The 72,089-nt window shown below is 45.4% G+C and overlaps 1 protein-coding gene across 1 annotated transcript; it reads left to right on the forward strand.

Moving 5' to 3' along the window:
• The first annotated feature begins 17,942 nt into the window (after positions 1 to 17,942).
• Positions 17,943 to 30,179, forward strand: LOC118472940 (ankyrin-1). Its single transcript, XM_035960960.1, has 11 exons — positions 17,943 to 18,146; positions 18,289 to 18,477; positions 19,248 to 19,382; positions 19,771 to 19,910; positions 27,374 to 27,439; positions 27,601 to 27,723; positions 28,122 to 28,247; positions 28,400 to 28,630; positions 28,947 to 29,084; positions 29,155 to 29,233; positions 29,613 to 30,179. The coding sequence occupies exons 1-10, from the start codon at positions 18,002 to 18,004 to the stop codon at positions 29,206 to 29,208; spliced, it is 1,347 nt and encodes a 448-aa protein (XP_035816853.1). The 5' UTR covers positions 17,943 to 18,001; the 3' UTR covers positions 29,209 to 29,233; positions 29,613 to 30,179.
• The last annotated feature ends 41,910 nt before the right edge of the window (positions 30,180 to 72,089 follow it).

Consider the following 72,089-nt stretch of genomic DNA (forward strand, 5'->3'; position numbering starts at 1 on the left):
GGGAGATAAGCAAGAGCTTCGGATTCCCAACACTGGAAGACGGGCTCTCAGTGCTATCGAAAAATGATTTGGCCGACAGCCTGCCATATAATAGCTTGAAGGTGCAACAAATGGAATCTTTGCATTTTTTGTTGAGACCAAAATTTTTCGTTTGTTTAAACCTATTAATACACACATATTTCTTTTTGCAGGGCCTGATACTTAGCAATGCCCTCAGGGCACAGAAAGATGCTGAAGACGAAGGGTGTACTATAGCCCTGAGCAACCTTCGTTCCGAAGTAATTGAACTGAGGAACGAAGGTCTCGAGAAAGATAAAATATTACACTCATTGATAAATAAAATAAAGGAAGACGAAGCTGCTTTTAAAGGTCAAGCTGAAGCTCATAAACGCGAACTTGAAGATCTTCGGAAGCAACTGGCCAGAGCCAAGGAAGAACGTATACTTGAAGAAACAAAGCGAGAACTCAGCGACCAATGGGCAGATCACTTAGAAGGAACTGTTGAAGAGCTTCGGTCGTCCAAGAAGAGATGCTATAACAAATCTATAGAATGTGTTAAGAAGTTAAAGGATAGCTTCGCCAAAGTCGGCGCATTCTCAAGCGAGGAAAAATTTACGAGAGGCAATCCCGAAGGTCCCATCGAATGGATCGACCACGAAGCTGAAGCCTTCGAAGAAATTTTAAATAGTCGTGGAGATATATGTGCCTTCTCGGGTGCCAGAGGAATTGCCACCATTTTAGAGAGAAAAGGCTGTGAACATGTAAAGATTCTAGCGCAATCCGAAGGTGCTTTTTCCTTCGAAGATGCAAAGGATCCATCGGCCGAAGCTAGCATGGTTGGTGGAAAATTTTTCACCGATATCTGGGATAATGGTGGCCGAGAAATGGCCCGGGAGATTATTCAAAGAAGCGAAAAGGGCATTCACGATGCTAGAGAAGTAGCTGAGGCTGCTGAGAAGAGCGCAGAGCCCGAAGGTCAATTAGGTATTATCTAATAGTTTTTATTGTACTGTAATTTTAGGTTTTAAGATTCGTTTGCAATTTGTCATAGCAACTTAGCCGTATCCTGTTCTACTTCAGATTCTGCTAAAGCCCCTTCGGACCCTCAGCCGAAAGGAGACGACGAAATAAAAAAGATGGCTGAAGCTATTATGGACGAAGTCGTCAATCGGCTCCTAAACGAGGCTGCAGAAGTCGTTTTGAGAGAGGATTAAGTATTATTGTAAAAACTTCTGAAATGTAATATATTGTAACATTTTGTAACCCTGAATGTAATATACCTGTTTTTCTTGCTTAATTCTTTACGATGCATGAAACTTTACACGTACCGCTTTTGAGTCTTTGACGAAAAAACACCTTCCCTTCTTTTCATGCTTCGTGAAGAAGAATTTTTCAACAATATCCAGTGTCTTGATGAATAATATCCAGGCTTCGTGAAAATATTTTCTGAAGCTACACCTCCGAAGATCAATAATGTATCTCCTTGTGACATTATGATTTTTTTCCTTTTTTCAAAACGTTCTTCTGCAGATTGATATTGTGTCCACCTCTTGTGCCATATGCAGCATGATGTATGATGCTTATGCTACGCGAAATGATGCGATGATGTTATGTTATGTGAGGCGATGCGTATTCCGAAGATGCACACGCATCCCTGCAATAAAACACAATTTTTTTACAAGCCTCCCTTAGGAGCTTCTTCGCCTTTTACTTCAGCGGAATCAGCGTTTATTTTTCGCTGTAAGCCTCCCTTAGGAGCTTCTTCGCCTTTTACTTTCAGCGGTATTCGCGTTGACTTTTCGCGCTTCGCCTTTTACTTAGGCGGTATCAGCGTTGACTTTTCACTGTATGCTCTGCATTCCCTTTGGAACGACTTTGGAGCAGAAAACTTACACTGCGCTCCCTCTGGAGCGGCTTTTTGTGACTTCGGCAAACTTACTCTGCGTTCCTTAGAACGACTTTTTGTTACTTCGAAGAATTTTCGATAGTTCGAAGATCCTTTTTGTTGTCACAAGTCTTTCAACAATTTAAGCCTGTGAAGAAAATATATTTTCCTTGTGGGAAACAACGAAACTATTTACATGAAACCTGAACAATGTCCTTTATTACAGAAAATAAAACTGAGTGAAAAAGATTGCTATTAAGGTAGGATATTTGTCAATAGATGTGCTTTGACTCTGGCACAGTGCTGTTGACTGTGCGAGCTTCGGATTGCTCTCTGAAGTCCCTTTGGTGTGGAGCATATTGGCTCCCTTCTGGCTGCTGGCCTTGTTGCAGCGATGGTGGAGGTGGAGGTTGTTGCCAGGAAGCCTGAGGTTGACTCGCCGAGGCAACAGAAACTGCAGGGTGATTGCCTACATACTCTGGGATGTAAGGCGAGTGATACGAAGCAGTATGCATGACCTGCTTCGGCTGAGCCTGTTGTGCTGCCGCTTCGGCTATTTCTTTTTGCTTCTGGATGGTAACATGGCACATCCTGGTGGTATGACCTTTGTTCTCACCACAGAATAAGCAAAAGATTCTTCTCGGTTGATCACCAAATCTTCCTCCGAAGCCCCTGGCGCCTCTGCCTCTTGGAGCTGGTGGTCGGAAGGAGCCTTGTTGTTGCCCCGAAGCCTGTGAGGAACATTGTGGCCTTTGCTGTTGGCTCCCTCTATCATCATTTTGTGTGGAGTTATGAATTGATCTAACGTGCCTCGGGTAGAACCTCCCTCCGAAGCCCCTGGTCATTTCAGAAAACCTGAAGGCCTCCTCCCTTCTTTGGCGAAAATCATTATCGGCCCGAATGTACTCGTCCATCTTCTGGAGCAGCTTCTCCAAAGTTTGAGGGGGCTTCCTAGCGAAGTACTGAGCTGACGGTCCTGGCCGAAGCCCCTTGATCATGGCCTCAATGACAATTTCATTGGGCACCGTTGGTGCCTGTGCCCTCAAACGCAAGAACCTTCGGACATACGCCTGAAGGTATTCTTCGTGATCCTGGGTGCACTGGAACAGAGCTTGAGCAGTGACCGGCTTCGTCTGAAACCCTTGGAAGCTAGTTAACAACAAGTCCTTCAGCTTCTGCCATGAAGTGATCGTTCCTGGTCGAAGGGAGGAATACCAGGTTTGAGCAACACTCCTGACAGCCATAACGAAAGATTTGGCCATGACTGAAGCATTGCCACCATACTAAGATACTGTTGCTTCGTAGCTCATCAAAAACTGCTTTGGGTCTGAGTGGCCATCGAATACGGGAAGCTGAGGCGGCTTGTAGGACGGAGGCCAAGGTGTAGCCTGCAGCTCAGCGGACAGAGGAGAAGCATCATCAAAAACAAAATTCCCATGATGGAAATTGTCATACCAGTCATCTTCGTTGGGAAAACCCTCCTGATGAAGGTCTTGGTGCTGAGGCCTTCGGTGCTGCTCATCCTGGGCAAGATGACGAACTTCTTCAGAGGCTTCGTCGATCTGCCTCTGCAGTTCAGCTAGCCTGGCCATCTTTTCTTTCTTCCTCTGTACTTGTTGATGAAGCATCTCCATATCTCTGATTTCTTGATCTATCTCATCCTCTGGTGGTGTCGGGCTGACAGCCTTCCTTTTCTGGCTTCGGGCCTCCTGAAGGGAGACTGTCTCCTGATTGTGGTCCAGTGGTTGCAGAGCTGCAGCCCCAGTCGCTGAAGCTTTCTTCGGTGCCATAACGAAGGTTTATAATCGCCGAAGGTGTTCAAAAAACTTCAAAGAGTGGAAGTGAGTTCACCGGAGGTGGGCGCCAATGTTGGTGACTTGTTCTCAAATGCTATGAGTTAAGAACAAGGCAACATAGAAAATGTTAATTGTTAAAGTCCTTCGTCCTTCGAAACATTATTTCCCTTGGGGTATAATGGTTTTCGGACGAAGGTTATGAAGGGCATACCTTCATAAATTCATTATACAATGACGAAGGATGAAATGTAAGGAATATAAAAGACAACATGAACAATTATATATTATTATTAAGCATAAACAGAAATATCGTTGAATTACAAGTGTACCTTCAACTGGAAGGAGATGATAGTACGAGCGTGACGCAGAAAGCGAATGCCAAGTCAGCATGAACAGTACGGGGATACTATTCACCTATTTATAGGCACGGGACACAACCCATACAAAATTACATTCATGCCCTTTACACTTGATAATAATTCTATAGTAATCTGTCGAGGTCTAAACAGCCTTTTCATCTTTAAGTCGGTTTCACTTTTTGCTGTCACGCCGAAACTTTCTTGCTCACACCTTCGGCGCTGCACCAACCTTCGTATTATTCTGGTTTACTGTGATGCCGACTTGAGTCCGAAGATACCTGTTCACACATTATACTCCAGAAATACTGTTAAATCCTGTTTTTGAGGACCTTCGGATGCCGAAGGTCCCCAACAAGATGGGGGAACAAATCTATCACGCATAGCATCCTTTAGGTCATCCCAAGTAGTTGGTTCTCTACCATCACCCACTAAACCAGTCCACCAAATGATAGCAAAATCTTTGAACTCACTAGTGGCTTGTCTAATCTGATGGTGTTCAGGCACAAGATGGGAGGCAACTTTTTGCTCGACTGTTATCTCCCAATCAAGATATGCCTCAGCATCATAATGACCCGAAAAAGAAGGTATGCTGAACTTAATCTTAGCAAAAGGGTCATCGGGAATATGATTGTTATTACCTTGCTGGTTGTCACCCATACCTACCCTGTTCCGACGAAGACGGCGTCATAGGCGGGCTTCTCTGGTAGCTGCCTCATCAAAATTGCCACGTGCATCGAAAATGGCACCATCTTGAGCCTGTGGTGGAGGTTGCTGATGCTGTGGTGGATGCTGCTGGGGTTGTGGTGGTGGAGGAGGCTGCTGATGTAGTGGACGTGTCTCCAACGTGGCAACCCGATCGACAAGCTCTGTTATCCGTCTCTCCACCCTATCTAGCACTTTGCCAAGATCCATTGCAATAATCGCGTCATGGATAGACTTGTGGACCGTTTCCTCCATACGCTTGCAAATAACATCGAAGTCTTCGTGGCTGACACAATCAAAAAATTGTGTGGGAATGACTACCTCAATCTCGTCATCGGATCCTGTCATTGGAAACACCAAAATAGGAACAAACAGTGAAGGTTATCCCTAATAAGCAACTACGCGCTCTCTGGGTGAATAGGAACACACACTACCGTGTCTTACCAAGTTCTTAGTAGTATCTAATTAAAACACAATGCAAAGGACGGTACAATCGGAGGGTGAAACCGTGATTGCAAGGTCAAATCTGTATTGATCAGAAGATATAGTATGTGGAGCTGTAGGACAGGCACAATATGTATGTGAATGTGGAACAAAATCGAGTGCAGATGAGCGAAGTTCAATAAATATCCAAAGCACAAGTCACAATTGCTGGCTAAAAGATGTACCCGAGGTGTAGCACAACAAGTTGGAACAAAGATAATAGAAGAACCTCACTGAACTAGCAGAATGGCAGTATCGCAAATATTGTACTAGCGAGGCCAAAAAGGCACTAGTAGGAATCATAGGTGATTTTGTTTTCTTTTTTTGTATGATTTTTTTGATATTTTTCTCAGCACAAGAAGCAACAAAATAGGAGCCACACCAAGTTTCACCTAAAAACAGAGATCAGATGTGGTCTACAGAAAATCAGCACGTTCTCTCAAAAGCGTGCAAGATCTTTGACAAATTTTTTCCTTTATTTTCCTAAATTTTTTGACAATTTTATCGAAACAGAACAGGCCGTAGGCCAGTTTGGTTGGCCTCAGAATGGCGTCACCAAGCTCCTGTAAAAATTTCATATTTTTTGGACAACCGAGCGAAAAGTTATGCCGGTTTTAAGGAAGGTACCTCAAGTTATGTTTTTGGGAGGCACGACTAGAAAGCGGCGGTTAGGGCAGAACACAAATCTTTTCGTGGAAAAAAATAGGTTGTGCCAAATGAATAAGAAAGGGTTGCAGTGCGGGCAGAAGACTCAAGGCGGCTCGCAACCTATCTAGGGCTAGCGCGGCGAGAAGTCACACAAGACGGCTAGCGAGGGCAAGTTGATTAATGGGGTGGATCGACTTGTGATCTGGGTAATGGTGGATGGGATAGCGGCGAAGGTGCAGTTGCACTACGACGAAGATATAACCAAAACCAGCAACACGACTCGACCACGGACACGAACTAAACAAAGCCAAACTAAAAACGAAATTGCAAAGGCTAAACAAGGGTTCTAGGACAGCGGAATTTTTTTGTATGGCAATTTTCTGGAGTTATAGGATGAAAAACATAAACTAAACTAGGGTAAGCCTGACAGTAATACCTGAGTCTTTGAATACCACTTGATAGGAATGGGGGTGCCCGATCTTCCGTCAGGTGAAGGTAACTATCAATTTGGTGGAGATGTCATACAGACGATCCGGCTTCCAATCAACAAGACTAGAACCCTGCAATCGCAGCACCACTTCTCCTCTGGTTATCAACCGTGCGCTGCTTGATTGATATCACCACGAAGGCTAATCCTTGCCTGCGAATCGAAGACACAAGCAAGAACGAGAAAGAACACAATCTGAAAAAAATTGTGGATGGATGATTAAGCTCTCGAGTTGGGGTCTCACAAACCGATCTAATGGTGAACCGTTCTTAAGCAAAACCCACCCTAACAAGCATGTGGCAGCTACTAATAAAGACTCTAGGGTTATGCAATACCCCCTGGACGCGCCCCTAATGGGCTCAACAAAGATACACGACCCAAAGACCAAAAGACGGCGTCGCAGCGCCGGAACAGATTCTGGACGTCAAATTGTTTAGACAATTTCCGTCGATTCTGGATGAATTTGGACCTGAAACTGGTGCCATTGGAAGCTCCTCAAAATTATCTTTCCATCCATATAAAGAACGTCCAAATCCGACTCCATATGCGACTTGAGCGTCCATTTTATTACAGACTGTTTCTGGAATCCGAAACTGAAATTAACTCGAATTGGTTTGGGCCTCCATCTTGATCCAGACGTCCTAGCTGATCCTCCCCGCCTCCAAGGACTTTCATACACCTATGCTGGTCCTCTTCTTCATTCCTAAGTACAATTAAATCATTAGGTAGCATACTACTCTCAAATGCACAAGAATAATTACTTAGGAACGAGATCACCTGTAAATTCAATTGTCGAGCGCGTGCGCGAGTAATTGGGGAGTCAACTTGAGGAGTGTTGTTTGTATCCATGGGAGTGATGTCCTCATCATAGGATATCACCATCACAGGGGTCATGATATCACAATCCACCACCTTAGAAGACCGACATCCACATCGATCAACCCCAATCTAGGAACATGCCCTCTTAGCCACGTCTGTGTGTCTAGTGTCGTCATATGCCATGCCATGTGACCACTCCGAGCCCACATACGCCATGCGCCATATACCGAACCCCTAACCCACACATGCCCATGAAACCTCGAGGGTCGGCTCTGATACCACTTGTAACACCTCGTCCAATCCCTGGACCGGTGGTACTTACTCCTGACAGCTTGCTAGGATCATATATTGTCCCCACAGACCAACACGGGTCTTTTGTGCATACTTTGTCCTCACTCATGCGCACCCAAGAAAACTTCCCAATCCGTCACCTATTCCAAATTGCTCCAAGGCAAGTACACTTAACTTGGAGGTTCTTTCGAGATAGGCTTCCGAAAAAGAAGATGCACCTTGTTGGTATGGATACTCTATTAATTCTATTAAGCCTTGGCTAGGATATCACCATCCCAGGGGTCAGGATATCACAATTGACTACCCTAGAGTGCTACGCATTGGCAATCACTCATCATCAACCCGAACCACAAGGGATAGGTCAACCTTGTGTTCGCAAAAAGTATTAGGGAAAACACAAAACATTTTTGGTCCCAAAGGGGAAAGTGATCACCACGAGAAGGAAATCGTGGTCCGCTGGGGAAGTAAGAGCAAAGCCTCTGCCATGGGGTCCTTGGTCATATGGCACATGACCAGCACCCCGTCGGGCATGACCACCTTGTGGTCTCACTGCCTGAGGTCTAGCAGCATGACACAAAGCACCTCTAGGCCTAGCAGGATGTCTCTAAGTAGGAAAATAATGAACACCATGGGAGGGGTAGCTCATGTTCCCACTGCTCAACTCAGAACCCTGCCGCTCATCTCTCTTCCTCCTAAAGCAAAAATCAGCCAAATGACCCTCCCTCTCACAATAATCACAATGAAATCTCACCTCTCTCTTAGGTGGAGTTTGTTTGTGGGATTTGGGATTTTTGGGTGGCTAAGGACCTTTTGAAGGGGGAACACTAGTGGTATATGGCAGGGTGTCAAGTGGGTTCCTGAGATGGTTAGGTTTTGGACACCACTCTTGTTTTTGAAGTGGAACACTCACAGGCTCCAAAGGCACTCCATCTCTCATAAAAGGGTTCATAGATTTTGGTATAGTAAGCTTGACAAGTTTGGGGTGGTTGAAGGTTTTAGGCCACTACACTCACCAACTTTACCAAAGCAAACGACACTCCCCTTAGCAGCAAAGCCTAACCCCATTCCACTAGTTCCCCTCTTGAACTGGTTGACCATGATGACCAATTGGGGCTCACTACACGACACCCAGCTCAAGATAGATTGAAGGTATGTGTTTTCTTCCTTGATCCTTGTCTTGTCGTGCCTGTAGAACTCAAGAGCTAACTGCAAACCCTCACAAAGAGCACACTAAGTAGGTGCATGTGTACTCACTGAGCTAGCCTTCTAAACTGAGGCTATCCTAGCGTTGTTTTCCACTAGCTTAGTTTGCAAACCAGGACATGTCTGACACGCACCCAACAAGCTAGACCACGACTGAAGCTCATCGCGCTCATCTAGCAGGGGGCATACTTGGTATGTAAAGTGGCAATGTTCGACATGTGAAGGGCACACTCATCACATTCAGCCTCGTCGGACACCACAACTGAAGCTCTAGCAGACTCAAGTTCCCTAAGCATGCTCTCATACTTGAATTTAAACTCTTTCCTCTCACGAGTAGCAAGCCTAAGCAACTTGTTTAGATTCACCAAGAAGCGTTTAGCTCTTCTACCTCAACGGTGAAATCATCGGCGGAATGTGATACCTCAGAAGCAGAGTTGTTGTTGATGTCCTAGTCATCGCCGCCCACCACATCATCACCAAGGGCCATGGTGCAAAGGCCTCATGCAGTGCCGGAGATGAAGCACAACCCATTTAGCATGTCTCGACCTGCCTTTCAGTCTCCTCATCGCTCGAGAAAGATGCCACATTGTCAGAGTCATGGTCGAGGTCGCTAAGGGAGGCAAGGAAGGCACGCTCCTTGATCTTTGCCTTCTAGAGGTACTTCTTCTTGAGCGCCTCCTTGTTGAATCCTCCCTTGGAATTGTACTTGTCAAAGGTGTACTCTTGCTTGCCCTTGCGCCGACCAGATTGGTGGTCGCGCGAGCCAGTCTCCTGCTTGCCCTTTTTAGGACAACAGGCGATAAAGTGGTCAGGATTGCCGCAGTTGAAGCATCCGTCCTTCGACCCACCACACCACTAGTTCTGGTGGTTGTTATGGAACCGTGTGAACCGGCTGGCCACAAGCGCCAGCTCCTCATCCCCAAGACTCTCCACCTGCTCCTCCGTGATTGACAACAAAGTGTCATGGTTTCAATCTTGGCCCGGGTCTGGTGGTCAATCTCGGTGGATTTGAGCTTGCTGAATAGCTTAGGCATGATGAGAGTCTCATAATTGGGTGACTCGATAATCGCCGAGATTTTCACCTCCCAAACCCTCTGATCTAGAGCATGTAACAATTTTAGCACTCTCTCATGATCATCATAGGGAACCTATGTGTCGTGGTTTTAGAAACTAGGGGACAATAGCTTTGTGTTTGGTGGGGATGCAAGCGTGGACTAACTTCGAATGGTGGATCACGGGGACCTAAGAAAAGAGCTGAGACACTAGGATTATACTGGTTCAGGCTTTCGCCCTAGTCCATTGTAGTGTCGATTGTAGTATTGCTTTGAGGCGTGTTACAACAGGTGTGCCTATGTCTATACGAGGGGAGAGGGACTCCCTTTTATACTTCAAGGGACGATCCTTACATGACAGAGTTCTTCAGATATTTCCATATGCTGTAGTGCGTGGTGGGCCCCTCTTGGGTCAGTCTTAGGGCGTGCCTGCGTGTGGCATGGCTCCTTCTGACAGGTCGTGTGTTGTCATACCCTTGGCATGACATTTTGTCTCATCCATCCGACGTGCGAGTCCCTGTAGCTTGCTCTATGCCCGTGCTGCCTGATGGGCCCCACAGAACATGCTCTCGGTAAGGTTGAGATTCGTGTTCAGTATGATTTCATCTTCTGTCAATGTCCTTACGTCACCCTCTAGCATGTGTGAGCACGCATTAGGTGCATCGTTCTGTCCTTTCTGGTATGTGGGTGGAGATTTTGTTGCCGTGACCCCCCTTGGTACTGTACACATGGTGTGGACATGGTTTGGTGGTGAGGTGTCCTGTTACGGCTGTCGTGGACCAACAACATTGGCCTGGTCTCCCTCCTTGCGGGTCCACTTGGTCACTCGCCCTGCCTCGCAGACTTGCTCGATGGGGACTTGGTCGCTTGCTCTGCCTAACAGACTTGGTCGACGGGGACTTAGTCGCTCGCCCCACCTCATAGACTTGCTCGGGGATTTGGTCGCTCTCCCTGTATCGCAGACTTGCTCGACGGGGACTTGGTCATTTGCCCTGCCTCGCAGACTTGCTTGGGGACTTGGTCTCTTGCCTTGCCTTGCAGACTTGCTCAACGGGGGACTTGGTCGTTCACCTTGCCTCGTAGACTTTCTCGGCGAGGACTTGGTCGCTCTCCCCGCCTTGTAGAATTGCTTGGCGGGGACTTGGTCATTCGCCCTGCCTCATAGACTTACTCGACAAGAACTTGGTCTCTTGCCCCACCTCGCAGTCTTGCTCGATGGATGGGTTAGGAAGAGGTTTATGGACCTTGCTATGGGTACCCTATTTCTAGGTACCCGACAGCAGCTCTTGAGCCGTCGTGCGACTCTTTGGAGTCGGACGATGGATTTCTTGCCGGTGTCGAAAAACCTTAGGTGCACGCAAGTGCATCAGTATGACGTAGCCCCTGAGCCCCGAGTAATTCATGAGGATTGCTTGGGTGTTTACTTAGTTCTTGATGGAGGCATCAGTTCCTAAAGTGGAACATGGTATCTGAGGATGGATTCATATAGATTTGCCTAGAGGCAGTGCGCACTTGAGCGTGGCATGGATGTGCGCAAGCACATTAGCATGATGTAGCCATCGAGCCCCCGAGTGATCCATGAGGATGGCTTGGGGTTTAGTTTTTCCTTGGTGATCTGGACTTGCCTCGTGGTGACCTTCCCTGATCTGGCACTCCGAGTCGGTCATTGATGCCTACTTGTTCTTTGTTATGCACACATCTCCCCTAGAAGGGCTTTCAGGACCTTTTGAGGAGAGGGCCATCTTCCTCGACCTAGTCGGCGCGATGGAAAAGGGTCATCGAGCTACAGACGTGTTGTCTAAGTGAGATTCAACTGCCGTTTTATAGGCTCTAGTTTTGGTGAGCGGTCCCACTAGGGGGACTCAACCCCCTAGGGCATCTCATTTAGTCCTTCTGTATTCTATCCCATATCAGCCCTCTGGTCAGTTTGGCCGATCGGAGGGGGCCTTGTGGCCACCCATCAACCGGGTTGCCACAGGATAATGTGAGGTATGACCTTGGACGTGGGACCGAGCAAATGACCTATGAATCGGTCATCTGACTTGTGACTCGCTGGGAGCTTGCTCGACCCACCTCTCGCTCTGTGTGGGGAGGTGGAGTGAATTTTGGTTCTTACCCGGTGTGAGGTAGTTGTGAAGGAATGGTAGAAAACGAACCATCATGGCTTCGTTCGGCGTGGGTGGCTTGAAGGGACGCGAAACGGCTTGCTCACCTTATCGCGTGCGGGCGGCGTGACGGTGTGGTTAACCACTCTGTCCATTGTTGACACATTTTCTCGTTCCTCGACGCGTCTCCAAAAGTGGCGTGAGACCTAGTAAACGTGACATCTCCTTGCGGCGCCCAAGACAAGGGGAATATCGATGCGGTGGATCCCACATCATTGTTCGTGGGGGCCACCCTTTAGGTGTCACTTCACGTACTTATTTCTGCATATAAATAGGACATGGAGGCGCTTGGGTCAGTTTCTCTTACTGTGCTTTCTCGACCAATCTGTTGTTTTCTTCGTCCTTTAAAGAGCATTAAGCGTTTCTCGCGTTAACTTCCTTTTTGTCCCCTTCTTTTTGCCCCCATGGACGTCTTTCCCTTGTGCCCCGCCACCCAAGAGCGCCTTGAGGACCTAAAGAGAAAGGAGTTTCTTCCTCCTGAGTCAGTCTCTAGCTGGCGTCTAGAGGAGGGAGGCAGTGCTCCGGCACCTCGTGATAGAGAGGTTGTGGTGCTGGCCTCCTTTTATGAGCGTGGCTTTAGGCTTCCTCTGCATCCCTTTGTGTGGGGGCTACTCTTCTACTACACGTTGGAGTTGTAGAACCTCCACCCGAACATGGTTCTTCATATATCGTGCTTCATCCCGCTATGTGAGGCATACCTCAGCATGAAGCCTCACTGGAAGCTGTGGGCGCATCTATTCAGTCCACAGGTAAACCCTAGCTGAGGTCATCAACCTTTCATTGGCTCGTCCAATGTACAACTCCGAGGTTCATGCATGCCCTCCTACCTCTCAATCCCCTTCCGTCCTCCGTCCGAGGTTACGAGGGCAAGTGATTTTATGTCCGGAACCTTGTGGGAGCACACCGCCATTCATCGGTCAGATCCCGAAGAACTAGCCTGGGTGGTCCTATGGCACAGAGAAGAAGTTCAAGATGAAGATCAAGCTGGTGTTGGATGCGGTTCCCTGGTAACGCAAGCGGGGCCTTTCTAGTGAGAGGCTGATCCACACTTTCAAGGGTTGTCGTCTCTAGACGCTCGCGACCCGCTAGAGGACCATGTGGCAGTACACCGGGGATAATTATTCCAACCGTCATTCAGCCGAGAACCTGGTGAGGAAGGACCTTATGGCCTGCGTCCTTGCTACCAAGGCGGGGGTTACGTCGGACTTCTTAGACAAGAGTGGCCCACTACTGTTCAACTAGGCATGGTTGAGTGACTTGGTAAGTTCCATTTAACCTTCTTCCTCTCCTCTTTTGTTTGGGTATCACCAATGAGTGCCTTTGTTAGGGGCATTGCAGCATTAAGGTTTCTCGTCCCCCTCTTTTGAAGGACGACGCTATTAAGGCAGAGAAGAAACGAAAGAGGAAGGTGGAGCAATCAGTCACGACAACGCGTAAGAAATGTCGCCTTGAGAGGAAGGCGAAGGCTAAACGAGCGTGCTTGACGTGAGCTAGGCCAGGTAGAAGCATTACCCCATCCACCGACATGGAGGACGTGACCTCCACTGACATTGAAGCTAGCTCCAACGTCCAACCCTAGGGGGCGGGGGACACTGCGGAGGCCGTCCCACCTGCTACACGCGGGGAGCATCCTGGTGGAAGGCTAGGGGCCGCTGGCTCTTCATCCTCACCTATCAAGATAACTGAGCGTGACGGCATTTGTGAGGCGGACGCGCCACCTCCGGTGGTCGCAATAATGGTGGAGCACCGTGAGGAGGCCAGGCCAGCGACCGTGCCACATCCTACTCCTTTCGCACCACTGGTAGCGATGTCCTGGGCACGAACGGCAGTGGTCACCTAGATGCGCTCCTCCTGGTACGTTATCATTGTCCTCTCCTTCGTAATATTGTCCTCCATGTGTTCTTAGTCTACTTAATCCCATCCAGCGTGTATGTGTCAGGCAAGTTAGTGAAGAGTGTAATCCTTGTCGCAAAGGGGGGGCATCGTCCTCTCAGCTTCCTTTGGAGGCTACTAGTGTGGTCCCTTTGGCTCCTTCCGCCCATGTGGGAACGCCGGGCGCGTCCGTCCTAGATACGAGGGCGGGCCCTGCCGTAGTTGACGTTGTCACCATCGAGGCCCGCATGGCGGACACGACGGTCACCGTCCCCCGTGCCCGCCTCTGGCTCCTGCCATAGCTGAGGCCACCGTCAGCGGGCTCCCAACCACGGATTCAGCGTTGATCATCCTTCTACTACCACTGTCGACTCCTTTATCACCGAGCTCTATGGCGGTGATGGGTTCGTCCGCTGAGGCATCCTTGCCGGTGGCAATCGCTGAACCTCAAGGGCAGTAACTGTCGTGGATTCAGAAACCGAGGGACAATATATTTGTGTTTGATGGGGATACAAGCATGGACTCAATCTAAATGGTGGATCACGGGGACCCGAGCAAGGAGCTGAGACACTAGGATTATACTGATTCGGGCTTTCACCCTGGTACAGTGTAGTGTTGATCGTATTATTGCTTTGAGACGTGTTACAGTAGTTGTGCCTATGTCTATATGAGGGGAGAGGGACTCCCTTTTATACTTCATGGGACGGTCCTTACACAAGAGAGAGAGTGTGTGTTCTTTAGCTAATGCCCGATGTTGTAGTGCATGGTGGGCCCTCTTGGGCCAGTCTTAGGGCGTTCCTGCATGCGGCATGACTCCTTCTGACAGGTCATGTGTTGTTGTACCCTTGGCACGATGTTTTGTCTCATCCATCCAGCGTGCGAGTTCATGTAGCTTGCTCTACACCCGTGCTGCCATACCTGATGCGTCCCGTAGAACGTGCTCTCGGGAAGGTTGAGATTCGTGTTCAGTAAGGCTTCATCTTCCGTCAATGTCCTTACGTCACCCTCCAGCATGTGCGAGCACGCACTAGGTGTGTCATTCTGTCCTTTCTAGTACGTGGGTCAAGAATTTGTTGTCGTGACCCCCTTGGTACTGTACACATGGCATGGACATGGTTTGGTGACAATGTGTCCTGTTACAGCTATCGTGGACCAACAACGTCGGCCTAGACTCCCTCCTTGCGGGTCCACTTGGTCGCTCGTCCCGCCTCACAGACTTGCTCGACGGGAACTTAGTCGCTCGCTCTGCCTCGCAGACTTGCCCAGCGGGGACTTAGTCGCTCGCCCTACCTCGCAGACTTGCTCGAGGACTTGGTCGCTTGCCTCGTCACGCAGACTTGCTTGACAGGGACTTGATCGTTTGCCCGGCCTCGTAGACTTGCTCGGGGACTTAGTCGCTCGCCCCGCCTCGTAGACTTGCTCGGCAGGAACTTGGTCGTTCGCGACGCCTCAGAGACTTGCTCGGTCGCCCTGCCTCGCATACTTGCTCGCCGGGGACTTGGTCGCTCGCCCCACCTCACAGACTTGCTCGGTGGGCGGGTTAGGAAGAGGTTTATGAGCCTTGCTATGGGTACCCTGTTTCTAGGTACCTGACACTATGCCTTGTTGGCACACATCTTGTTCACAATCGACTAGAACTGAGAGTCTCTCCAGCCAACTGCACAAAATTCTCATACTCCTGTTGATACATCTCTAATAGTCTGATCTTTACATGATCATTGGCTCATTGCCCTCATGGAATCCCTCGAGGGTGGACCAGATCTTGTGAGCCATAACCAAATGTTCGACTCGCTCAAACTCAACAAGCAAGAGACACGAGAACAAAGCGTTTTGAGCTTTGTTGTTCGAATCATGGAACTCCATCTAAATCAAAGTGATCCGAGCACTCGCAACATCGATACAAATCTCCTAGACGCGGTACCCAATACTCTCAAGATATGCCAATGTGCGGATCTTCCGGTATGGGTAGTTTGCCCCATCAAAAAATGGAGGTTTGCCAACACCTCATTCCATGTCGCCTTTATGGATTTCAGACCGATTAGGGTAAGAAAAAACTCAACCGGTTCTGATAACAATTGAAGGACCGGTGAGGCGACCAGAGGGGGTGAATGGGAGCCAATCAATTTTTTGATGCTAATGATTGAAATTGAGTACTTCAATTCAATTCAGATGAAGAAAGCGTTGAAACCAAAAGCAAATTAGCAAACTAGTGATTTCATGATTTCAAAATGTTCCTAAGACTCACATGAGACCAGCAAAATGAATAGATCACAAATCGGACACAGAAGAGTCTGAATCGACCCAAAACTCGAAATTTAGTTCTTGAATGCGAAACTGAACCAAACAGACTTCGATTGAGCTATACTTTTACAGAAACCTTGACAAATGTGTTTACAAGGTTTTCACAAATTTTTACCTCAATCGGATTTGTAAATCAATCGTAGATCTTGAAATAAGGTTAGAATTGTAGTTTTATTGGGGTTTTCTCAAACAAACTCAAACTGAGATTAATGTGGATCACGACCAAGAACTGCACCAAGGGGCGTATTTAGCAAACCAAAGAGTATATCTCAGCACCCAACAATCACCAAATGAGTCCCAAACTCAAGAACTCGATGGTTCTTCACAAAACCACAAATAGAGGGAAAGGAAGAACACAAGAACATAATTGACTCAAAATTTCAGCGGAGACAAAACTGAGTGAATCGAGTTGAACTAGCCACATGGATGGATCTAGCCACCCTTTCTTTGAATAGAGCAGTGAAGATTACAAACACAGATGCAAGTTCAAAACATTTTTGGATCTCAGGCTAAACTAGGGAATGAAAGCTAGTGTTTTCTAAACAAGAGACTAATGTGTAAGCCAAAAAGTTGACTAAAATAATCATCCCACCCTTCTATTTATAGAGGGTTATTACTACTTTCTAAATTAACCCTAGATACATAGAGCCTAACCACTTAGCCGGGGGCAAAATGGACCAACTTTTTGGATTTTGGTCTAACGGTCACGCGCTCCACACGAAGTTGCTTCGCCTTGACACATCCTTCACGATGACGCCACGTGCCGCCTTCGATTCCCGCCGGAACCGCCGCCGCCAAGTTTTGAGCCCAAACTCAACAAAACCCAACATTCATAGTGCTAGGTGGTTTTTCATGGCTCAACCACCAAACCACCCGTGAGTAGCACACCACATGCGCATCTCCCACGTCCTAGACACATGTCCCATTAGTCTTTGATTGCATCGACAACATGGTACACTCCGCCATGTCCTCGCACGATTGTGTCCTAGGTGTCAGCCACTATGGGCAACTCAAGTCCTCAATCAAGTCCCAGCGCTCGTCCTTTGTCGCTCCTGGTCCATCGGCACGAACCGGCATGACCTTCACCTTCGTTGTTGACCACTGTACCTGTGCTCCACACCTGCACACCACAAACCCAGACACATTGTTGCACACACATAACTCATGTCTCGGTTAGTCCATGAGTCAACCCGAGACGCTACGCCGTTGACAATCACTCATCATCAATCCGAACCATAAGGGACAAATCAACCTTGTGTTCACAATTGCTATGCCTATGAAGTTGTATTTCCTTTACCTTCATCTTGTAATCCAAGGAATCGAAGGTATACCTGTAATCTTTTGTTAAATAACAATAGATGAAGAAACAATGTCTTATAATGTTGATTCATGTGCTTCACCTTCTTTATTTTGCACATATTTGTCTTTAATGTCCTTTATTTTCTTTGTTTATTTCTCATATCTTCATCCTTTAATCAACCCCTTTTCAAGAGGGGAAAATTAAAGGATGAACATGAAGCTCGATTTATTTGTATTGCCTTATTGGCTATCAGGCACAAATTCAGATATTTTTTCACCTTTTTTTGTTGTACAGAGCAAAAAAAATACATAAACCAATTTATACAAACTTTTATTCTTATTTATAATAATGTGCTTGATAACATAAACAAATCGGCATCAAATTTCTTACATATATACTTTAAAATATTGAATTTATCTTAATAATTCGAATATCCACACTAACAAATATAGGATCATACCGCAAGCACCGTCGGCCCATGGAGGCGTTTTGTCACTTGGGCCGGTCCCGATGACTTGGCTGGCTGGCTTCTATAAGTAACCACGGCACCACCTGCCTGACTCGCGCTTCCCGCTCGTTTCAATTGCCCCCGTCCATCCTCTCTCTCTGCGCCGCGAAGCTTCCAGAACCCTCTATTCATGGAATCCACCTCCGGGGAGCATTCAGAGACGGGAGACGAACCGTGCCCTCTCCAGTTTCGATACACATACAATTCTCCCCGCGATGAAAAGGTAGACCGGCTCCTTCGCGCCGTGTCCGATGGTTACATCCCCAAAATCAAGAGTGAGCTCTCGAGATGGACATGGCGATTACGGTTTCTCTGTGCTCTGGATGTTGTGTTGACTCCTAGTTTTCTGCTTTTGCTTTTGGTTCGCGTTTCGGTGTCTGATCGAATTAAATGTTGTGGGTTGCTGTTGTTGCGCAGGAACGGCGAGACGGCTGATGGAGCAAACTGGGATGACCGTGGACGAGGTGATGAGACGTATCCAGGTCGAGGATGCATTGGAGCAGGGTTACGGTCCGGTGCACATGGCGGCGTCTTATGGGAACTTAAAGGTCTGCAAGTTCCTGCTCAAGGAGCTCAAGCTCGATGTCAACGCTACTGCCAGGGATGGTTCGTATCTATTTTCTATTTTTGCTTTTTGCATGACGTTCGTTGGGTCAGCACCAGGAGGGATGGGATGGTTAGACAGTTGGATCAAGTTTCTGAGCATGGGAAGGGAGACTTTGATCTGATTTATGGGATATGTCGAGGGTTCAGTTTATTTGTTCGCTTCTTTGTTTTGGATAAAATTACTTGAAACTGGCTATATGGTGACTGATGTGAGTTCTGTTACAACATAGGTAATTAGGTATGCATGATAGTACATGAAATGTGTGACCTATGCATGTAATCAGTAATCCTGTCTTCTTCCAATTTGTATTTTATTAAGAGTCTGCCACTGCCAAGGTTGTAGTTCAGCAATCCCTCCAAATTTCTGTGAGGTTGAAGGATGGTTAATGTGAAGATGTTATGCGATTTCAAGTTACTTTTGCATGCAAATAGGTTTTCTGCTCTTAATTTTTTTCCAGAATAAGGGGCCTTTATCTGTTTGACACAAACTTCTGCAAATAGTAATGTCGTTTGTGAAATGAAATGCATGATGACTCATGAGTTTTGGAGAAAATAGCTGGAAACTGACTATGGTGACTGTGAGAGGTGGCCATGGCTCTTTCTATCCCTAAGAAAGCTCTGCTCTAGTTTGATCCTTATACCTTACGCCATGATACAGGAGGAATACAGGATACACCTCTGTAATACTACTATACGTTTCTATTACATATGACTTCATTTGCTTACACACACAATAAGTGTTGATCATTCTGATTATTGCCACTTTCCAGGTGCGACACCACTAGCTTTCGCAATGTATGGTAATGCATCTTTGGCTATTGTGATGCTTCTTCTCGATTATGGTGCTAATCCTAACAAAGAAGACAAAAATGGGATTTATCCTCTCCACATTGCAGCGCAGAGAGGTTCTCTTTACCTTTGAATATGCGAATTTTAGACTTCCTTTTGCTGTTCTTCGAGCTTTACTATCATGCCAAATGTGTTCTATCTCTTATGTACGGTAAATTTCTGGACATAGGTTTATTATTGCCTAATGCCTATTGGATACATTGTGGTCATCTAAATAGTTGAGTTGGTCACTAGAAGATATATGTTATTATAAACCACCACTGAACCTTAAAGGCTTAAACATTCATTTTGTGGTAAAAAACTTGTTTGCCTAATAGTTTCCAAAATCGTTTTTCCTGTTGACATATGGTTACTTTAGTTATTTTAGTTATGAAACAGAAATACATGTCATTTAATACCCATAAATGCAACATGGTGTGATTATTTTCCTCTATTTTGACCCAGGTTACTATGAAATAGCAGAATTGTTATTGTCAAGAGGGGCTTATGTTGACCCTCAGTGGGAATCTAGAAGCCCACTATATATTGCTGCCAATTATGGAAATGCAAGAATAGTGGAGTTATTGTTGCATCATGGCGCACAGGTAATAGTTTTTTTTCTTACCAGCTCTAATTTCCTCTTCTTACCAATACACGGTATACATGTTTGCTACGCCATCCATTCACAAACATATGACGCCGTTTAATTTTTTCTAAAACTTTAATTACTCGTCCTATTCAAATTATTTATTCGAAAATGTAAAATTTTAAGTCACGCTCAAACGACCTTGAGTCATAAAACAAATTACAACAAAATGATAACTCACGATTTTTATTGAATAAGACGAGCGGTTAAAGTTTTAGAAAAAAAAAATCAACGGCGTCATATATATTGGTAGTATTTAATTTGTATCCATGATAAATAAATCAAAGAAATAACCGCTTGACTAATTTGTTCGGAAGTAGAAATGCTCGTGTCTATCTTCTTCACCATATTTCACTTCTCCCATCGAGGCTTTAGGGTTCCACTTGAAACCTTGTTTGTTGGCTGGCTCAAAATCTGATTGGGTTTTCCATCTTTTATTCTATGGTCATTTAATTGAATGTTCCATATGACAACTCGTTGTAAAACAAGGTCATATTGCATATTTTCCTAATGCTCAATTATAACTCTGGATCCCACCTTTCAGTCACTTTTCTAGTCTTGCATATTATCTATACCACTATATAATCCAACAGTTTAAACTTTGCAAAATTCACCCAACCAAATTACCCTCACACTCATAACCTCCACTAAATCCACCAAACAAATTGCAACCAGATTTAACACACCATCATAAACAACGGTTCAAATCGTTGGATAACCTCCTCTATCATACTCAAATCTATACCACAATATAATCCATCATTTTCAACTTTGCAAAACTCACCTAACCAAATTGCCCCCACACTCATAATGTTGTGGTTGCTGCGTGGTGGTCGGCGAGGGGAACGCAGGGGAGAGTGGAGAAGGAGAGTGGCTTGAGAACAAGAACGCAGAGCGTAGCGAGGAGGTCTGTCGTCGCCGGCGGCTGAAGGCGCCACCGTCGAAGAACAGCCCACCTCTAGGAGGTAACTGTATTATTCTTCGATGCCTTCTTACAAACTAGCAGCCAGCCTTTATAGTCTAGGCGGCAGGGAACACACCCAATCATCTTATTGCTTTCCATAATGGAAATAGGAAACTCTACTGTCTGCTACAGCAGAAATAGGAAACTACTGATATAGCAGAAATAGGAAACTACTGATTGATATACTGGAGATAGGACTGGCCTGATCCTCTTCCCTTAATTCGGCTGCCTGATTGTTGCTTCCTTTTCCTGTTCTTCCAGCTCAGTTGCCTTCCTGAGCCTGCGCCCATAGGTGTTCTTGTAGAAGAATGAGTCCACAACACTTCCCCCCTCCCCCTGGAACAGCTCGTCCTCGAGCTGAAACACCGGATATTGTTTCTTGAAGTCTTCTAGGGAAATCCAAGAAGCATCAACAGCTGTCTGTCCTTCCCAATGCACCAACAATTCCCATACTCCATGTTTGAGACGAGCACGAATGATCTTCAAGGGATGAGGAACCACTCTTCCATGCACCAGAGATGGCAACTGCACTGGATCACCGACCGGAGGGGTACCCACGAAAGGCTTAAGAAGGGCCACATGAAACACATTATGGATGCGAGCTGCTGCTGGTAAACGAAGACGATAAGCTACTGATCCAATCTTTTCTAGTACTTCATAAGGTCCAAAGTACTTAGGGCCCAGCTTGGTGGCACGCGCTGGAGTGATGCCCACGGCTGTGCGGTGATGCAAACGGAGCCAAACCCAGTCTCCTACTGCAAAGACAACCTCCCGGTGCTTCTTATCATGCTGAGCACGCATGACCTCCTGAGCCAACAATAACCGATCACGGATTTCAGCCAGGAATTCATCTCTATCTCGGAGTTGGGCTTCTACTGCTGCCACCTTTGCCGCCCCCTGTTCAAATTGCAGCAAGGTTGGTGGAGGCCGTCCATAAACCACCTGGAAAGGAGAAACACCAATAGCTGTTTGGAAGGAAGAATTGTAGCAAAATTCAGCCCACGGTAACCACTGTAGCCAAGAACGAGGTCGATCTCCTGCTAAGCAACGAAGATACATAGTGATAATGCGATTAGTGACCTCCGACTGCCCATCCGTTTGTGGGTGAAAAGCTGAACTGAGGAGCAATGTCACCCCTGCTAAACGGAATAATTCAGCCCAAAAAGTGCTAGTAAAAACCGGGTCCCGGTCACTAACAATAGAACATGGGAACCCATGTAGCCGAACAATCTCATCAAAGAAGGCCTTTGCAACAACGGTGGCTGAATATGGATGGCTGAGTGGAATGAAATGAGCATATTTGGAAAACCGGTCCACCACAGTCAAAATAACTGATTTCCCGCCAACTTTAGGAAAGCCCTCAACGAAGTCCATAGCAATATCACTCCAAACAGAAGAGGGAACTGGCAGGGGCTGCAGCAGTCCAGCTGGGTGCAAGTGCTCAGTTTTATTGCGCTGACAAACTCCACAACCCTTGACATACTCGCGGACCAAACGGCTGCTGTGAGGGTTGAAGAAGGATAACCGAAGACGATAGTGTGTCTTCTGAATACCCTCATGTCCTGCTGTATGTGCATTCTCCAGTAGTTGTGGCCATAGGGGAGATGAATCTGGAACATAGGCTTTGCCCTGAAATAACAGCAGGCCATCCACCTCTGTCCACCCAGCTGGTGCAGTGCCACTGGCTAACTGGGCTCGAATGTCTTGTGCTCTTGGATCAGCAAGGAGTTCTTGACGAATTGCATCAAAAACTGCAAATGATGGTGTCGATAGGGCATGAATACTGAAGGCCTCCTCATCCCGACGAGATAAGGCATCTGCTGCTGCATTTTGCTTCCCTGGGCGATACACCACATCCAGATCATAACCAAATAGCTTCGTGACCCAAGTGTGCTGTGGAATAGTGGTCAGACGTTGGTCCAATATGTACTTCAAGCTGCGATGATCAGTACGGACTGTGAATGACCTGCCCCACAAGTATGGCCTCCAATTGCGAACGGCTTTGACTAAGCCGATCAGCTCTCTTTCATATGCGGGCAACTTGGCGTGGTGAGGGGCCACGGCGCGACTGAAGTAAGCCACGGCGCCCTCGCCCTGGTGCAGCACCGCGCCAAAGCCGGAGCCCGAAGCATCGCAGTCGACGTAGAAGCGCTTGGCGAAGTCTGGTAGTCGGAGCAGTGGAGCAGACACCAGCGCCTTCTTCAGAGCTTGGAAGGCCGATGCCGCCTGGGAAGTCCAGGAGAAAGCCGCCCCCTTGAGGAGAGCAGTTAAGGGCTCAGCCACCGCACCGTACCCCGCAATAAACTTGCGGTAGTACCCGGTGAGGCCAAGAAAACCCCGCAGCGCCCGTGCAGTCCGCGGTTGTGGCCATGCCTCCACAGCCGCCACCTTGGATGGGTCCATGGCCACGCCCTCCTTGGAGATAATATGGCCCAGGTAGGCCACCGTTGGTTCGCCGAAGAAACATTTAGACTGCTTGATGAAGAGGCAGTTGGCGCGTAACAATTGAAAAACCATCCTGACCTGCTGCACATGTGTCTCCCAGGAAGAACTATAGATGAGTATATCATCAAAAAAGACTAGAACGAACCGGCGGAGAAATGGCTTGAGGATGTCATTCATGAGAGCTTGAAATGTTGCTGGCGCGTTCGTCAAGCCGAAAGGCATGACGAGGAACTCAAAATGTCCATGATGCGTGCGAAACGCGGTCTTGGCGATGTCCTCTGGATGCATCCGGACCTGGTGGTACCCGCTGCGGAGATCAATCTTGGTGAAGAAACAAGCGCCCGACAGCTCATCAAGGAGCTCGTCAACCACTGGGATAGGAAATTTGTTCTTGACCGTCTTGTCATTTAAGGCCCGAAAATCCACACAAAATCGCCAAGTACCATCATGCTTCTTCACCAGGAGAACAGGGGAGGAGAAAGGGGATGTGGTTTCCCGAATAATCCCCTGTGCCAGCATTTCCTGACATTGGCGCTCAATCTCATCTTTCAAAAGCTGCGGGTATCGGTACGGGCGGACTGCAATGGGAGCCGTACCCGGCAACAAATGAATGTGATGGTCATGGCGTCGCGCGGGCGGCAGTCCACGCGGTTCTGCAAACAGGTCAGTAAAATCTTGCAGTAATGAATTCATGAGGTCCCTGGTCGCCGTCAGAGCAGCAAGGCTAACGTCGTCACCACCGATCCCACGCCACAGGACGGCACGATCATGGTGCCAGAAAGCCATGGAGCGCGCCGTGAAGTCCCAAGTAATGGGTCCCAGCGTCTTGAGCCAGTGGACACCGAGGACGACGTCGAAGCCCTCGAGAGCTAAGGCATAGCAGTCGATGGAGAACGTCTGATCCTGGATGGCCAATGTCATTGCTGCACAGATACCCGGACTGTGCAGCTGCTGTCCATTAGCCACAGTGACCACCAGACCCGGCCGATGGGCGATGTCGAGGCCGAGTCGGTGGGCGACGCCCTGGTTGATGAAGGAGTGGGTGGAGCCGGAGTCCACCAGTGCTGTCAGCTCTTCCCCTTGGATCTTGACGCGAAGACGGATGGTGTCACCCGCAGGGACTCCTGTCAACGCGTTCAGCGAGATGCAGACTTCCTCCGTGATGTCGTCGTCCTCTGGCGCAGCGTCGTCCAGGGACAGACAGAACACGCCGCCCCGCGCCGCACACTTGTGATCCCGGGAGAATTTCTCCGGGCAAAAATAACATTGCCCCTTGGCACGTTTGTCGGCGATCTCCTCAGCCGACAGCCGACGAACGCGTGGTCGCTGTGGTTCCTCCGTCGTCGGTGCTGGTGTCGTTGACGGTGGACGAGGACGGGAATACTGGCGCGGCGTGGACGAGTAGATGGCGCGAGCCGCCTCAGCGGAACGGCGCTCGAAGGCCCGGGCCAGACTCATGGCTGTCTGAAGGTTCGCCGGGTGTTGCATCTCGACGTCGGATGACAAGGGCTGACCCAACCCGGCAGTGAACAAGTCGATTTGGTGCTGCCGGGTCAGGTTGTCGCAGCGGCACAGGAGAGCCAAGAACTGGCGCTGGTATTCCTCCACCGTGCCGGTACGGTGGAGCTCCTTCAACTCCCCAAGCGCGTTGGAGCGGATGGGCGGGCCGAAGCGCATGTTGATGAATTCGACAAAGCGCGGCCACGTGATGATGCCGAGATCACGCTCCAACTGGTAGTACCATTGTGCCGCCGTGCCGTCGAGATGGAGAGAAGCCATCCACACCTTATCCTCCTGCAGCGTGCGGTAGCCGCGAAAAAAGCCTTCACACTTGTTCAACCATGGGAGCGGATCCGACTCACCATCGTAGTGCGGGAAGTTGAGGTTGGGCTCGCGTGGACCACTGTTGTCAGGACGTCGAGGGCCAGTCCCGCGGCCCCCACGGAAGCTGCCTTCCTCCGTGCCTCCGTGGCGTCGACGATCAGGCGAACCTTGCAGCTCGTGGTCCTCTTCATCACCGGACTGAAATTTCTCCGTGCGCGCGATGCGCTGGTCATGCGCGTTCAGGCGGTTGTTCATGGTTGTGAGCTGCGCGATGATGCGGTCCAGCTTCACCGAATCAGGCTCAGGATCGCCCGCGACGCTGGACATGGTCGGGGCACTTGTCTCCGATACCAATTTGTTGTGGTTGCTGCGTGGTGGTCGGCGAGGGGAACGCAGGGGAGAGTGGAGAAGGAGAGTGGCTTGAGAACAAGAACGCAGAGCGTAGCGAGGAGGTCTGTCGTCGCCGGCGGCTGAAGGCGCCACCGTCGAAGAACAGCCCACCTCTAGGAGGTAACTGTATTATTCTTCGATGCCTTCTTACAAACTAGCAGCCAGCCTTTATAGTCTAGGCGGCAGGGAACACACCCAATCATCTTATTGCTTTCCATAATGGAAATAGGAAACTCTACTGTCTGCTACAGCAGAAATAGGAAACTACTGATATAGCAGAAATAGGAAACTACTGATTGATATACTGGAGATAGGACTGGCCTGATCCTCTTCCCTTAATTCGGCTGCCTGATTGTTGCTTCCTTTTCCTGTTCTTCCAGCTCAGTTGCCTTCCTGAGCCTGCGCCCATAGGTGTTCTTGTAGAAGAATGAGTCCACAACACATAACATCCACTAAATCCACCAAATAAATTGCACCATACTTGACACACCATCAAACTAACGGTTCAAATCGCTGGATAACCTCTTCTACCTTATTCAAATCAAATGGACAATATTATTTAAATCATCCTCTATCCCGCATCCCTCCTCCCCCCCAACTCCGCTGCCCCTAGCGTCCCTCTTCCTCCACGTCCTTGTCGCCCCTCCCCCTCCTCCTTACTTGCGCCACCACCACCATCAACCCCTCCCCGCTATTGATCTCTTCCTAGGATCGTAGCGTTAGCACGAGATGTATGCTACTTTCATTAATTATCTTGTGCTGTTCGAGAAGGTATTTTATGACATGGGTTTTTAGTTCTTATACAGTTAGGATAGCGGGTATAGTAAAACATCACAATTTATAACAAGCTTTCAATTATTCTATTGGTTATTTTTGAGTTTGGTGGAAATTGGTAAAACCTTTTTTGTAATTTGATTTTAGAAAACTATTTTCCGCTACATTTGTTTTGCTCTGTAAAATATTTTTTATCTCTATTAATTTAAAGCACTAGTTTTGTACGTTGTGCGTCATGTGCGAAGCGCGTATGTCAGTTTCTCCACTCTGCTTCTCGCCTACCAATGGACCGTTACATCGTAAATGAGCCATGAGAAACCACTCAAGCCCAACACGATAAAAAGTCACACGCAACATAACATTCTCACGTAGAGCGAGGTTAAAAAAAAGGGCCAGGCTCCTTTCAACTCATACATTTCTCTACCTTTTCGTTAAGATAAAGTGTAATATTTTCTTATCAGTTTAATATTTGATATGTGGATCATATGTTTTACTTTGATATGAAATTTATTCTTTATGAGTATCAAATATGATTGTGTGTTGTCGCAACGCACGGATATTGTATTAGTATGCTTTATATTCCAGATTCTGGATTAAGAAATCGATAAAAAGTGAGATCCAAACAACCTCCAGGCCAGATTATACTGCACAGTCTGTACATAAGCTTATTCATGTTTTTAATGAGCATGGGTCCCTAATTTTATTGTCATTTTTGAGGTTCCATGTCATTACTACATTGAGACATGTCAGACTCAATTAATTGAAGTTAGATTTTACTTAAAAATGAAGGGGCATTTACACCCAACGGTATATATGAAAATTTTATCGTAGGCACCAGTGTTTTCTATCTTTGCGTTTATAAAGTAGTCAAATCAGATATAGTACTCTTAGATAACTCTTTTCTTTATTATTCTAAAATTCGTATTGAACTGCTATTTTTTTCCCTTCAGTATCCATATATTAGCATTGAACTGCTCTTTTTTTCCTTTATTGTACAACTAATGTGTTCTTTTTCTCATCTCCAGCCTAACATAGCGATGAAAGCAGCAATCTCGGAACGTTCATTCATAGGCTTGAAATCACTTATCGAGGTGCAGACTTGTCCTGTTATAGTTTTTATTATTGATTCCTTGCAAAGATCTTACCAAGGGACCTGGATAAATTTGATTTGTCATTTCTAGGATGAGCATAAGTTGAAGGTTTATAAGAAAAGCTGTGTTTAATATTCTGTATCACATGTTCTGTTTTGCAGGCTGGTGCTCCTGTTAATATTGGTCTGCCTGAAACTCCATTGATAGCAGCTGCAACTGCTGGCTTAACTGACTTCGTCAAGTGTTTGGTGCAAGCTGGCGCAGATGCAAACATACCCGATGATGTCAGTTTTATCCTAACACTTAGCTTCATTGTCACTTTTGATGAGCTTATTTGTTGTCTATGAGTCTATCATACTTTCAAGTTTGACTAGTGTGCAACTTTCTTGTAATAGAGTGGTTGCTACTAACAGTTTACGGTAAAATGCTGCACTTTGAAGTCCTATGTTATCTCTTTTTCCTGAAAAAGAAAATAATAAAATCTGTAATGTTGTTGACACTTAAACTGTATTGTCCCTCCCTGGCACCATTCAGTAAGTAGACATGTGGGGGCACATTAGCCATCATCTAAAAATTGGGCCACATTTTTAACTTATTGTGAAACAGAAAGCCTAATTTTAACCTTAAACTCTTTTATATTTATTTTTACAACGTTCTCCATGATATTCTTTTTTTCAAACAGAATGGTAGGGTTGCGGTAGAAATTGCTGCAATCCAAGGATACCAAGAATGTGTCGAGGTTCTTTTCCCTGCCACGGCCCCTTTGGCTGGAGTTGCAGATTGGAGCATTGGTGGATTACTTCAACATGTAATGTTTATGACTTTAATTCCACAAGTATGGACAAAAACATTTGGATTGCTAAAATCATGACATCGTTTGACTTTAGAGCTTCATATAGTTTTTCAGTTCATCATATATTTTCATATTTTTTATGGCTTTCGGTTATGCATGTGATTCAGCATCCTGTGCTCCATGAAAACAATGAACCAGATTATGAAGCAGAAGTGCTTCATGAAGACAATGAACCAGATTATGAAGCAGAAGTGCTCCATGAAGACAATGAACCAGATTATGAAGCAGAAGTTGAAGCAGAAGTGCTCCATGATGACAATGAACCGGATTATGAAGCAGAAGGGGATGCCACATTCTGTAAAAGGGATTATTCTCATGCATTGGATCTCTATACTATGGTAATTTTTTCTGTCACACATCTCAATAGACGTGAGAGGAACTTCTGTTTGCTGACAAAAAGCTCACTTTCTGACGTCCACTGTAGCAGATCGTCCTGATCAATCAATAAAGTAGTGTTAAGTTACCTTAACATATGGTCGTTACCTTTTATTTCATTTTAATGAGCATAACATCCATATAAGTTCCAAGAAAGCAAAACTGGTCGTATATCCTTCAGCATGGGGTCATCACCAACTGTTTTGCCTTCTTGTCCTTCTTTGTTAAGGATTAACATGATCTTTGGTTTAGTAAACTTAAATCATTAAATGGATGCAGGCAATGGAAATTGATCCTGATAATTCAACCTTGTATGCAAAGAGGAGCCTTTGCTTTCTGTACACAGGCTATGAAGGAAAGGCTTTGGAGGATGCTACTACCTACAGAGATATGCAACCAGCTCTTGCTCTGGTCAAGGTGGGGAGTGATACAAATAGCATAATCTCTGTCATGTTCCATGGTTATTTATTCGCTCTGTTGTCTTTAGGAGTATTGCATGACATGCGAAGCACTCTTGCCTGGCTTGAACTCGGATTTTTAAGCAAACCAACTGACGAAGCGTTCGGGTAACCTACACTTGATTGCTTCTATTTTTGATTGAATATTTATTTGCTAAAATATATTGTTCAAATACGGATATGGAAAGAAAGTTTGTCATATATTAGTACCCTAATAATATATGATTGGCCAATGTTGAAAATCTTTATTTTTCAATTATGTTAGGAGAAATAGCTAATCAGGAAGTTAACATTTAAGGCCTTTTTCGGTTATTCCCATTACACATGTATTGAATGAGATTGTAAAAAATTAAGTAGTTTGACTTGCTTGGGATTTAAATCCACCCAATCCCACTTAATCCACATGGATTGAGAGCTAACCGAACAAGCCAATAAAGAGTTTGTCTGCGTGCTTAACTTGTGCTCTAAGTTTCCACCATATTTGCAGGGAAGGACAATCCGTGAAGAAAGGTTATTAGTGTACAGGGAAGAAAGAAGGTTGTTACTGCACAGGAAAAACAGAGGTTCCTAGCTGTTACTGACAGGCAAGAACGGAGATTCTAGTTCTTAGTTGTTGATTCGATTAGATGCCACAGTGGCACGGGCAAGATAATGATGCATGAGCATCCGTTCAAAAACCTAGAGTGCTGTGTTTTGCTTTTTTCTAAACTGTGGAACTTGTTCATGTTTTGAACGGCAGTTGTGTGTTAGTACAAATGTACGCGTCATGAGCTATAAATGCGGTCCAATGCTGGGCCCAACATTTAGACTTGATCAAACAGTTCTGGAATAAACCAGATGGTAATAATGGTAACACTGAGGGGGTGTTTGGGAGTGAAGTTTTTTCACAGTTTTGGAAGAATACTACAGTATTCTCAAATACTGCAGTATTATATACAGAATGGTGTTTGGCAAGCTGGCTAAAATCTCTGTTTTCAAAACTGAAGTATTGCAAATACTATAGTTGTTTTAAGGTATTCTAAACTTAGGTCTGGACCTCAGTTTCCAAAATTGTGGTATTATAAACTGCGGTATTGTCATGACTAAAGTATACTGTAGTATTTCAAAAACTGTGGTTTTCAAAAACTTTATTCCCAAACAGGGCCTGATATTGTGAGTTTTCATATGGTATTGTTACGGTAATCTGGTGTCCATCATATTGGTTGTAGAGACACTATTTTATAAAGAAAAGCATAGGGCAAGCGATTCGAGGCAGACTAGTTTCTCGCTTCTCCTTGGTTAGGCCACTCTAGGCCTTGTTCGTTTAGGCCGAGAATTATCTGGATTGGGAAGGAAACCATATGGATCAAACCTATCTGGTTGAAATTTCGGTCCACACAATAATCGTAATAATCGTGTTCGTTTAAGCCCGCCCGGACCTCAATCCCGACCCATCCCGGCAGTTCCCACCTCATCTCGGCCTGGGAAAAAACTTCGTCACGACGGCGTGGAAAGAAACCATACGAAGACCGCATCTACAACACAGAGGCGGCGGTGGCTAGGGCACAGAGGAGGCGGCGACACGAGCTTCGTCTACACGAGATCCGGCGGCGACATCTACACCGGCTCACCGGCATCCACGAGGGGAACGCCACTTGCTGACCGGCGCCATCCCGTCGGTGTCCACTCACATCCTCCTCTCCTTTCCATCGTGTGCATCTTTCTGGTGTCTGCGGCCTCTGCTGACCGGCGCTATCCCCTGCTGCGGCGGGGCAGCGCACATCACCGGAACGAGCTGGTCCCCTACGCCGGTGACATGAGGTCTCTGCATTCCTCGTCGAGCACGACCATGTCTTCTTACTATAGCCGCAGCATGCTGCTGGAGAGCGGGCAAACTCAATTGCCCCCAGAAACCCAGTGATGAACCGCAGCTTTGGTGGTTGATGTTATTTATTATTTGTTGTTGGTTTATTTTGTAAGGAAAAAAAGAAATTGTCAAGTGGTGATTGGAAGGAACCGGTGGCGGTAGTGAATGAGCAAGCAGCACATGTTCCATGTGGTTGTTGGTCATCACGTCCCTCTTTGGGTTTTGAGTTTTGATTGGGATCTGTGAAATTGCTTCAGTTTTTTTACTAGCAACCATGTTCGGTTCAGTTGACCAACAACCATGTTCTGTAGATAATTTTAGAGAATTTAACAGTTGTGAAATAATATGGTGAATGTGGGGGATAGAATAGGTGGCAGGTGGCGACTTTGCTTTGTGTCCAGCTGCAATATACATCACCCTAACAATTTCCATGAGGCCCTGTTTGTTTCGTTGGAATTCAATTCCATTTTAATAATTATAATTTAGACAAAACTAATTAAGTTCATATATATATATATATATGTAATATATTTATATATTATCCTAAATCATATGAGAGAGATAATTTTATACTACATTTATGTTATAGCGAAGCAAATAGAAGATTGTGCTATAAGTTGTACATCGGAAAAATAGCATGTAAATCTATAGAATCAATTTCCATCTCTCACCTCGTGAATTTGAGATAGGCTTATATGATAACTTTGGAAAGTGGTGGAATGTCAGTATGTCACATTCTAAAAAATAGCCTATTCCATTAGTAAGATTCCAATTCCTCAAAATGAAAGGAAACAAACGGGACCTGATTGTTGTCTGTCATGCTAATCTAGCAAGCGTCCCATTAAAAAAATAAGATAGGATCGCTCGAGATCAGTTTAGTCAATTCGCTTAACACTACCACTGAAAAGTGTCCAGGCAACGACCACATTCTTCATAGAGTACATATCTTTACTTATACTTATCTAGATGTATTTCTAACAAAAACCTATTATATTTCTAGATTATCCCTACACCAGTTCGAGTTGGAGAAGACAAACTTCCACCGTCTTGGGCCTCTCCTTTAGATACTTGTTATATCCTAAATGTTCTTTATTACATCATGTTCTATTTTTGTTGGTGTTTATTTTCTTTTATGAATTTCTTTTTAGTTAGCAATGGATGTTGCACTAAGAGATCACCTTAGACGGATGAGAGATGAGGAGGATGATGATATGATGTTGTTTTTTTTCCCTATGCTACATATATTGGGTTCTAGTTCAAACATAGTATGGGAGAAGAAGCGAAGGCATACATCAAAGTTAAGTGGCGAAGAACATGTTCAGGAGTTGCTTCAAGGTCATTTAAAGAACTGTCGGGTGGCGTTCAGGATGGAGCCTGAAATTTTCAAATCGTTGGCAAGTTATCTTAGAAGGGAGGGGCTGGTTTGTGATACAAGGATTAAGGTAGCATTCTTCTTATACATGCTCAGCCATAATGCCTCGATTGAAGACCTAATAGAAGAATTTGGGCATAGTGGTGATACATATCATCGTCACATAAAGCATTTCTTTGACCTAGTTGTTCCTACCCTCTCCAAGCAATTCCTGAAGCCACCAAATCCTAATCATGTCCATCCAAAAATTGAAAGGAATCCTAGGTTTTATCCCTACTTCAAGGTGATTACATGGACTATCCTATCATATGTCAATAGTTCTTTTCCTTCCAATGTTTGCAAAATCACATGTAGTTTTTTCTATGCAGAATTGCATTGACCTAGTAGAAAAATTGCTTTTAATTTTTGACTTTATTGTACAGTCGTTTCCAAGGGCTAAGAAATTCCGCAAGAAATTTTTTTCCTCTATTTGAAGCTTTGGGAGAGCTACATGATGGTTAGTTTCACCATATCATATCCCTTTTACCAATATATATGCTTATTCACTATGTTGTACTATTTCTTGCACTAAAACTTCATTGTATAGAGAGGTTGCATTGATGTGGTTGAGGGCTGAGATAGCTTAGCAGGTATACCTATATAAATGAGCACACTTTACTATTGATTCATCTTCATAGTATTTCCAACAACTTGCGCTAATCTCCTATTGCTATAATAATATTTTTATACTTGCCTTTAAAATTTTAGTCTTTCATAAGCAAATTGTTTAGTTCAATCTTTCACTTGTGCCAGTAAATTCAGTCTTTCGCTTGTTTTCTGCAGATCTGCTATCTTTCACTTATGTTCAATCTTTCACTTATGCCAGTGAATGGTGATGACGCATTGCTGCTTGTTGCTGATGGCCGCCTGCTACTGCTTGCTACTTCTACCACGACAACAACGATTGTTGCTTGCTGCTGGCCATGTGCGCGAGGCCTGGTCATGCATAAACAATGGTGCATGTCATGAACTCTTTAACCGTAGGGCATTTCAGTGCATTGGATGGATTACTTGTCCTGTAATGAAACATGTAATAATGGTGCTTCTATGCGACTGCTGCAAGACATCACTTGTCTGCTCTTTCTTGTGTAAACCGAGGACAGTTATATGTGTTGATAAAACTATATGCATGAACAGAAGCCTGACAATTCCTGGCCTTGTATGCTGGCCGCTTCCTAGCACTAATGCTATTTCACTTGTCTACTATTTTACTTGTGTGCTATCTTCATAGTATTTCACTTGTCTCCTATTTCAGTGCATTGTATGTTGCGTGACGGTAGGAAATGGAATATATTGGTAAGTCTTTTGCATAAGAGTTCATGTGGATTAACCGAATGACCTTTTTGAGACATGGATTAAACCCCCAAGGGGATTGAGTGAAAGGAAGGGATACACTCAATCCCTCTCTAGATTAGATCCACTTGGGGAATTAATCCCTTGCAACCGAACAAGCCCCTAGGTAGAGTTTTTTTGCTATTTTGGCATTTAAAACTAAACGCTTCTTTCTAATGGTACTCTTAATATTAGATTATTTATAATAATATTTTCAAGCAGAGTGTTTTGCTAAAATGGTATTTAGAGTACTTTTATTTTTCTATTTTTCTTTTTAGTTTTTTTTCTTTTAGAATTGACCATTCTACCATACAAGTTGTACTGTCTGTGTGGCATCCATACAAGCTCCAATCTTTAATAAAATCATCTTGTTCATCCATGGCTAGTGGCTAACAGAATCGTCTTGTTCATCGATGGCTAGCGGCTACACCTAGGGATTGAACACATTCTGAAAATTATTCAAATGCACCCCCAAAATCATGGTTGTACTTCTTTCCACTAGGATGTCTTTGACGTGGGGGAACTGCCAGAAGAAGGCATCCTAGAACATCCTAAGAAAGGGCGACAACGGCAAAAGGATAGGAGAGCAAACAACCTAGTATATGGATTCCTCTGTTACATGGTAAAATGGTTAATTCTGGAAGAAAAAACTGAAAAGATAAATAAAAATAGTTAAAAACTCTGTAAATACTATTTTAGCAAAGCACTCCACTTGAAACGTACTATTATAAATAATCTAATATTAAAAGTACCATTAGGGAGAAGCTTTTAGTTTTGAATATCAAAATAGCAAAAAATTCCTCTAGGTAACATTTAGGTGCAATTTCACGGAGCCAACTATAAAGTAGACTCGTTCGATATTAGAGGTCACAAGTTCGGTCGGATATGAGATACATGTTGTAAAATATGGCAAGTACTCGATAGTTTAGGCTGGATTTGGATCAATAGGATTCTAGTAATTTGGATAGAAAAAAAATCTTAAGATCCTAGAATTTCATCTAAATGCTCTAGGATTCTAATACACCACATACAATCCAAAAAATATTAGAAAATATTTTTATCTAACATCTAAATTCTAGAATCTCATCCAAACATGCTCTTATGTCAACGGAGTAGCGTCGTGGGTTGAGTTGTGTGAACTAACTAGGGCGGGAGTGTGTGTGAAACATATCTCTTGGCGTGTGATGTGTAGGTGTCACATAACCTCCCAAGATATTAGGCCCACCTACTGATGTCCTTGTCCTAAGGACCTCAGACAGTCATGCAGGTGCGCTCAATGGCTCGACAGGTCCGATTACCTGTATCTCCATCACATCGCTCAAGAGCGCTTATCCCATAACGCAAACATTACACACCATTGGAGTAAGCAGAAAGGATTACAATAACATTGTTGGGGGCCTTCCTCTTCCGAAGGTCCTCAAAAACATGACTGACCATATGTTTTCAGTATGACATGGATCATTATAGGGGAGCTTCGGCTTTAGAATGAAGGTTTTCTCTCGTGACAGGGTGAAGATGTAGCCCGAAGGTGATAAGAATGGACGATGAATCTATAGCCGAAGAGCTTCGGCTTGATGTGATGACGAAGACCAAGAATGATGATGACCGAAAAGGGACAAAGACTATTCAGTCCTTAATGATTCGTGTTATGGTTATAGATGAATGTCAAGGGCATAAATGTACTTTTACTCGGGCTGTGTCCCGTGCCTATAAATAGATGAACAGTAGCACAGTACTGTTCACGCTGATTTGTAATCACTCTCGCGTCTTCACCTTCGAACAAACCGAAGGTATCAATGTAATATTAATATTGTTAATACTCATATATGTTTTATGGAATGCAAATATAAATGAATTAATGAAATGCAGTTATTGTCTTTATCCTTTCGCATTCCTATTCACATATTAAATGATGAAGGTATGTCCTTGACCTTCGTCTGATGAGCATTATACCCATGTGGAAATAATGCTTCGGGAGACGAAGGTCCATAAAAATTAACAATTGTATTGCCTTGTTCTTGATCTACAGCATTTGAGAACAAGTGACCAACATTGGCGCCCACCTCCGGTGAACTCAAACGACCACCTTCGGCAAGCATCCATGCTCACCATGCCACCGAAGAAGACAACAGCGCCAGGGGATACCCTACAGCCACTGGACACAAATCAGGAGACACTCTCCTTGCGAGAAGCTAGGAGCCAAAAGAGAAAGGCTACTAGCCCAACACCTCAGGAGTAGGAGCTGGACCAGGAGATCAGGGACTTGGAGGCTATTCACTAACAGGTGCAAAGGAAGAGGGAAAAGATGCTTCGGCTCGCCGACCTTCAGAGAAAGATCGACATAGTTGCCGAAGAAATGTGTCACCTTACTCAGGATGACGAAGACCGAAGGCCCCAACACAGGGAGCTTCGTCAAGAAAGCCCAATCAATCATGATGAATGGTACGATGACTTTGATCATGGTAACTTTGCTTTTGATGATGCTTCTCCTCTAACAGCAGAGTTGCAGGCTACCCCATGGCCACCATCTTGCAAGCCACCTCAGCTCCCCACGTATGATGGGCACTCAGATCTGAAGCAGTTCCTGATGAGCTACGAAACAACCATATCCTCATATGGGGGCAACACTGCTGTCATGGTGAAATCCTTCGTCAAGGCAGTCAGAAGTGTGGCTCAAACATGGTATTTTCTCTTCGACCGGGAACAATTATGTCGTGGCAGAAGCTAAAGGATATGCTAGTCACTAGCTTCCAGGGTTTCCAGACGAAGCCAGTCACTGCCCAAGCCCTGTTCTAGTGCACACAGGACCATGAGGAGTACCTGCAGGCGTACGTCTGAAGGTTCTTGCGACTGAGAGCTCAGGCGCCTACAGTGCCCAATGAGATTGTCATTGAAGCCATGATCAAGGGGCTCATACCAGGACCAACGGCACAATATTTTGCAAGAAAGCCACCGCAAACCTTGGAGAAGCTTCTCCAGAAAATAGATGAGTACATTAGAGCTGACAATGACTTTCGGCAAAGAAGGGAAGAAGCCTACAGATACTCCAAGATGACTAGGGGCTTCGGAGGAAGACTCCACCCTAGGCATGTTAGGACGATCCATAAGCCCAGCTCAAGCGACGACAGAGGGAATCATACCCAAGGGCAACAACATAGCTCTCAATCATCAGGGGCACAACAAAGTTCTTTCAGGCCACCAACTCCAAGAGGTAGAGGGGGCAGAAGCTTCGGAGGAAGATATGGTAATCATCCCAGGAGACTGTTCTGCCTATTTTGTGGCAAAGATAAGGGACACACCACAAGGATCTGCCAAGTCACGATCCAGAAGCAGAAGGAAATCGCTGAAGCCGAAGCATAGCATAACCCGTTGAAGCATGTCTTGCATACTGCTTCATGCTACTCTCCGTATATCCCGGAGTATGTGGGCAATCAATAGCCTACGGCTTCCGTTGCTTCGGCAAGTCACTCCCAAGCTTCCTGGGCTCAGTTGTGACCACCGCCACCACTGGCGCCTAACCTGATTCATAATCAAAAGCCAGAAGGGCATCGTCAGGCTCAGCAACAGCGTGACCTTCGGGAGGAGTCCGAAGCTCGCACAGTCAACAACATTGTGCTCGAGTCGAGGCATATCTACTGAAGGTGGCACAACGTTTCGGCTAGAGAATGCCTTGATCCAATGTATTTTTACTCCTTTTTGCCTTTACATTTTCTTTTAAAAAGACAATACAAGAATGTTTAACTTTCAGTTTGATGTAATAAGCCTATGGTTACACCATCGAGTGTAACAAAAACGGATCAAGAAGCTCCAAAGTCGTTCCTAAGGGAATGCAGAGTAAGTTACGAAGCTCCAAAGTCATTCCTAAGGGAATGCAGAGCAAAGATACCACCTAAGTAAAAGGTGAAGAAGCTCCAAAGTCGACCCTAAGGGGATGCAGAGCTTAAAAGTCACCTAAGTCAAAGGTGAAGAAGCTCTAAAGTCGTCCCTAAGGGGATGCAAAGCTTAGCTCCAAAGTCGTTCCTAAGGGAATGCAGAGCTGAAAAACCACCTAAGTCAAAGGTGAAGAGACTCCAAAGTCGTCCCTAAGGGGATGCAGAATCTGGGTGTGTACTCGTGTGGGTTTTTATCTTCCGCATAAACATCATTTTGCATCATACCATCATAAAAGTCGTGGAGAAGAAGGAAAATTGCTCCTTCGAAAATATCTGTCGGATCATGAAAGAATGTGTTGTGGCGGAACTGCCCGAATTATTCCAACTTAAGTGCCCAAATCCCGCCTCAGAGGCTAGACCACACTTAAATGGGAATAACCCGTCAATCCCTCGGATCTAGTCCGACACGGCCACTGACAGGATCAAGTACCACAATCTCACTCGAAGGTGAGTCACAGAGCAAATACAATAAAGCATAAAACCATACATGTCACAATGTTAAATTATTAAATCACCATCATCATCATCGAAGTTTTTGCAAAAGTAACCATCATTGTTCGAAGTGCAGTGGAATAAAACTAACGGTAATTAAACAGAGAGATGGGGAAGCCTGTCCCATCACTCCTCATGCTCCTCCTCGGCTGAGGCAGGGTCCCACTCAACAGTCCAACCCGGTGGCAGGGTGGACGGCCAAGTTATCCCAGCAACCATCTCCTCCAGAGAACCTGTAAAAATTATGCCACAAGCAAGGCTGAGTATACTAATACTCAGCTAGACTTACCCGGTGTGAGGAGTCTACTCCTCTACCTCTAGACATGCAGCTGTTTGGCTGTGGGGTTTGGTTGCCAAAAGCACTAGCTGAGTTTCTAAATCAAGATTTTAACTTAGTCAAAGTTAAGTGTGACTCTCTTAAGGCTAAAAGTGAACTATCTACTCATACATGGTAGCAAGCATTATTAACAATCAACATCTTATCTCAACTCATCATACTTCCACTTATTACTCAATGTAGCAGCATGGATCAAGCAGTCTCATTAACTGCGAGAAGCAGACGATTCGAATCGAGTTTTTATCCTTGCAAGGTAAACCTAAACACACGACATGCAGGGGCACTCCGTCCCCACACACATCAACCGTCCCCATCGATTCCCCGTCAGCAGAACAGGGCTCACCGCCTTGGCGTACAATGCCTCACTGACCCCGACTGGCCGTCGTGCAGTGACCGCACTTGTACCCACCATAACCGGAATGGGAGACCTCGTCTCAGGTCGCGTGAGGGGCAAAGTCTACTGCCAGGTTCAATCAGGTACTAGGCTTACCGATTTACCATATTTCTCGGTATGTGTTTAGTACGTTCAAACGCTTGACACACGGTACCACACCTTAATCCTTATTCCAATTTCATCTCGTAGACAACCAATCCCCATGGATTGTTGTCCATCAACCAGTATCATGATAATGTGAAAGTGGGTACAATCAATTCCCTGATCTCGCGCGAGTGCTAGAAAAATCACTCGTCTTCTACCGAGATCCTAATTAAGTAAAGCAACTACTCGACCTATCATACTAGTATTCATCTCAATGGGATTCCTGAGATCATGCAACTAGGGTTTCAAACAATTCCTACACTTAAGTGCACAATCAATCCTACAAGCATTAAGTGAAGTAAAATAGTATAATAACAGGTTATGCATAAAACCGGGGCTTGCCTTCCAAAGCAGTGGCAGGCAGGTCCTCTGGTGCAGGCTCGGGTGCTGGATCTGGGGCTACCTCCTGAGCAGCTCCTTGCTCCGGCACGAGGATGTACTCTCCGTCAGCAAGATTACACTCTATCGAAATGCAATGAACATGTATGTCATGATTATGCAGGATTTAAGAACAATAAGCTAAAGAAACTAAGTTAAGAAGTAACTTAGGGTTTTCTTAGTCACGCTGGGCTTCCAGTGGTATACATAGATATAGACTTATTACCTTTTAAGATTAGGTTTTCTTTTAGATTATTATAGTGGATTGGTGTTGTCTTTATAGATTTCAGTGGACAATTTACAAAGGTCTTAAGATGGCATAAATTTCCATTATTCATTTTCCTTTCCTTAATTTCCATTTAGGGTTTCTAGGGTAGGTTTGAACTACAACAGGGTTTTAAAAATTTCCAAAAATTCTGTAAAAATTCCAGTGGGTTATCACTGGCTATTCTAGCTTGTTTTAAGAATTTGAGGCTTAAAGTATAAAAGTTAGGTTTTAAACAAAAATAACAAAAGTTAGGCAAAATGGGCCACTTCACACTACACCTCTTAGTTAGGGGTGGGTTTTGCCCTAAAGGTTATTTTTGTTGGCATCCTATGGTAATAATAGGTTTCTGTGCTAAAAATCACAGACAACTAAGGGGTGGTTATTTAGTTATGCTTTTCTTAAGTTTAATGCCAAAAAGGCACTTTCTACTACATTATTATTTGAAAAATGTCAAACAGCAGATTTCATATTTTTCCTAAGTTCTTTCTAATAAAACAATAGTCATCCCAAGGGTGGGGGTGTTTTTACCTTGGGGTCATTTTTGTAGGGTTTTTCTAAGTTATCCTTGTTTTAATAAAATAAAAGATATCCTACTTAATTTGTACTAAACCAAGGTATGATATATTTTTCCAGTGAACTATATTGAATAAGTAACCTAACAAAAATAGAAGTACTCTCTGGTTCATTAATTAAGTTGCATTTTCTATTTTCCTTATCCTTAAGCATATTATAGAATAAAGGGTAAAACTAACTTAAATGGAGTGGGCAGAGGGGTTTGACATTTTTACTTGGTCTAGTAGGTAGATATAAGCTTCTCAAAATTTTTCTAACCCTGGTCAAACAATATTCCTATTTTTCCTCCTAATATTGGGTTTTGAGTGGTTTTCTTATTTAATTCTAAACTTCAGAAAGAAATACAGAAGCTATGGGTTCTATTATTTTTCTCTGATAGCTCATAAATTTCTGAATCTAGCAAAATTGGTTTGAACATTTTTGGATGATTATTCTGCAAGTTATGCATTTACTTAGCTATCTGTTATAACAAAAGAAAAGAAATTCGAAAATAGAAAAAGAAAACGTGTTTACGCCGAGACCCCTGGGGTTTTTCCTTTTCTTTTCTCACAGAACAGCCCTTGGTCCACTATTGGCTTGAGTCACTGACATTGCGCAAAGCCCCCTGGACTTAACTAAAATCTAACCTGCGCTCCCTGACCGGCTTAAACAGTGCCCGCGGCACATTTTACGGCGGTGGGGCTTACCGGCGGCAGTAGAGCTCCGGCGGGGTGGTCAGTGACGTCCGGGAGGTCGCAACGGTCACGCCGAGGTGCGGGTCGGTGTCGGAGGTGGTCGGAGCTACCCTGGCCACGAGCACAGGCGGCGGGGGTCGTCGGCGGCTCCTGCTCCGGCCAAACCACGGCGGCATAGATCAATTAGGGTGCACGAGGAGCTTCACGGGGTGACACAGAGGCCATACGCGCAAGGAATTGGAAAACGGTGCAGGGGCTTACCCGGTCCACGTGCGCCGGCAGGTTCTTGAACTCCGGTGAGCACGATTGGGCTATTCCGGTGATGCGGGTCCCTGGGTCAAGCTTGAGCAAGACTCACGGCTTCACCAGGAAGCTCTCTGAGGGCTTGGATCGAACGGAGGAGGACGGGAGAGGGGCTGGCCACGGTGGTTGCTCTCGGGCGGCACTGGCGGGTCGCGGGGAGGTCGCCGGAGTTAATGGCTGGCTCGGGCGAGGTACGGAGGAGGTAACGGGGAAGGCAGCCAAGCACTGGGGCGGGCTTTATAGCCGTGGCGCGGGCGTGGTCACGGGCGGCCGCGGGTGCGCGGGGGTTCGCGCACGGGCGTGCTCTGAGCGCGCCCCCGGATGCCAGCTCGCGTCGAACACGTGGAAGCTTGCTTCTGCCATGGTTCAACGGCCGATTAGAGCGCCATAGCGTGCGTATCTTGGCAAAGTCATTGTGTACGGTCGCTTCTCTGCTCCAAATCCTATCTTTTCGCTGTGAGTTCCAAGTCGAGATATGGTCGGGGTAGGGAGATAGAGAGGGGAGAAGTTTGCTGTGTCAGCCAAGCCCGAACCGAGACAAAAGGGGTGTCAAGTCGTGTCTAGCGCCCTAGGGTAGGTGTCATCTCTTTCCAGGGTGTTCTAGGGTTAATTTGGCGCCATTTTGTCAATTGGGTCGAAGGGTTTTGAAAAGGGGATTAAGGTGAACATGTGGAGTCTTTGTGCAAGGGTTAGTTTTTGTACTTAGGCAAAAACTGAATTTTCCCTTGTGCTAAATCTTAGGTGAACTGTTTAGGGCTTTTCTGAAAACTTTTTGGGGGTACTTCCTTACTATTAATTGTAGGTTATTAAGTGTACTACAACTTTTATATTTGGCCCAAACCATGATCATAAGGTTTACATGATCTTTTGATCATGGCTTCAATTAGGGTTCCCATTGCCTATGGGGGTTTTGCTTTAGGGTTTTGGGAGATCCCCACTTAGATGTGCATGATAAGCTAGGGCATGACATCCAAGGTGGATTACACTTGCTTAGGACCTAGAATTCCAAGTTTGGTATACTTTGCCCAAATCAGTCTTCATGTGATAATGGGTAAAAGGGGGTAACCCTGGGATGGACACCCTGAGTAACACCTGGGGTGTTACAGCCCTCCCCCCTTAAAGGAATCTCGTCCCGAGATTTAGGTAGAGTCCCTTGGAGGGTGCTTGAAGGTGTGTTGGTGTTGTTTTTCCTTCACACTTAAGTTTCTCTTATTAACTGCTCTTCGAATGTCATCCTCTTTGCAACTTCAGAAGGAAGCCCTTCTTAAGTTAAATCCACAACTTAGACTATCCTTGTTATCTAAGTTTTTCTTATAATTGAATTCAAAGGGCAGGTGGGGGTGGGGTTACATACCGACTCCTTTGGGTAGAAAGTCGGGGAAGCGAGAGCGTAGAAAATCCTCAGTCTCCCATGTAGCTTCTGCTGCTGAATGGTGACTCCACTGAACCTTATACATTCTGACCGACCTTGCCCGAGTTGATCTCTCCTTTTGATCTAATACCTTGACGGGGTACTCTTGGTAGGATAAGTCTGGTTCTATCTCAATGTCTGGTTCCGGGAGTACTTCAGTGGGTAGACGAACGCATTTCCACAGCTGAGATACATGGAACACATTATGAACTGTTGACATGTGAGGTGGCAATTCCACTTGATAGGCTACGGGTCCACAAGCCTCTTTGATCTCGTAGGGCCCAATATAGCGAGGAGCTAACTTGCCCTTGATCCCGAATCTCTGAACACCCTTGGTGGGTGATACCTTAAGATAGACATGATCTCCCACCTCAAACTGTAGAGGCTTCCGCCTCTTATCATGATAGCTCCTTTGCCTAGCCTGAGCAGCTTCCAAGTTCTTGGTAATCACCCTGACCTTTGCCTCTGCCTCGAGTACCAAGTCTGGCCCAAAAATTTCCCTTTCTCCTGCTTGAGACCAATTAAGTGGGGTCCTACACCTTCTCCCATATAATGCCTCAAAAGGTGCCATCTTCAAACTGGACTGATAGCTGTTATTGTAAGAAAACTCTGCCAAAGACAGACACTTGTCCCAATCCTTTCCATAATGTAGTGCACAAGCTCGCAACATGTCTTCCAAAATTTGATTCACCCTTTCTGTCTGGCCATCTGTTTGGGGGTGGTATGCTGAGCTTCGGATGACATGGGTCCCAAGTGACTCTTGCAGTTGCTCCCAAAATCGCGCCACAAATGGTGCTCCTCTGTCAGATATAATGGTTTTGGGAATACCATGCAACCTTACTATCTGATCAACATAAATTTCAGCGTACTTCTCTGCCCTGTGGGTGGTATGCACTGGCAAGAAATGAGCAGTCTTGGTCAACCTGTCCACGATAACCCAAATAGAATCATGGTGCCTGGAGGTATTGGGTAATCCCACTATGAAGTCCATACAAATGTCCTCCCATTTCCAAGATGGTATGGGAAGGGGTTGCAAAGGGCCTGCTGCCTTCAAGTGACTAGCCTTTATCCTCTGGCAAGTATCACACTCGGATATGTACTTGGCAATTTCCCTTTTCATTCTAGTCCACCAATATAGAGATCTGAGATCATGGTACATCTTGTTGCTACCAGGGTGCATGGAGAATTTTGAAAGGTGAGCTTCATCTAGTATCTTCTTTCTAAGCTCAGGGTCCTTGGGAACAACCAATCGATCTCCAAACCATAGAATTCCCTTGCTATCCTGTCGGAAACACTTGTATTTTTCTGCCTTTTGCTTGATCATATCTTTGATAACCTGAACACCCTTATCCTCAACCTGTGCCCTGACAATCTGTTCTTGCAATGTGGGCTCCACCGAGATATAGCTTAGTTTACCCGAAGAAACAACTTCTAGGTTCAGTTTGCACAACTCATCACACAGGGTGGTCACTCCCACATCCATGCTCATACAATTACACTGGGCCTTTCTGCTCAAGGCATCTGCCACAACATTGGCCTTACCTGGGTGGTAATGCACTTCTAAATCATAGTCCTTGATCAGCTCTAACCATCTCCTTTGCCTCATGTTCAGATCTGCCTGAGTGAAGATGTATTTGAGACTCTTGTGATCAGTGTAGATGTTACAGTGAGCTCCCATCAGGTAGTGTCTCCAAATCTTCAGAGCATGAACTACAGCTGCCAATTCTAGATCATGTGTAGGGTAGTTCTGCTCATGGGGCCTGAGTGCCCGGGAAGCATAAGCAATCACTCTGCTCTCTTGCATCAAGACACATCCCAAACCAGTACCAGAAGCATCACAATAAACTTCAAATGGCTTGGTGTTGTCAGGTTGGGCCAGCACTGGGGCTGTTGTCAAATGCTGCCTCAAGGTATGGAAGGCATCTTCACACTTTTGGCTCCACTCAAATTTGACTCCCTTCTTCAACAGCTCAGTCATTGGCTTGGCAATTCTGGAGAAATCCGGAATAAATCGTCGATAATACCCTGCCAATCCCAGAAAACTCCGAATCTGCTTCACTGTAGTCGGGGGTTTCCAATCCATTACCTCTTGCACCTTCTCAGGATCAACTGATATCCCATCTTGAGAAATTGTGTGACCCAAGAATTTAATCTCCTTCAGCCAGAACTCACACTTAGACAACTTAGCATAAAGATGATGATCGCGCAGTCGTTGAAGCACAATGTGCAGGTGCTCAGCATGTTCGTCTTCATTTTTGGAATAAACCAGAATATCATCAATGAAGACAACCACGAACTTATCCAATTCTGGCATAAACACTGAATTCATCAGGTACATGAAATAAGCCGGGGCATTGGTCAGCCCAAAAGACATCACCAGAAACTCATACAGTCCATATCTGGTAGAGAAAGCCGTCTTGGGAATATCGCTAGCGCGGATCTTGATATGATGGTATCCTGAGCGAAGGTCTATCTTGGAGAATACCTTGGCTCCAACCAACTGATCAAACAGAACATCAATGCGAGGCAACGGGTATTTGTTCTTTATGGTCACCGCATTGAGAGGGCGGTAGTCAACACACATCCTCAAACTCTCATCCTTTTTCTTCACAAATAATGCTGGACATCCCCATGGTGAAGTGCTTGGACGAATAAACCCCTTGTCCAACAACTCTTGCAATTGTTTCTTCAATTCTGCCAATTCCGCGGGAGGCATCCTATAGGGTCTCTTGGAGATAGGAGCGGTCCCGGGTTGCAATTCGATGGCGAACTCAATATCTCGGTCAGGTGGCATTCCTGGCAATTCATCCGGAAAAACATCCGGATAGTCACAGACCACTGGGATCTTTTCCACTGGGGATTCTATCATAACAAAGGCACAAGAACGGTTGCATCCCTGGTCGGGTAGATATAAGGTAATCTCACCATCCAAAGGGGAGCGGAGTTCTATGGCTCTAGCTGCGACATCAATCACTGCGTGGTGTCGTGACAACCAATCAGTCCCTAAGATGATATCCACACTATCCAATCCCATTATCATTAGGGTAGTTTTGAAAATGAGACTACCCAGCTTAATTGGTACGTGCCTACAGATCTGATAGGAGGCAACCCTGCCTCCTGGTGTTGAGATTGTGATACCCCCATTGGTGTGGTGAAAAGGCAATTGGAACTTGGCACTAAATTTGGTACTGATAAAACTGTGTGATGCACCAGAATCAAAAAGAATAATAGCAGGATAATTCAAAACTGTAAAGATACCAGTCAAGACGGGTGCTCCCTCTGGGATATCAGCCATGGTGGTGAAGTTCAGCCTGCCCTGCCTCACTTGCACCTTCTGTCTCTTGCCTTGGTTCTGATTGACATTCTGCCCCTGCCTCTGCTGGTTCCTGGGGCAATTCTTGGCATAATGCCCAGTGTTGCCACAAGTGAAGCACCTGTTGTCATTGGCTTGGCGGTACTGCTGCTGCTGTTGATTGCCCCTCTGAGCTGGAAATTGGGTGCGGTTGGGTGCCTCCTGCTGCTGCTGAGGTCGGATTACCCATCGCCCTTGCTGCTGCTGGGGCCCCCTGCCCTGGGTGTCGGACACAATCCTGAAGCGCTGTGGCTGAGCTGAGGGTCCCGCCACGGGGGTCTTCCTCTTCTTTTCTGCCTGCCTAGCTGTAATGCAGTCCTCTTGGGAGATAGCCATGTTTACCAACTCATTGTAGTTATTGGCCCTGACGGTGTTGAGACGATCCCGGAGCTTAGTGCTGAGCCCCTTTCTGAATCTGTCCCTCTTCTTCTCATCTGTATCTGCATGATACCCCGCGTACTGGCACAAGTCATTAAAGGCCTGGGCATACTGCAACACTGTCCTGTTGCCCTGAGTGAGTGCCAAGAACTCATTGAGTTTCCTGTCCATGATCCCGGCGGGTATATGGTGTCCTCTAAAAGCTGCCTTAAACTCCCTCCACTCCACCTCTCGGTCCTCTGGCTGCATAGCAAGAAAATGATCCCACCAAGTCCTTGCAGGTCCGCGAAGCTGCTGGGTGGCGAACCTGACTTTGGTGACTTCTGAGCAAAATCCATGGAGAAGTGGGAATTTGGATTCCACCACTCGCAGCCATACATCTGCGTCAAGTGGGTCTTCCGCCCTTGTGAACAGTGGAGGCTGGGTGCTGAGGAATTCCTGATAGGTGGCCGCCGCGGGGTGACGTTGGTGGTCCCCACCACCATAATGCTGAGGTGGTGGCTGACGTTGAGCCAGCTGCCTCAGGATCTCATTCTGCTGAGCCATGAGCTCCTGCAGAGTGGGAGGTGGTGGTGGCGGTGGAGGAACGCGCTCGTTCTGGCCACGACGCTGCCTTCCGGCCATCTGAAAAACCACATACTTACTTAACACCACAGTTCCAATTTCAAGATTTCATCATGGGGAAAAAGTTAAAACAGCATGATAGGCTCTAACTTCAACAAAAGGGAGTTTAAAGAGGCATAAATTTTTTCCTTCCAAATTTAAACTGATAACAGCATCTATCAAACAAGCTCCCAAGAGAGTTTAACACGGTTACATCAAATTGTTCCAAAATGACTCAACTCTACCTAGCCTAGTACCCCAAGGGTGCAAAAGCTAAGCTAGCTGTGAGGAGTCCGACTGTCCAACTTCTAAGCCTACCCTGGACACCTAGTGAGCGAACGAAGCAACACTTGACTCGGGGGAAGGTGGTCTTCCCGAGCCAGCGGTGTCCACACTGGAGGCAGGCTCATCTCCTCCCTCAATGTCGACGTCCTCGTTGGCCTCCTGGTCCTGGATCTCTTGGTGATGCAGGTCCAGGTGCTCGTTAGCCTCAGCAAGCTGCTGCTGAGTGTTAATGAGCTGATCCTCGAGAACCTCGATGGTGTTCTCCCTGGTGCCTACCAGCTCCTCCAACTCCTGAATATCAGTGGATAGCTGCTCCACCTGCAAGTCCTTTTCCACCATTTCCTAAGATAGGTCAACCACGAGCTCCTCTCTGTTATCCAGCGTGATCTTTGTTGCCTCCAGCAGTGCCATCAGATGGGACATTGCCTCACCGCACATCACCTGCAGACGGTACAGAGCATTCATGCACCGTACTGTCAAATGCGCAGTCTGACCTGGGTAGATGGCCCAGATGTCCTTGGCATGCTCCACCCGATCCTTCCACATTGGGTCGTCCTCCTTCTCAGCAGGGAACAAGCCAATGGGGTGGGTAGCCAGCTCCAAGGGATGGAATCCGCAGAAGGTAGTCAACCCATGCAGAGCGATCGCCTCGATCGTGTCCTCTGCCCGGTACCCGAAAGACTCGGAGTCCAAGGAGCGCCAGCCTGGCTGCAGGGGATGAGGCTCCAAAGTCATCCTCACCCTACAGCGGGGCACCCGGTGCTTCTCGAACTGCTGCACCGCGTACTGAGGGGGTGTCGTGTATCCAGCCCCCTGAAGTACCTCCCACAGAATGCGGGGAAAGCCCTCTCGTGCAAGTCCGTCAGTGTGGGTCAGTGCATTTTCGTCATCGGAGGATCCATGGGAAGTCATCTGTGTACGGTTAAGCGTAAGTAAAAGAAAAATAATTATAAAAAGAACAAGGAAAAATAAAACTCAGCCCTTCTCTAGTTAAGTAAAAAGGCACTAGGGACCTAGTTGGTTGTTATCTTGTTTTTAAGTCCTTTACTCAGTTATCCATTTGCTTAATTATGAATGCATGCATGCTCGTCCTGAACGACCTCACCACAAGATAAAAGGAATAGGGAGGAACTCCCATCCTGTAAAAGTGGCCTGTTGGGCCTAGTTACTTAGCCACCTAGCTACACCTCTATTATCCTAAGGCTTCGAGTCCTAGGTCTATCCTGCTCGTCCTACTATCTATCCAACCTTGTTTCTATCAAGTTTTATTTAGAAAATTTATGGTATTTACATTTTATTGATTCCTCTGTGGTGGTACAAGCTCCGATACCAGCTGTGGCGGAACTGCCCGAATTATTCCAACTTAAGTGCCCAAATCCCGCCTCAGAGGCTAGACCACACTTAAATGGGAATAACCCGTCAATCCCTCGGATCTAGTCCGACACGGCCACTGACACGATCAAGTACCACAATCTCACTCGAAGGTGAGTCACAGAGCAAATACAATAAAGCATAAAACCATACATGTCACAATGTTAAATTATTACATCACCATCATCATCATCGGAGTTTTTGCAAAAGTAACCATCATTGTTCGAAGTGCAGCGGAATAAAACTAACGGTAATTAAACAGAGAGATGGGGAAGCCTGTCCCATCACTCCTCATGCTCCTCCTCGGCTGAGGCAGGGTCCCACTCAACAGTCCAACCCGGTGGCAGGGTGGACGGCCAAGTTATCCCAGCAACCATCTCCTCCAGAGAACCTGTAAAAATTATGCCACAAGCAAGGCTGAGTATACTAATACTCAGCTAGACTTACCCGGTGTGAGGAGTCTACTCCTCTACCTCTAGACATGCAGCTGTTTGGCTGTGGGGTTTGGTTGCCAAAAGCACTAGCTGAGTTTCTAAATCAAGATTTTAACTTAGTCAAAGTTAAGTGTGACTCTCTTAAGGCTAAAAGTGAACTATCTACTCATACATGGTAGCAAGCATTATTAACAATCAACATCTTATCTCAACTCATCATACTTCCACTTATTACTCAATGTAGCAGCATGGATCAAGCAGTCTCATTAACTGCGAGAAGCAGACGATTCGAATCGAGTTTTTATCCTTGCAAGGTAAACCTAAACACACGACATGCAGGGGCACTCCGTCCCCACACACATCAATCGTCCCCATCGATTCCCCGTCAGTAGAACAGGGCTCACCGCCTTGGCGTACAATGCCTCACTGACCCCGACTGGCCGTCGTGCAGTGACCGCACTTGTACCCACCATAACCGGAATGGGAGACCTCGTCTCAGGTCGCGTGAGGGGCAAAGTCTACTGCCAGGTTCAATCAGGTACTAGGCTTACCGATTTACCATATTTCTCGGTATGTGTTTAGTACGTTCAAACGCTTGACACACGGTACCACACCTTAATCCTTATTCCAATTTTATCTCGTAGACAACCAATCCCCATGGATTGTTGTCCATCAACCAGTATCATGATAATGTGAAAGTGGGTACAATCAATTCCCTGATCTCGCGCGAGTGCTAGAAAAATCACTCGTCTTCTACCGAGATCCTAATTAAGTAAAGCAACTACTCGACCTATCATACTAGTATTCATCTCAATCGGATTCCTGAGATCATGCAACTAGGGTTTCAAACAATTCCTACACTTAAGTGCACAATCAATCCTACAAGCATTAAGTGAAGTAAAATAGTATAATAACAGGTTATGCATAAAACCGGGGCTTGCCTTCCAAAGCAGTGGCAGGCAGGTCCTCTGGTGCAGGCTCGGGTGCTAGATCTGGGGCTACCTCCTGAGCAGCTCCTTGCTCCGGCACGAGGATGTACTCTCCGTCAGCAAGATTACAGTCTATCGAAATGCAATGAACATGTATGTCATGATTATGCAGGATTTAAGAACAATAAGCTAAAGAAACTAAGTTAAGAAGTAACTTAGGGTTTTCTTAGTCACGCTGGGCTTCCAGTGGTATACATAGATATAGACTTATTACCTTTTAAGATTAGGTTTTCTTTTAGATTATTATAGTGGATTGGTGTTGTCTTTATAGATTTCAGTGGACAATTTACAAAGGTCTTAAGATGGCATAAATTTCCATTATTCATTTTCCTTTCCTTAATTTCCATTTAGGGTTTCTAGGGTAGGTTTGAACTACAACAGGGTTTTAAAAATTTCCAAAAATTCTGTAAAAATTCCAGTGGGTTATCACTGGCTATTCTAGCTTGTTTTAAGAATTTGAGGCTTAAAGTATAAAAGTTAGGTTTTAAACAAAAATAACAAAAGTTAGGCAAAATGGGCCACTTCACACTACACCTCTTAGTTAGGGGTGGGTTTTGCCCTAAAGGTTATTTTTGTTGGCATCCTATGGTAATAATAGGTTTCTGTGCTAAAAATCACAGACAACTAAGGGGTGGTTATTTAGTTATGCTTTTCTTAAGTTTAATGCCAAAAAGGCACTTTCTACTACATTATTATTTGAAAAATGTCAAACAGCAGATTTCATATTTTTCCTAAGTTCTTTCTAATAAAACAATAGTCATCCCAAGGGTGGGGGTGTTTTTACCTTGGGGTCATTTTTGTAGGGTTTTTCTAAGTTATCCTTGTTTTAATAAAATAAAAGATATCCTACTTAATTTGTACTAAACCAAGGTATGATATATTTTTCCAGTGAACTATATTGAATAAGTAACCTAACAAAAATAGAAGTACTCTCTGGTTCATTAATTAAGTTGCATTTTCTATTTTCCTTATCCTTAAGCATATTATAGAATAAAGGGTAAAACTAACTTAAATGGAGTGGGCAGAGGGGTTTGACATTTTTACTTGGTCTAGTAGGTAGATATAAGCTTCTCAAAATTTTTCTAACCCTGGTCAAACAATATTCCTATTTTTCCTCCTAATATTGGGTTTTGAGTGGTTTTCTTATTTAATTCTAAACTTCAGAAAGAAATACAGAAGCTATGGGTTCTATTATTTTTCTCTGATAGCTCATAAATTTCTGAATCTAGCAAAATTGGTTTGAACATTTTTGGATGATTATTCTGCAAGTTATGCATTTACTTAGCTATCTGTTATAACAAAAGAAAAGAAATTCGAAAATAGAAAAAGAAAACGTGTTTACGCCGAGACCCCTGGGGTTTTTCCTTTTCTTTTCTCACAGAACAGCCCTTGGTCCACTATTGGCTTGAGTCACTAACATTGCGCAAAGCCCCCTGGACTTAACTAAAATCTAACTCGCGCTCCCTGACCGGCTTAAACAGTGCCCGCGGCACATTTTACGGCGGTGGGGCTTACCGGCGGCAGTAGAGCTCCGGCGGGGTGGTCAGTGACGTCCGGGAGGTCGCAACGGTCACGCCGAGGTGCGGGTCGGTGTCGGAGGTGGTCGGAGCTACCCTGGCCACGAGCACAGGCGGCGGGGGTCGTCGGCGGCTCCTGCTCCGGCCAAACCACGGCGGCATAGATCAATTAGGGTGCACGAGGAGCTTCACGGGGTGACACAGAGGCCATACGCGCAAGGAATTGGAAAACGGTGCAGGGGCTTACCCGGTCCACGTGCGCCGGCGGGTTCTTGAACTCCGGTGAGCACGATTGGGCTATTCCGGTGATGCGGGTCCCTGGGTCAAGCTTGAGCAAGACTCACGGCTTCACCAGGAAGCTCTCTGAGGGCTTGGATCGAACGGAGGAGGACGGGAGAGGGGCTGGCCACGGTGGTTGCTCTCGGGCGGCACTGGCGGGTCGCGGGGAGGTCGCCGGAGTTAATGGCTGGCTCGGGCGAGTCCGGCGAGGTACGGAGGAGGTAACGGGGAAGGCAGCCAAGCACTGGGGCGGGCTTTATAGCCGTGGCGCGGGCGTGGTCACGGGCGGCCGCGGGTGCGCGGGGGTTCGCGCACGGGCGTGCTCTGAGCGCGCCCCCGGATGCCAGCTCGCGTCGAACACGTGGAAGCTTGCTTCTGCCATGGTTCAACGGCCGATTAGAGCGCCATAGCGTGCGTATCTTGGCAAAGTCACTGTGTACGGTCGCTTCTCTGCTCCAAATCCTATCTTTTCGCTGTGAGTTCCAAGTCGAGATATGGTCGGGGTAGGGAGATAGAGAGGGGAGAAGTTTGTTGTGTCAGCCAAGCCCGAACCGAGACAAAAGGGGTGTCAAGTCGTGTCTAGCGCCCTAGGGTAGGTGTCATCTCTTTCCAGGGTGTTCTAGGGTTAATTTGGCGCCATTTTGTCAATTGGGTCGAAGGGTTTTGAAAAGGGGATTAAGGTGAACATGTGGAGTCTTTGTGCAAGGGTTAGTTTTTGTACTTAGGCAAAAACTGAATTTTCCCTTGTGCTAAATCTTAGGTGAACTGTTTAGGGTTTTTCTGAAAACTTTTTGGGGGTACTTCCTTACTATTAATTGTAGGTTATTAAGTGTACTACAACTTTTATATTTGGCCCAAACCATGATCATAAGGTTTACATGATCTTTTGATCATGGCTTCAATTAGGGTTCCCATTGCCTATGGGGGTTTTGCTTTAGGGTTTTGGGAGATCCCCACTTAGATGTGCATGATAAGCTAGGGCATGACATCCAAGGTGGATTACACTTGCTTAGGACCTAGAATTCCAAGTTTGGTATACTTTGCCCAAATCAGTCTTCATGTGATAATGGGTAAAAGGGGGTAACCCTGGGATGGACACCCTGAGTAACACCTGGGGTGTTACATGTGTTGTAACACAAAATATGCCTTTGGCAGATATATTTTTACACAAGAGAGGAATCTTTGTCATTATTACTATGTAGCAATCGTGGCAAAATACGCACTATCGAATCGACATAAAGGGAATATTTTTCTTCGTGAAGCATGAGAATAAGGGAATGTGTTTTTTTGCTAGCGGCTCAAAAACGGTATGTACGGAAGTTTCATGCATCACAAAGAAATATATTACATCAATATACACACAAATTGTTTACAAGTGTTTCTTGCAAGACTAGAGATCATGTTCAACGATATTAAACTAGCAAAAAATAAAAGTTCTAGCCTTCCTTCAGGACCTTCTCGGCAGCTTCGTTTAACAGCTTATTGACAGCTTCGTCAGCAGCTTCATTGGCAATTTTGATAGTCTCAAGTGCCTCCTTCAGGAATGGATCGGCCTCTGGATCATATGGCTCCGGATGGGGAGATAGTTCAGTTGCACCGAAGTATGTTTGTTAGTTCCGAAGCTAAAACAGACTATGAAGCTAAAACACAATAGATGTACCTATAAGCCTAGCCTGCTCGGCAGCTTATTCAGCCCTTTTTGCCGCTTCTGAAGCATCATGTGATTCCTTTTTGTTCCTTTTGATGGCTTCATCAGCGACTTCTCGTCCGCCCTTTAGCCATATCTCGGAGTAAAATTTCCCACCTAGGGTAGTAGCTTCGGCTGAAGGATTTTTGATATCATCAACTGAGAAGGCGAAGTTTGACTGAGCTACAACCTTAGCATGCTCGCAACCAGCCTTCTCCAAGATGGACATGACCCCTCGGGCACCAGCAAAGGCACAAAAATCTTCTCGATCACTAAGAATTTATTCGAAAGCTTCGGCTTCCCCGCTGATCCACTGGATAACTCCATCGGGGTCACCGCGGATAAATCTTTGCTAAGAGGAATAGGCTCCAACCTTAGCGAAGCTGTTCTTTAAGCTCTTAGCACATTCCAAGGATACTTCGTAACATTTTTCTTTGATAGCACGAAGCTCATCGACATTCTTTTGTGCTCTTAATTTTTTGATCTCGCATATCTCAAGTTTCACCACCTCAACTTCGAATTTTTCGGTTGCTTCAGCAATCTTCCTCTTTAATTCTTGTACTTCAGCTTTATGAGCTTCGGCTTGGGCAGCAAGCTTATCTTTATTAGATTTCAATCTATCCACTAAGGAGAGTAATATTTTATCCTTTTCAAGAGCTTTGTTCCTTAGTGTGATAACTTCTAAGCGAAGATTCCCAAGAGCTATTCGGCAGCTCTCATCCTCCGCATCTTTCTGGGCCTTCAAAGCCTTTCTTAGAATTAAACCCTGAAAAACGAAGTGTGAGCACGTTACAACGGCAAGAAAAACCATAACAATAGATAAATCAAAAGTATACACACCTTTAGGTTGTTGTAAGCAAGACTGTCTGCAAGTTGATCTTTCGACATTGCAGATATGCCAAGTTCAAGCTTCGGATATCCTATGTTGTCCATTATTTCTCGACACACATGTATTTCTTTACTATCTGGTAGACAGTAAAGGAAGGCATCTTCGTCATTTTCACCATATACCAAGGACCCTCGGGGGTACTTCAGATCCTTGGCATAGTGCTGCGCCTCGGCAATCTGCTCTTCTGTTAGTTGCTTTCCCGAAACATGTCGAACGATATAGTTTGGGTCATCCTGGGAAGGTGCTTCGGGAGCTAGCGCCGAAGGTTTCTCTGGAAGGCTCTTTTCCGTGCGATTTTCTGGTACGACTTCTAAAGGCCCCGCTTCGGCATGGGCAGAAGTGCTGGCAGTAATCCTCTTTGGAACTTCTTCAGTTTTACCCCCAGAGGCTTCGATAGAAGAAGAAGGTGGTGTATTCACAGATTCTAAAACAACTTCCAAAACGCTCGCCATCCTCTGTTTCCTTGGAGTGCATGTGGTGATTGGTGGCTTCGGCAATATTGTCGCTTTCATCTTCGGCTGCTCTGGTACTTTTTCTGTTACTGGCTCTGGCTCTCTGGACAGGTCTGCAGTAACTCCAGTAGGCACAACAGGAATGGCCTCCATAGCCGGGGGGGGTTGTTTCCACCCTTTCACTTAGCTTCGGCACATCGGCGGTCTCAATGCGCCTGGGTCGACGTGTCAAAACTTTAACCTTCATCGACCTCGACACACTAGAAGATGTCGAGGTAGCGGCTTTCCTTTTCCTCCCTTGCTTTCACGTAGGATAGCAGTAGTCTGGGTACACAAACCCGATAACATCAAACACCCTGTTCAATCTATTCTTGCTGTGAGCACCGAAGACAGTTGTCATAGCTTCATCTTCGGCCTTCGAATACACTCCAAGCAGCTCATCGCTAGTTGCCTTTATAGCATCTAGCCAGTCATCGTTCGGTTCATCAAATTGGCTTCTATATCGAAGGGTATACTTCAGATAGATCAAGCCATTTTGACTGGAGCCAGCGGTAGCCTCCTTCGGCATTTCCCAACCATTTGCAAGGGGCCACACTCTGTAAGAAATATGCTCTTGGACCAAGTCTCTTGTGCCGATATAAGTGCACATTGTGTTGAAAGCTGCCTGTCATGCTTGCACGTCATTTCCAAGTGCAATGAGTGGCCTCCTAATGCCGAAGCGAGACCATATAGGGCGTTGAATAATCCCTTTCATACCCTTCCTCTGACTCAAGACAACTTTTACATAAAACCATTCCTGCATCCAAGAGCCTGGCCATCTTTTCCGAAACGTCAGCACAAGATAACTGGCCTCAGAGCGAGGCACGAAGCTGTAACAGCCGAAGTTGTTGTGGTATTGTTCTTTCCCAGTCGCTTTCGTCTGATAGGATAATTCGTGAATATTACAGAAGTACCTAGCGTCTAGCTCTAACCCTTGGCTCCTCATGGCCCATATAAAAACCCTAATTTGATAAAAGCTTCGGGGGTAAGTTGATGAAGATAAATTTCAAAAGTTTTTAAGACTTCGACCGACATCTTATCTAGGGGGAACCGAAGTCCAGCTTTCATGAAGCTTTTGAAAATCACCACTTTGTCAGCTTCGAGAAGAGGAACAGTACTCTCCCCTTCGGCCCTCACAATAAAAATATCACGAAAGTATCTGCCTTTCATCGCTTTGATCTTCCCTTGCTTAACAGTCGACTTTCCAAAAACAACATGGCTCAACCTCCATGTCCAGTCTTCGGCATCTTCATTTTCCACTTTCTATGTCAAAACTCTCACTATCGCTGGAGTTTTCAGCTAACCTAGCCAACATCTCATTAGTGATTTTCTTCGTGTTGGTTTTCTCCATAGCTTCGTAAAACTCGGCCAGTGCGGGATCAGTGATCTTCTTCTCCTCAGCCATTCAGACGGTGGTTGCGCAATTGTTGAAGCTCAAAAGTTAATCAAACTAGACAAAGCAAAGAAGGTTAAAATGGCATGCACGGTACAAGCAGCTAGATAGCACGAAAAATACTCACGACACAGGTATCTATATATACACTCAGAACCCCGCAGTGTGGTGGATCCCATGGGTCAGAATGATTCGCTATTCTAGCGAAGGGAAGGTGTTTTTTCGGACCTTCGGCTAAAGGCCTTAGTTCACGTCGTAGTATAAATTTGTTGCAAAGAAACAAATCAATATTGCGAGGGGCTACTGTTGGGGGCCTTCCTCTTCCGAAGGTCATCAAAAACGTGACTGACCATATGTTTTTAGTATGACATGGATCATTACAGGGGGCTTCGGCTTCGGGATGAAGGTTTTCTCTCGTGACAGGGTGAAGATGTAGCCCGAAGGTGATAAGAATGGACGACGAAGCTATAGCCGAAGAGCTTCGGCTTGATGTGATGACGAAGACCAAGTATGATGATGACCGAAACGGGACAAAGACTATTCAGTCCTTAATGATTCATGTTATGGTTATAGATGAATGTCAAGGGCATAAATGTACTTTTACTCGGGTTGTGTCCCGTGCCTATAAATAGATGAACAGTAGCATCGTATTGTTCACGCTCATTTGTAATCACTCTCGCGTCTTCACCTTCGAACTAACCGAAGGTATCAATGTAATATTAATAATGTTAATACTCATATATGTTTTATGGAATGCAAATATAAATGAATTAATGAAATGCAGTTATTGTATTTATCCTTTCGCATTCCTATTCACATATTAAATAATGAAGGTATGTCCTTCTTGACCTTCGTCTGATGTGCATTATACCCATGTGGAAATAATGCTTCGGGAGACGAAGGTCCGTAAAAATTAACAATTGTGTTGCCATGTTCTTGATCTACAACATTTGAGAACAAGTGACCAACAAACATAATTTACATTCATAAGTACAATATAGAAAGAGTTGATATTACATAACCGGGGCCAACTATCGATGTTTGGACCCGAGGGCCTAACCAACCAGTGAAATAATGATGTGTGCCCCTAATCCAGAAGGTGAAGCAAGATGACACAAGTCTTTATCCTAGTTCGGGCAAGAGATGGCCCTTCTTCCAATAGAGGGGAGATGAGACTTATATTGCTTGCACCTAAGTGCTTGTAGTATGGAATACAAGTTGAGCAGGAGAGGGAAGGATCCCAAGTCCCTGGGGTTGATTGAGGCTAGTGCCAATATCGTGGTGGATGTCACACTCGGATTAAGGGATAAAGCCGAGTGCGTCTCATATGTGCGCCAAAGAAGTACATCACATATAATGACAAAGTGTATAGAGATAAATGTCACAAATATCATTATTACATAGCAGAAGTCTTACAAAAATAAATGAGAACAATAAAGCGAACTAAGTATTATTCCTCGGCGTCATCAAGCTGACTGGGAGACGCCACCTAGATAAGCTCGTACTCCTCATTGTAAGGCTCCTCCTGGACCACATGTTCTTCTCCTGTGGGGGTTTATATATCGCAAGAGTCAGCTCACAAAAGATCATAGCTCAATAACTTGTGGGAAATAATGTGCATGAACTCACCAAAGGTGGGAGTTCATGTGAAGTGTAAGGCTGATCAACAAATAATGGTTAAAGCTAAGAATTGCTTTTAATAAGTTGGTCGAATTTTATTAGCAGTTACTAAATGTAAGTAGATACCAAACCAGAGTAATAATAGATCAAAATTAATAACACACCACAATGCGATGCAAATGACAAATTGAATTTAATTCCATAAATTAATCATGCGAGAGTCCTGAGCTGCTCATGACCGCGAGCACGGCTAGTATACCAGTTTTACACTCTGTAGAGGTTGTACCCTTTACCCACAAGTCATGTTACCCATCTGCCACAGGGTTGTACGGACCCCATACACCTCTACTAAGGAAGCGAGGCAGGGTAACACTACGAGGCCTTTACAAAGTTCCACTAGCTTCAGAAAACGCGCTGAAGTTTCTAGGGAGCGTAATGCAGGAATCCCCCATCTGACCGCCATCGCAGCAAAATCAACCCAATGACCTTCCTACACGCCAACTCCCCTACTGCCCTTGCCCCTTTCGGGTAAGGTAGACCTCCACTAGCTTTCCTAATTAGTCAGCCAAGGGCGTCCCATTCCACCCTTGTGGTGGCACGTGTTTCTCAAGTTAAGCTCCATGTTCCAATTAACATAATAGTCTTATCATAAAAAAAATAGAACAATAATAAAGAATGACCATGTGTAATAGTTATCTCAACACCCCAAAACCATATATAGCAATAGCAAAGACTAACCAAAAGTTCAGGGATAAACAAGGTGTAAAGATGACCAAACTAGGGTGACCTATTGGGTCCCATTAAAATTAAGTCTATGCATGCCAAAATGATTATAGAGAATATTATTGGGTAAATAAAAGTGGTCAAGGGCACAAATTGCCTTCAATGAGCTCCTGGTCAGCAACTTCTACCTGCTGAACACCTGGGTCCTCAATCACTTGCTCGTCTACTCACCACAATACAAACAAACATGGTACAAGGAAAATTAGTCATTACACCAAACAGAGGAATATAATGCATGATAATATTCTACGCATCGCAACAAAATCATAGGCTCAAGAATCACTAAATTCGGAGTTACGGATTACGAGTTATGATTTTCCGAAGTATTTATGTGTTTGGTACAAAATTACCCAAGTGATTAATTTTAATCTAGGTTTCATGCTAAAACAGAGTTACCAAGTGATAAACAATATTAATACAAAATTAATGCAACTGGAATGGATTAAAAAGGAGTTAAATGGATTTTCTAGGAATTAAACGAGATTTGGGAATTATTTTTACAATAAAAATCGTTTTCTAAATTAGTTTCTCTGATCTATTCAATGTCTAGACTGCGCGCACGATTTAGAGATTCTATAGGGGCTGGTTTACAAGATTCCTGGGCCTAGTTTATAATTCCTATAATAGTGCGAGGATGGCGGGTTGATTCTGTGAGACCATAAGGTTTCATTTGCAAAATGTGCTGGCCAAAGCGGTATGAAGGGTTCTCGGTCGCCCGATCCAAGATGGTCGGCATGGATTAAATCGGGTTTCTCCCAAACCGGTACGTGATGCCATGCGTCGGATCTGAGATCGACGGACACAATCAAACCCCAACGAATGGGTATGTTAGCCTAATCATCGCCGCACGATTCGGATCAAATGGTCCAGACACGGTTTTCCCCCCACCAGACTCACCGACGACGGTGTCGTCCCAACCAACTGCGGAGCACTCGCCGGCGACCCAAACAACCAGGTTTTGGTGCCCGAAGTTTGTCACCAAGGGGCGCTATCCGATGCTCTAATGCGTGTGGATACGTACGAAGGCTTACCGGGGAAAAGAGGTGTCCGACGGCGGCTGTGCACGGTGCAGGGCGGAGTCGCGGCACCGAGCGGTAGACGTCGAGGAATTCCGGCGGAGCAGGCGGTCAATCCCGAGCAGCACGTCCACCCCAGCTTTACCCCGGGTTTGTGAAAGGGAAATGTGCCTTTGGGCCATTTCTAAGTATTTTGGTGATTGAGTGCCAACGCAAGTGCTTTTGTGTTGATCTATGCAATGTGGTGAACAAAGTGCAAATCATGTCAAAAGGTATGTTTCTAGACTTAGTACATTGTTTTATGGACTAATGTATTGTGTCTAAGTGCTAGAAACAGGAAAGATTGAATTGGAAATGAGATGGCTCTGTTCAGCCAAAGTCAGCTCTGTCTGGGTGCACCGGACTGTCCGGTGGTGCACCGGACAGTGTCCGGTGCGCCAGGCTGGCTCAGGCGAACTGGCTGCTCTCGGGAAGAAATTAACAGCGTACGGCTATAATTCACCGGACTGTCTGGTGTGCACCGGACAGTGTCCGGTGAGCCAACGGTCGGCCAGGCCAACGGTCGGTCGCGCGATCCGCGCGAGACACGTGGCCGAGCCAACGGTCGGGAGGGGGCACCGGACAGTGTCCGGTGCGCCAACGGCTCCCAGGCGCCAACGGTCGGCTTCGTCAAATAAGGAAGGATATCCGCACCGGACAGTGTCTGGTGGTGCACCGGACTGTCCGGTGCGCCAGGACGACAGAAGGCACGATCAGCCTTCTTGGAATGCTCTCAACGGCTCCTAGCTGCCTTGGGGCTATAAAAGGACCCCTAGGCGCATGGAGAAAAATGACCAAGCATACTCAAAGCATTCCTAAGCACCCAGACTTCGATTCCACGCATTTGTTTCTTCGTGATAGCATCTAGAGCTCTTGTTGAGTTGTGAACTCGTCGGGTTGTGTTGCGAGCTCTTCTTGCGACTTGTGTGCATGTTGACATTCTGATTTTGTGTCTTGTGTGCGTTGCTCATCCCTCCCTTACTCCGTGCTTCTTTGTGAACTTCAAGTGTAAGGGCGAGAGGCTCTAAGTTGTGGAGATTCCTCGCGAACGGGATTAAGAAAAGCAAAGAAAAACACTGTGGTATTCAAGTGGGTCTTTGGACCGCTTGAGAGGGGTTGATTGCAACCCTCATCCGTTGGGACACCACAACGTGGAGTAGGCAAGCGTTGGTCTTGGCCGAACCACGGGATAACCACCGTGCCATCTCTGTGATTGATATCTTTGTGGTTATTGTGTTTTGTTGAGACTCCTCTCTAGCCACTTGGCAATTATTGTGCTAACACTTAACCAAGTTTTTGTGGCTTAAGTTTCAAGTTTTATTAGGATCACCTATTCACCCCCCCCCCTCTAGGTGCTCTCAATTGGTATCAGAGTTGTTCTCTTCACGAAGGGACTAATCGCCCGAAGAGATGGATCCTAAGGGGAAGGGAATCGTGATCAATGATAAGGAGAAGGAGTCCTTCGTCAACGAGCCGAAGGATGACAAGCCTACCGACTCGGGCTCGGGCCACAGACGCAAAAATGGGAAGAAGAAGAAGACAAGACCCATCAAGGAGATCGTCTACTACGACGACAGCGATGAGTCCACTTCTTCCCAAAAGGACAACGAAGACAACGACTATGACAAACAAAAGACGGTTAACTCAAACTTTTCTTTCGATTATTCGCGTATCCCGCACAGCTCAAATGCACATTTGCTTTCCATCCCTCTTGGCAAACCTCCACACTTTGATGGGGAGGACTACGGATTTTGGAGTCACAAAATGCGTAGTCACCTATTCTCTCTCCATCCAAGCATATGGGAGATTGTTGAGAATGGAATGAAATTTGATAGCTCGGATAGTCCTATATTTATTAATGAACAGATTCATAAAAATGCACAAGCTACTACTGTGTTGTTAGCCTCTTTGTGCAGGGACGAGTACCATAAGGTGAGCGGCTTGGACAATGCCATGCAGATCTGGGACACCCTCAAGATCTCTCATGAGGGGAACGACGTCACCTTACTCACCAAAATGGAGTTGGTGGAGGGCGAGCTTGGAAGATTCGCGATGATAAGGGGCGAGGAGCCAACCCAAACATACAACCGGCTCAAGACCCTCATCAACAAAATAAGGAGCTACGAAAGCACGCGATGGACGGACCACGACGTCGTCCGCCTAATGCTAAGGTCCTTTACTGTACTTGATCCACACTTGGTAAACAATATTCGTGAAAATCCTAGGTACACCAAGATGTCGCCCGAAGAAGTCCTTGGAAAGTTTGTAAGCGGGCGAATGATGATCAAGGAGGCAAGGTACGTGGACGACGCGTTGAACGGTCCAATCCATGAGCATCAACCCATTGCTCTCAAGGCAACGAGGAGCAAGGAGGCGCTACCTAGCAAGGTGGCGCAAATTGAGGCGGCCGGGCTCAATGATGAAGAGATGGCCCTCATCATCAAGCGCTTCAAGACGGCGCTAAAGGGTCGCAAGGGACAGCCAAGCAAGACCAAGACAAAGGGGAAGCGCTCATGCTTCAAATGTGGTAAGATTGGTCATTTTATTGCTAACTGTCTCGATAATGATAGTGACCAGGAACAAGGGAGCAAGAGGGAGAAGAAGAAGGCATACAAGAAGGCTAAGGGAGAGGCACACCTTGGCAAGGAGTGGGACTCGGATTGTTCGTCATCCGACTCCGAAAATGAAGGACTCGCCGCCACCGCCTTCAACAAGTCATCCCTCTTCCCCAACGAGAGTCACACATGCCTCATGGCGAAGGAGAAGAAGGTATGTACTCGAGACAGTACTACTTATGATTCTTCTAGTGATGATGAGTCTAGTGATGAAGAAATAGATTACTCTAGTTTGTTCAAGGGATTGGATAGAACTAAAATAGATAAGATAAATGAATTGATTGATGCCTAGAATGAAAAGGATAGACTATTAGAGAAACAAGAGGACCTTTTATATGAAGAGCATGATAAATTTGTTAGTGCACAAAATTCACTTGCTCTAGAAGTTAAAAGGAATGAAATGCTTTCTAGTGAAGTGTCTACATGTCATGACTCTATCTCTAGCTTAAAGAGAATTAACAATGATTTAAATGCTAAACTAGAAGTAGCAAATAAATCTAAATCTTGTGTAGAACATGTTATGATGTGCACTAGGTGTAAAGATTTTGACATTGATGCTTGTAGTGAACACCTAGTTTGCATTTCTAAATTAAATGATGAAGTAGCTAGTCTTAATACCCAACTTAAGACTAGCAAAAGTGAATTTGATAAATTAAAATTTGCAAGGGATGCCTACACGATTGGTAGACACCCCTCAATTAAGGATGGACTTGGCTTCAAGAGGGAAGCCAAGAACTTGACAAGCCATAAGGCTCCCATCTCCGCCAAGGAGAAAGGGAAGGCCCCTATGGCTAGTAGTGCTAAAAAGAACCATGCTTTTATATACCATGATAGGAGACAATCTAGAAATGCTTATAGGAATTGTAATGCTTATGATGCTTTTGATTCTCATGCCATGTTTGCTTCTAGTTCTCATGTTATGCATGATAGAAATGTTGCTAGGAGAAATGTTGTTCATAATATGCCTAGGAGAAATGTTGTTAATGTTCCGAGGAAAGTTGATGAACCTTCTACAATTTATTATGCTTGCAATGCTTCCTTTGCTATTTGTAGAAAGGATAAGAGGGTAATCGCTAGGAAGCTAGGGGCCAAATGTAAGGGAGACAAGACTTGCATTTGGGTCCCTAAGACAATTGTGACTAGCCTTGTAGGACCCAACAAGAGTTGGGTACCTAAGACCCAAGCCTAAATTTGCCTTGCAGGTTTATGCATCCGGGGGTACAAGCTGGATTATCGACAGCGGATGCACAAACCACATGACGGGGGAAAAGAGGATGTTCTCTTCCTACGTCAAGAACAAGGATCCCCAAGATTCAATAATATTCGGTGATGGGAACCAGGGCAAGGTAAAAGGGTTAGGTAAAATTGCTATTTCATCCGAGCACTCTATTTCTAATGTGTTTTTAGTTGAGTCGCTTGGATATAATTTGTTATCTGTTAGTCAATTATGCAATATGGGATATAATTGTCTATTCACAAATGTAGATGTGTCTGTCTTTAGAAGATGTGATGGTTCACTAGCTTTTAAGGGTGTACTAGACGACAAACTTTATTTGGTTGATTTTGCAAAAGAAGAGGCCGGTCTAGATGCATGCTTAATTGCTAAGACTTGCATGGGCTGGCTGTGGCATCGCCGCTTAGCACATGTGGGGATGAAGAACCTCCACAAGCTTCTAAAGGGAGAACACGTGATAGGTCTAACTAACGTACATTTCGAAAAAGATAGACCTTGTGCAGCTTGTCAAGCAAGGAAACAGGTGGGAGGCTCTCATCACACCAAAAATGTGATGACCACATCAAGACCCTTGGAGATGCTTCATATGGACCTCTTCGGACCCGTCGCCTATCTAAGTATAGGAGGAAGTAAGTATGGTCTTGTTATAGTTGATGATTTTTCCCGCTTCACTTGGGTATTCTTTTTGCAGGATAAATCTGAAACCCAGGGGACCCTCAAGAGCTTCCTCAGGAGAGCTCAAAATGAGTTTGAGCTCAAGGTGAAGAAGATAAGGAGCGACAACGGGTCCGAGTTCAAGAACCTTCAAGTGGAGGAGTTCCTTGAGGAGGATGGGATCAAGCACGAGTTCTCCGCTCTCTACACACCACAACAAAATGGTGTGGCAGAGAGGAAGAACAGGACGCTCATCGATATGGCGAGGACTATGCTTGGAGAGTTCAAGACCCCCGAGCGCTTTTGGTCGGAAGTGAAAGGGAAATGTGCCCTTGGGCCATTTCTAAGTATTTTGGTGATTTAGTGTCTAACACAAGTGCTAAAATGTAAAATGGTGGACAAAGTACAAACCAAGGATAAAGGTATGTTTCTCAGACTTAGTACATTGTTTTATGGACTAATGTATTGTGTCTAAGTGCTGGAAACAGGAAAAATCCAATTGAAGTTGCCTTGGCTCGAGCAGCCAAGGCTCTGCTCAGTCTGGGAGCACCGGACTGTCCGGTGGTGCACCGGACTGTCCGGTGGTGCACCGGACAGTGTCCGGTGTGCCAGGCTGGTTCGAGCGAAGTGGCCGCTCTCGGGAATTCACCGACGACGTACGACTATAATTCACCGGACTGTCCGGTGTGCACCGGACTGTCCGGTGAGCCAACGGTCGGCCGCGCGATCTGCGGGGACACGTGGCCGAGCCAACGGCTAGAAGGGGCACCGGACTGTCCGGTGTGCACCGGACATGTCCGGTGCGCCAACGGCTCCAAGTCTGCCAACGGTCGGCTTCGCCATTTAAGGAAAGAAATCTGGCACCGGACAGTGTCCGGTGTGCACCGGACTGTCCGGTGCGCCAGGCGACAGAAGGCAAGATTTTCCTTCCTGGAATGCTCTCAACGGCTCCTAGCTGCCTTGGGGCTATAAAAGGGACCCCTAGGCGCATGGAGGAGTATACCAAGCATACTCACAACATTCCTAAGCACCAAGACATCGATTCCGCGCATTTGTTTCTTTGTGATAGCATATAGAGCTCTTGTGGAGTTGTGAACTCATTGAGTTGTGTTGCGAGCTCTTGTTGTGACTTGTGTGCGTGTTGTTGCTCTGATTTTTGAGTCTTGTGTGAGTTGCTCATCCCTCCCTTACTCCGTGATTCTTGTGAACATCAAAAGTGTAAGGGCGAGAGGCTCCAAGTTGTGGAGATTCCTCGCAAACGGGATAAGAAAAGAAAAGCAAAACACTGTGGTATTCAAGTTGATCATTGGATCACTTGAGAGGAGTTGAGTGCAACTCTCGTCCGTTGGGACGCCACAACGTGGAGTAGGCAAGTTTTGTACTTGGCCGAACCACGGGATAAACCACTATGTCATCTCTGTGTTGATCTCTTTGTGGTTATCGTATTGTGCAAGTTCTTCTCTCTAGCCACTTGGTGATTATTGTGCTAACACTTAACCAAGTTTTGTGGCTTAAGTTTTAAGTTTTACAGGATCACCTATTCACCCCCCCCCCCTCTAGGTGCTCTCAATTGGTATCAGAGCCGTTCTCTTCAAGAAAGGGACTAACCGCCCGAAGAGATGGATCCTAAGGGGAAGGGAATCGTGATCAACGACAAGGAGAAGGAGTCCTTCGTCAACGAGCCGAAGGATGACAAGCCTACCGACTCGGGCTCGGGCCACAGACGCAAAGATGGGAAGAAGAAGACAAGACGCATCAAGGAGATTGTCTACTACGACGACAGTGATGAGTCCACTTCTTCCCAAAAGGACAACAACGACAACGACTGTGAGAGAAGGAAACCGGTTAATTCAAACTTTTCTTTTGACTACTCTCGTATTCCGCAAAGTACAAATGCTCATTTATTATCCATTCCACTTGGTAAACCTCCTCATTTTGATGGAGAGGACTACGGTTTTTGGAGTCACAAAATGCGTAGTCACTTGTTCTCTCTCCATCCTAGCATATGGGAGATAGTAGAGAGTGGAATGCATTTTGATAGTAGTGATAGTCCCATGTTTATTAATGAGCAAATTCATAAAAACGCACAAGCTACTACTGTGTTGCTAGCCTCATTGTGCAGGGATGAGTACCATAAGGTGAGCGGCTTGGACAATGCCAAGCAGATCTGGAACACTCTCAAGATCTCACATGAGGGCAACGACGTCACCATGCTCACCAAGATGGAGTTGGTGGAGGGCGAACTTGGGAGATTCGCCATGATAAGGGGGGAGGAGCCAACCCAAACATACAACCGGCTCAAGACCGTTGTCAACAAGATAAGGAGCTATGGAAGCACGCGATGGACGGACCACGACGTCGTCCGCCTAATGCTAAGGTCCTTCACTGTTCTTGATCCTCATCTTGTGAACAATATTCGTGAGAATCCTAGGTACACCAAGATGACGCCCGAAGAGATACTTGGAAAGTTTGTAAGCGGGCGGATGATGATCAAGGAGGCTAGATACGTGGATGATGCATTGAATGGCCCAATCCAAGAGCCTCAAACTATCGCTCTCAAAGCAACGAGAAGCAAGGAGGCGTTACCGAGCAAGGTGGCGCAAATTGAGGCGGCCGGGCTTAATGATGAAGAAATGGCCCTCATCATCAAGCGCTTCAAGATGGCGCTAAGAGGTCGCAAGGAGCATTCAAACAAGACCAAGACGAAGGGGAAGCGCTCATGCTTCAAGTGCGGTAAGATTGGTCACTTTATCGCTAATTGTCCCGATAATGATAGTGACCAGGAAAAGAAGAGTGGAAAATGGGAAAAGAAGAAGAATTACAAGAAGGCAAAGGGCGAGGCACATATTGGAAAGGAGTGGGATTCGGACTGCTCCACGTCCGACTCCGACAACGAAGGACTCGCCGCCACCGCCTTCAACAAGTCATCTCTCTTTCCCAACGAGCATCACACATGCCTCATGGCTAAGGAGAAGAAAGTAAGTACTCGAAACTCTACTTATGCTTCTTCAAGTGAGGATGAGTCTAGTGATGATGATGAAATAGACTATTCATGCTTATTTAAGGGCTTAGATAGATCTAAGATTGCCAAGATTAATGAATTGATTGATGCTTTAAATGATAAGAATAGGCTTCTAGAAAAGCAAGAGGATCTTTTGTATGAAGAACATGATAAGTTTGTAGAGGCACAAAAATCCCTTGCATTAGAAATTAAGAGGAATGAAATGCTTGCTTGTGAGTTGTCTACATGCCATGATTCTATTTCTAGCTTAAAGAGCATAAATGATGATTTGAATGCTAAGTTAAAAATAACTAGTAAATCAACATCTTGTGTAAAAAATGATGTTATTTGCAATAGGTGTAAAGATTTTGATATTGATGCTTGTAGTGAACACATAGCCTCTATTGCAAAATTAAATGATGAAGTTGCTAGTCTTAATGCCCAACTTAAGACTAGCAAAAGTGAATTTGACAAATTAAAATGTGCAAGGGATGCCTACACAATTGGTAGACACCCCTCAATTAAGGATGGTCTTGGCTTCAAGAGGGAAGTCAAGAACTTAACAAGCCATAAGGCTTCCATCTCCACAAAGGAGAAGGGGAAGGCCCCTATGGCGAGTAATGCTAAAAAGAATCATGCCTTCATGTACCATGATAGAAAATTTTCTAGAAATGTTCATGATGATAGGAGTTGTAATGCTTATAATGCTTTTGACTCTCATGCCATGTTTGCTTCTAGTTCTTCCTATATGCATGGTAGAAATGTGTTTAGAAGAAATGTTGTTCATCATATGCCTAGGAGAAATGTTGTCAATATTCCTAGGAAAGTTAATGAACCTTCTACAATTTATCATGCTTGTGATGCTTCATTTGCAATTTGTAGAAAGGATAGAAAGGTGATTGCTAGGAAATTAGGGGCAAAATGCAAGGGAGATAAAACTTGCATTTGGGTCCCTAAGACAATTGTGACTAACCTTGTAGGACCCAACAAGAGTTGGGTACCTAAGTCCCAAGCCTAAATTTGCCTTGCAGGTTTATGCATCCGGGGGTTCAAGCTGGATTATCGACAGCGGATGCACAAACCACATGACGGGGGAGAAGAAGATGTTTACCTCCTACGTCAAGAACAAGGATCCCCAAGATTCAATTATATTCGGTGATGGGAATCAAGGCAAGGTGAAAGGATTAGGCAAAATTGCAATATCGAATGAGCACTCTATATCTAATGTATTTTTAGTTGAGTCTCTTGGATATAATTTGTTATCTATTAGTCAATTATGCAATATGGGATATAATTGTCTATTCACTAATGTAGATGTGTCTGTCTTTAGAAGAAGTGATGGTTCACTAGCTTTTAAGGGTGTATTAGACGGCAAACTTTATTTAGTTGATTTTGCAGAAGAGGAGGCCGGTCTAGATGCATGCTTAATAGCTAAGACTAGCATGGGCTGGCTGTGGCATCGCCGCTTAGCTCATGTGGGGATGAAGAACCTTCACAAGCTTTTAAAGGGAGAACATGTAATAGGTTTAACTAACGTGCAATTCGAAAAAGATAGACCTTGTGCAGCATGTCAAGCAGGTAAACAGGTGGGAGGAGCACATCACAGCAAGAATGTGATGACCACATCAAGACCCCTGGAACTGCTACATATGGACCTCTTCGGACCCGTCGCCTATCTAAGCATAGGGGGAAGTAAGTATGGTTTAGTTATTGTGGATGACTTTTCCCGCTTCACTTGGGTATTCTTTTTGCAGGATAAGTCTGAGACCCAAGGGACCCTCAAGCGCTTCCTAAGGAGAGCTCAAAACGAGTTTGAGCTCAAGGGAGTAACTACTCGGTCTCGATTAGTTAATTTTTGTGAGCATTACTCCTTTGTCTCTTCTATTGAGCCTTTCAGGGTAGAGGAGGCCTTGCTAGATCCGGACTGGGTGTTGGCCATGCAAGAGGAGCTCAACAACTTCAAGAGGAATGAAGTTTGGACACTGGTGCCTCGTCCTAAACAAAATGTTGTGGGAACCAAGTGGGTGTTCCGCAACAAACAAGACGAGCACGGAGTCGTGACAAGGAACAAGGCTCGACTTGTGGCAAAAGGTTATGCCCAAGTCGCAGGTTTGGACTTTGAGGAGACTTTTGCTCCTGTGGCTAGGCTAGAGTCCATTCGTATCTTGCTAGCATATGCCGCTCACCATTCTTTCAGGTTATTCCAAATGGATGTGAAGAGCGCTTTCCTCAACGGGCCAATCAAGGAGGAGGTGTACGTAGAGCAACCCCCTGGCTTCGAGGATGAACGGTACCCCGACCACGTGTGTAAGCTCTCTAAGGCACTCTATGGACTTAAGCAAGCCCCAAGAGCATGGTACGAATGCCTTAGAGATTTTCTAATTGCTAATGCTTTCAAGGTTGGGAAAGCCGATCCAACTCTTTTCACTAAGACTTGTGACGGTGATCTCTTTGTGTGCCAAATTTATGTCGATGACATAATATTTGGTTCTACTAATAAAAAGTCTTGTGAAGAGTTTAGCAGGGTGATGACGCAGAAATTTGAGATGTCGATGATGGGCGAGTTGAACTTAGAGATGGCAATGGGTACCCGCGACCCGATACCCGGTGGGTATTTACTCCATTAGGGTATGTATGTGGGCTAAATATTCTACCCGTGGGTCTGTTATTGGGCAAAAATCTTCACCCAACGGGTAAACGGGTATTAGAACGTTCCACCGTCACTCATACCTGTTAACCCGTGGGTATAAAATACCCAATATAAACTTATCCCAAGCATGAACTTAGACTTTAGTCATCCATCTTTTTTACTATTTAATAATCTTTTAGGCCATTATGTCATAGAAGGCTTAACGACAATTTAATGATCATGTAATGGAACATGTAATTCACCCAATGTGTGTTGAATGGATGGTTAAATGATGCTAGAATTTTTGTAATGATATTTAGATGGATATACTTCATATTTGTATAATATAATATTTTGATATATGTTAAATTTTTGTGGGTACGGGTGACCTGATGGGTGACCCATACCCACGTGGGTATGGGTATGGGGGTAAATCCATACCCACCAGTGTATATGGGTGACCCGGTGGGGTTATTTTTTTGTCGTGGGTATGGGTATGGGGTAGTAATACCCGGTGGGTATTTACCCATTGCCATCTCTAGTTGAACTACTTCCTTGGATTCCAAGTGAAGCAACTCAAGGATGGTACCTTCATCTCCCAAACGAAGTACACGCAAGACTTGCTAAAGCGGTTTGGGATGAAGGACGCCAAGCCCGCAAAGACGCCGATGGGAACCGACGGACACACCGACCTCAACAAAGGAGGTAAGTCCGTTGATCAAAAAGCATACCGGTCAATGATAGGATCTTTACTTTATTTATGTGCTAGTAGACCGGATATTATGCTTAGTGTATGCATGTGTGCTAGATTTCAATCCGATCCAAGGGAGTGTCACTTAGTGGCCGTGAAGAGAATTCTTAGATATTTAGTCGCTACGCCTTGCTTTGGGATCTGGTATCCAAAGGGGTCTAACTTTGACTTGATTGGATATTCAGATTCGGACTATGCTGGATGTAAGGTCGATAGGAAGAGTACATCAGGGACGTGCCAATTCTTAGGAAGGTCCCTGGTGTCATGGAATTCCAAGAAACAAACTTCCGTTGCCCTATCCACCGCTGAGGCCGAGTACGTTGCCGCAGGACAGTGTTGCGCGCAACTACTTTGGATGAGGCAAACCCTCCGGGACTTTGGCTACAATCTGAGCAAAGTCCCACTCCTATGTGATAATGAGAGTGCTATCCTAATAGCGGAAAATCCTGTTGAGCACAGCCGCACAAAGCACATTGACATCCGGCATCACTTTTTGAGAGACCACCAGCAAAAGGGAGATATCGAAGTGTTTCATGTTAGCACCGAGAACCAGCTAGCCGATATCTTTACCAAGCCTTTAGATGAGAAGACCTTTTGCAGGCTGCGTAGTGAGCTAAATGTCCTAGATTCGCGGAACTTGGATTGATTTATAGCATACATGTATTTATGCCTTTGATCATGTTCCTTATGCATCTTGTTGCTTACTTGTGGTGCTCAAGTTGTACAAACACTCCCCGGACCTCACAAGTCCTTTTTGCAAGTGATGCACATATTTAGGGGGAGCTGTGCTACAACTTGACCCTTTGAGACTAACCGGGTGCTTGAGTTTGCTTGTTTTAGTCTCAAAGGAGGTTTGAAAGGAAAAAAGTGGACTTGGACCATGAAAGACTTCCACTGCACTCCGATGAGAGGGTAACTTATTCCAAGTTCATCTCACATACTCTTATTGCCTTTGTATTCTTATTTGAAGATTTTGGTGAGGCAATGGGGTTCTAGGGCCAAGATTGATCCCGTTTTGGTGCTTGATGCCAAAGGGGGAGAAAATAAAGGCCAAAGCAATAAATGGATCAGCTACCACTTGAGAGTTTTTGAAAATAATAGAATAGAGTTGTTGGTTTGTCAAAACTCTTTTATTGTCTCTCTCGTCAAAAGTTGGCTTCTTGTGGGGAGAAGTATTGATTATGGGAAAAAGGGGGAGTCTTTGAAATCTTGAATCAATTTCTCTTGGAATGACTCTCTTTATGTCTTAACATGTGTGTTTGACTTAGAGATAGAAATTTGAGTTTGATTTGCAAAAACAAACCAAGTGGTGGCAAAGAGTGATCCATATATGCCAAATATGAATCAAAACAATTTTGAGTTCTCATTTGCATTGATATTGCACTTGTTCTAGTTGCTTTATGTTGTGTTGGCATAAATCACCAAAAAGGGGGAGATTGAAAGGGAAATGTGTCTTTGG

Source organism: Zea mays, chromosome 7 (genome assembly GCF_902167145.1).
Source record: "Zea mays cultivar B73 chromosome 7, Zm-B73-REFERENCE-NAM-5.0, whole genome shotgun sequence".
NCBI lineage: Eukaryota > Viridiplantae > Streptophyta > Magnoliopsida > Poales > Poaceae > Zea > Zea mays.

Bases quoted from the DNA above. Each gene is read 5' to 3' on its own strand.
- LOC118472940 (XM_035960960.1), top strand. From the start codon at position 18,002: ATGGAATCCACCTCCGGGGAGCATTCAGAGACGGGAGACGAACCGTGC. The intron at 19,383-19,770 runs GTTCTCTTTACC...ATTTTGACCCAG, and splicing joins CCACATTGCAGCGCAGAGAG to GTTACTATGAAATAGCAGAA. The intron at 28,248-28,399 runs GTAATGTTTATG...CATGTGATTCAG, and splicing joins TTGGTGGATTACTTCAACAT to CATCCTGTGCTCCATGAAAA.